The sequence below is a fragment of the Pan paniscus genome, chromosome 1 (genome assembly GCF_029289425.2).
Source record: "Pan paniscus chromosome 1, NHGRI_mPanPan1-v2.0_pri, whole genome shotgun sequence".
Classification (NCBI taxonomy): domain Eukaryota; kingdom Metazoa; phylum Chordata; class Mammalia; order Primates; family Hominidae; genus Pan; species Pan paniscus.
In genome coordinates, this window is record NC_073249.2 from 214,448,018 (window position 1) to 214,518,171 (window position 70,154).

General features: G+C 44.5%; 3 protein-coding genes and 1 pseudogene across 8 annotated transcripts; 1 reads left to right on the forward strand and 3 right to left on the reverse strand.

The window, feature by feature from the left end:
• Positions 1-4,379: 4,379 nt before the first annotated feature.
• LOC117978450 (PRAME family member 11-like) lies at positions 4,380-8,339 on the reverse strand. The gene is made up of 3 exons (XM_055098127.2): positions 8,047-8,339; positions 6,687-7,268; positions 4,380-4,941 (listed from the first exon to the last, which is right to left on the reverse strand). The coding sequence occupies exons 1-3, from the start codon at positions 8,337-8,339 to the stop codon at positions 4,380-4,382; spliced, it is 1,437 nt and encodes a 478-aa protein (XP_054954102.2).
• A 15,373-nt stretch (positions 8,340-23,712) lies between these two features.
• Positions 23,713-54,638, reverse strand: LOC134729813 (heterogeneous nuclear ribonucleoprotein C-like 2). Of its 6 annotated transcripts, none has more exons than XM_063601831.1 (5): positions 54,435-54,621; positions 54,179-54,341; positions 37,004-37,207; positions 34,959-36,417; positions 23,713-25,431 (listed from the first exon to the last, which is right to left on the reverse strand). In XM_063601831.1, exon 5 carries the CDS (start codon positions 25,248-25,250, stop codon positions 24,369-24,371), a length of 882 nt encoding a protein of 293 aa, XP_063457901.1. In that variant the 5' UTR covers positions 25,251-25,431; positions 34,959-36,417; positions 37,004-37,207; positions 54,179-54,341; positions 54,435-54,621; the 3' UTR covers positions 23,713-24,368. The 6 variants fall into 6 exon arrangements, 5 of the variants coding, with proteins under 5 accessions (XP_063457901.1, XP_063457900.1, XP_063457893.1 ...); XM_063601830.1 differs by having other exon boundaries at positions 37,004-37,252; positions 54,435-54,594; XM_063601825.1 differs by lacking the exon at positions 54,179-54,341 and adding an exon at positions 25,643-25,733 and having other exon boundaries at positions 23,874-25,431; positions 37,004-37,252; positions 54,435-54,638.
• Positions 35,947-38,767, forward strand: LOC134729812 (PRAME family member 2-like; annotated as a pseudogene).
• Positions 54,639-56,332: 1,694 nt separating the features above from the next.
• Positions 56,333-60,196, reverse strand: LOC117977905 (PRAME family member 15-like). The gene is made up of 3 exons (XM_063601848.1): positions 59,889-60,196; positions 58,643-59,224; positions 56,333-56,894 (listed from the first exon to the last, which is right to left on the reverse strand). The coding sequence occupies exons 1-3, from the start codon at positions 60,179-60,181 to the stop codon at positions 56,333-56,335; spliced, it is 1,437 nt and encodes a 478-aa protein (XP_063457918.1). The 5' UTR covers positions 60,182-60,196.
• Between the last annotated feature and the right edge of the window lie 9,958 nt (positions 60,197-70,154).

Consider the following 70,154-nt stretch of genomic DNA (forward strand, 5'->3'; position numbering starts at 1 on the left):
CTTTTACGGAAAGAAAACTACTCTCCATGATGCTCTAATGGTGGATACATGTCATTATCCCTTTGTTAAAATCCATAGAATGTACAAAACCAGCAATGATCCCTCATGTGAACTATGGACATTGGGTGATAATGATGTGTCCCTGTGGCTCATTGGTTGTGACGAATGCTCTGTGCTGGTGTGGGTGCTGATCCTGTGGGGGTGCTGTGTATTGAAGGGGGAAGAAGGTAGATGAGAACTCTGCAGTTTCTGCTTAGTTTTTCTGTGAATCTAAAGCTGCTATAAAGAAGAAAAAAGGCTGGGCGTGGTGGCTCACGTCTATAGTCGTAGCATTTTGGGAAGCCGAGGCGGGTGGATCACCTGAGGTCAGGGGTTCGAGATCAGCCTGACTAAAATGACAAACCCTGTCTCTACTAAAAAATAATAATAATTATAATACAAAAATTATCCAGGTGTGGTGGTGCATGCCTGTAATCCCAGCTACTCTGGAGGCTGACGCAGGAGAATTGCTCGAACCCTGGAGGCAGAGGTTGCAGTGAACTGAGATCGTACCACTGCACTCCAGCCTGGGTGAAAGAGTGAGACTCCATCTCCAAAATAAATAAATAAATAAACTCAAGGCTGGGTGCGGTGGCTCATGCCTATAAGGGCTCACTCCCAGCAATTTAGGAGGCCGAGGCAGGTGGATTGCTTGAGCCCAGAATTTCAAGACCAGTTTGGGCAACATGGTGAAACCTGGTCTTCACTAAGAATACAAAAATAAGCCAGGCATGATGGTGCATGCCTGTCGTTCCAGCTACCAGGGGGACGGAGGCAGGGAGATCACCTGAGCCTAGGAGGTCAAGGCTGCAGTGAGCCGTGATCATGCCACTGCACTCCTATCTGGACGACAGAGTGAGACCTTGTCTCAAAATAAAATAAAATGAAATAAACTCAAGATTTTTAAAAACTGTAATGTTTCCTTTCAAAGCTAAAATTGTATTGTTCTAAATACATTTTAAAGAAGAAATGATTATTGTTCAGTGTCTTTAAAATTAGTTTTCAAAATCTCATTTGTTTTGACATTTCAAACCAAGTTAACTATTCTTTTTCTCACCCTCCTTGAGACGGAGTCTTCCTCTTTCACCCAGGCTGGAGTGCAGTGGTGCATTCTCGGCTCACTGCAACCTTTGCCTCCCAGGTTCAAGCAATTCTCCTGCCTCAGCCTCCTGACTATCTGGGATTACAGGCACCTGTCACCACGCCAGGCTAATTTTTTGTATTTTTCGTAGAGACAGGTTTTCATCATGTTGGACAGGCTGGTCTGGAACTCCTGACCTCGTGATCTACCCACCTCGGCCTCCCAAAGTGCCAGGAATACAGGCATGAACCACCACACCTGGCCATTAACCATTCTTAAAATATCACGTTGCATTCTTTAAAAGTTCTAATCTTTCATATACGTAAATTACAACACAAATATTTATACTCTAATAGTATTCACACTATAGTAAATTTTTTTTTCATGCTCTGTCGCCCAGGCTGGAGAGCAGTGGCACGATCTCGTCTCATTGCAACCTTCTCCTCCCGGGTTCAAGTGATTGTCCTGCCTCAGCCTCCTGAATACCTGGGATTACAGGCGAATGCCACCACTCCCAGCAAATTTTGTGTATTTTTAGTAGAGACGGGGTTTCACCATGTTGGCAAGGCTGGTCTCAAAATCCCGAGGCTGCCTTGGCCTCCCAAAGTGCTGGGATTAGAGGTGTGAGACACCATGCCCGGCCATAATAATAAATTTTATTTTATCTTTTTTTTTGAGACGGAGTTTTGCTACTGTTGCCCAGGCTGGAGTGCAATGGCTTAGTCTGAGCTCACCGCAACCTCCACCTCCCAGGTTCAAAGAATTCTCCCGCCTCAGCCTATCAAGTAGCTGCAATTACAGACGTGCGCCACCACACCTGGCTATTTTTTGTATTTTAAGTAGAGAAGGGGTTTCTTCATGTTGCTCAGGCTGGTCTCAAACTCCCGACCTCAGGTGATCCACCTGCCTCAGCCTCCCAAAGTGCTGGAATTACAGGCATGAGCCACTGCACCTGGCTCATAATAGTAAATTTTTAAAAACACCATAAAATATAATCCTTGCAACACTCAATTATACCATCTGGTCTGATCTATCAGCAGATGGCTCCCGAGACTTACGGATTGGAAATTTTGATCTTATTATGAATGAATCCAGTCCAGAAATGCCCACCCTGCCCCCTGCTGGCTCCTGGGGCTCTGCTCTTTGGGGGAATCATGATGAAATTGTGGCAGAGAGTAGAAGTTGAGCCCCATTACATGCCCTGAGTTCTTGTTGCCTCTCTATTATCGGGAAAAGGAGGTGAGATTGAAAGATGAAAAATGCTGGGACTTCTGCTGAGAAGAGAAAAAAGAACAAGATGTATTGATCTTACTGTATGCCAGACCCCATGCCAAGCCCTAAACATGAACCATCTCATTGGATCCTACCAAGGTCCTATAAGCTGTTGGACATCATCATCCTCATTTTACAGGAAGCTGAGGCTCTTGGCTAACATCCCTGACAGCAACACCAGCCCCTGAGTACTCAGCAGGATCCTTCACTTGGGTGCCCATTATGCAGGCTTCCTCAGCACAGGGAAGGTCACTCATCACCCTCAGGCACTTGATCGTTATCCACCCTTTGATGATGTCAGATTCCAGAACACGCTGCACTAGTCTCTTCCTTGATAGACAGAGAGGGGAGGTGTTATGAGAAAATCTCTCATCAATCTGACCTAGCTCCCCAAAAAGATGTAACTTTTAAAATGTCAGATGGAAATATTTAAAAAGTGTTACATGCCTGTATAGTTGTAGTATTTTACTTAAAGGGAATGTGACTGTCTTTACTGGCTACAACCAGTTTAAGAAGGGCTGCTGGTCATCAGGGGAACAAGCAAGGGTTGATGCTGCCCAGAGTCTCCAGCCAATACACAATATGGACATCCCCTTCCAGGGCAGCGGGAAGAGAGTGGCTCCTTGTGCAGTGAAGCTGACGTCCACCAACTAAGGCTTCTGGAAGCATGTGGAGACTCACAAGGAGTGGGCAGGGTCTCAGCATCTGGCTAGCGGTGAAAGACCCTGAGAAGAAGGTGCTTTCCGTGTGGATTGGCTCACTGTTCTTGCCCAGTAATGTTCCAGGCCTTTGGTGTCCACCTAGTGTGTATTAACCCACTGAACAGCCACAGCAACTAACAAGGAGTTAACAGACATCTAAAGAAGTGAAGAACTGGAGGAGGCCAAGCCAAGCGTGGTGGTCCACGCCTATACTCCCTGCATTTTGGGAGGCCAAGGCAGGAGAATCACAAGCTCAGGAGTTCCAGATCAGCCTGGGGAAGACAGCGAGGCCTTGTCTCTACTAAAAAAATGTATCCAGGTGTGGTGGCTCACACAGCTGTAGTCCTAGCTACTCAGCAGGCTGAGGTGGGAAGATCGCTTGAACCCAGGAAATTGAGGCTGCAATGAGGTATGATTGTGCCACTGCACTGTAGCCTGAGTGACAGGAGACCTTTAAAAAACAAAAACAAAAAAAAGCCTGACACAGTGGCTCACACCTGTAATCCCAGCATTTTGGTAGGCCTACTTGCATGAATCACCCAAAGTCAGGAGTTTGAGACCAGCCTGGCCAACATAGTGAGGAAACCCTGTCTCTACTAAACATACACAAATTAGCTGGGCATGGTGGTGCATGCTTGTAATCCCAGCTACTTGGGAGGCTGAGGCAGGAGAATCATTTAAACCCCAGGTGGAGGTTGCAGTCAGCTGAGATGGCACCATTGCACTCTAAACTCCAGCCTGGGCAACAAGAGTGAAACTCTGTCTCAAATAAAAGAATGGGAGGAAACTGGTTACAATAACCAAATTTCATTTAAATGCCTTGATTTTCTTGGGCTGCATCTTATTGATTGGACAACTCAGTCAGTGCCTTTTGTTTTTCCATCAATAACTGAAGATTCCTGAGGCTTAAACTGGAAAACAGGTTACTTAATAATAGACGGCACCAGACAGATTCTGCTCAGTTTTCCTTTATTTCTGATTGTTTCTTTACAACCATCCATGCAAGAGTAACTCCCTCATGTATTCTCAAGCCTGAATTCCACTCTAGACATTCAGATTCCCATTTTCAACTCTACAGGATACAGGTTCCCAAAGTCCCATCAAATCCATGGCAACATTTCCCCCAAGTCCTGCCCCTGCTTGATCACCTTTCCTTTCCCACTTTCAGAGCCCATGTGTGAAACGATGGGTTCTGTGCTCCCTTTAGGATGTACCTAAGACCTAGGTTTTAGTTTCCAAGTGTCCAGAAGAAAGCGTTTGACTTATCCATCCAAATAGGCAGGGATTCAACAGCAGTATTGATCTGCCTCCAGGTCATAAAATGACCTGTCGTCACGGTCAGGGCAGTTGTCAGTACAGAACAAGATCCTCTTGGGGTGCCTGAAGTCCCTCACTCTCTTCAACAGCTCAGCCCTAATTTGAGCAAATCTGCTCCAGCAGAGAGTACCATCAGCACCATAACTGTCCCGCGGGGCAGGATACAGCTCCAGGCATAAGTTTTTGAGTATGATTGTGTGGCTCAGCAGGTTCTCCAGGGTGGCCATGGAGATGGGATTTCCACAGAAGCTGAAGGTGTTGAGCTCAAAGCAGCGGCTCAGGGCAGGCAGGATGGCATTGACTTGGGAGTCTATGATGTCACAGTCATCTAAATTCAGGTACTCAAGGGTGGCTGCAACTTTTTCTAGGAGAATTTGGAGAGGCACAAGACTGTAATTGGTCAGTCTGATGCCACTCAGGTCCAGGGTCTTTAGTTGACTGATGCTCGGGCACTGGGATAGATGCTTCAAGTCTGATTCCAAAAGCACACAGTTAGTTATTGCGAGGACCTTTAACGAGGTCTTCAGACAGCTGGGGAGAGAGAGCAAGAAGTTAATTCTCGGGAATCATAGGGGTGAGTGGAGGGTGGTGGGGAATGGCTTCAAGGTAATGGATGGAGACCATTTTGCCCAAGTCCAGGATCATTCTGATGGCCTGATGGTCAACACTTAGGATGATGCGTGATGAAGAGCTTTGCCACCGAGGTCAATTCCACTTTAGACCCGGCCCAGTAACTCACACCTGTAATCCCAGAACTTTGGGAGGCTGAGACTGGTGGATTCCTTGAGATCAGGAGTTTGAGACCAGCCTGGTGAACATGGCAAAACCTCCTCTCTACTAAAAATCCAAAAATTAGTCAGGTGTGGTGGCGGGAGCCTGCAATTCCAGCTACTTGGGAAGCTGAGGGAGGAGAATCGCTTGAACCCAGGAGGTGTAGGTTGCAGTGAGCAGAGATCATGCCACTACACTCCAGCCTGGGTGACAGAGCGAGACTCTACTAAAAAGAAAAAGGAGAAAAAATAATTCCATTTGAGGCTGACTCATTTCACCATCATTTATAGGAATGGATCAAGTTCACAGAATCCCTAAAGCTCCCTTTCCTCATCTGTCAGGCAGAAAACCACATCCCTGGGCCACAGGAGCCCAGTGGAGATGCAGGCATAAAGGACAAACCCAGACAGGATCCTGCAACATCAGCTGGGGTGGGCGGGCTGCAGGCGTCCCTGACACGCCTGTATCATCAGCAAACCATCTATCACTTTCACCATTCTTTGTGCCTGCTCCCTGACCCTCTGTTTCAGAATCATACATTTCCTAGGTAATTAATTTACCTGGAGCTCAAAAGAAACTTTTACAACAGGGAATTAGAGATGGGATCATTCATGTTCACCAAACTGTGGGGCACAAAGCTGATTTTCTGACATGTGCAGGTTTGCTGAGCATTCCCCTCTTCAGTGCCCACTTCACTTCCCTACTTCACATCATCTTCTTAAAAATTATCTTGTTGGCTGGGCATGGTAGCTCTCGCCTATAATCCCAGCACTTTGGGAGTCCAAGGTCGGTGGATCACTTGAAATCAGGAGTTGGAGAATAACCTGGCCAACATGGTGAAACCCTGTCTCTACTTAAAATATAAAAATTAGCCAGGTGTGGTGGCCCACGCGTGTAATCCCAGGTACTCGGGAGGCTGAGGCAGGAGAATCGCTTGAACCTGGGAGGCAGAAGTTGCTGCGAGCTGAGATGTCACAACTGCACTCCAGCCTGGACCATCAAAGTTAAAATCCATCTCAGAAAAAAAAAAGTTATCTTGTTTGTTTTTACTTTTATTTATTCATTTCTGACAGGGGTCTTGGGATGTTACCCAGACTGGTCTTAAACTCCTAGGCTCAAGCTATCCTCTTGCCTCAGACTCCCAAAGTGCTAGGATTACAGGCATGAGCCACCGCCCCTGGCCAATTTTCCTCATCTTAACTTAGACACACGTCCTCAGGAAGAATCCAGAAAGGCACCCTCACTAGATCTGAACCCTCCAGTAGCTAGCTTCCTAGCATGGCAGCCTCTCTATAGCATCTCCCCTAGCTGATCCCTCTGCCTCTATTGGGAGGGTTGCATGATACCCATTTCAGGACAGGGCCGCCAACAGGACAATGCATGGACATTCTAGTATCCCCTTCACTGTTTCATCCTCATAGGCTGGCTCACAGTAGATGCCCACTAGTGTTTACTGTAACAGGCTCTGCTGTGGTCTGCAGAGAAAGCTCACCACTCTCCCTCACCTGAGCAGCTGGTCCAGGTGGCCTTCGAGGAAAGAAACAGAGTTCATATAAAGCTTTTGGAGGCAGCACAGCTTGAGGAACTGAGTGGTGAACTGGGTAACAATCTCCTTCTTCTGCTCTGGGGAAACGTAGCGAGAGACATCCATGTGGGAGAGAACGAGCTTCTGAAGATTCCTCATGTGGCCCAGGTATGGGGTAAACTGTGTCAGGATGGGCAGTATCCACTTGCAATTCACTTCCACCTCCTGGATACAGTCTAGGTTCACCATTTTCAGGATGCTTCTGATATTGTGGAAGGGCATTCCCAAAATTTTCAGCTTCTTACCGCACAGGTGTAGTAAATCTCTCCTCTGCTTGACCCATAGAAGGAGGCAGGTGAGGTATTCATCCAGAGTCCTGTTCTTGAGCCAAAGTTCTATGAACACAGTCAAGGGCTGCCGTCCTCTCATCCTTGGACAGTCCTGCACTGGTTTTTTGTTCCTCTTGGCATTGAGGAAGCACCCATGGGCCATAGCTTCAGACCAAACCATCCAGAAGTTCTCACAGACATCCTGTAAATCCAGCACTTGAAGTTTACACCTCCTGTGGGAAAATAGAGGTGAGACTGAGAATTTCAGAACTCATTTCTGAACTTAAACTCCACATCCTGGATAGCAGCTCCTCCCCTCCCTGCTTCTTGTCCCTCTCTCTGACTTTTCTTCACCCTGTTTTCCCCTTGGATCCTGCCCACTTCCACATTCTTTTTTTTTGAGACCAAGTCTCCCTCTGTCACCCAGGCTGGAGTGCAGTGGTGTGAGGTCACCTCACTGCAACCTCTGCTTCCCGGGTTCAAATGATTCTCCTGCCTCAACCTCACAAGTAACTGGGATTACAGGAACCCACCACCATGCGCAGCTAATTTTAGTATTTTTAGTAGAGTTGGGGTTTACCATGTTGGACAGGCTAGCCTCCAACTCTTGACCTCAGCCTCCCAATGTGCTGGGATTACAGGAACCCACCACAATGCCCAGCTAATTTTAGTATTTTTAGTAGAGTTGGGGTTTACCATGTTGGACAGGCTGGCCTCCAACTCTTGACCTCAGCCTCGCAATGTGCTGGGATTACATTGTGAGCCACCGTGCCCGGCCCAGTTCTCACTTTTCATGGTGCCTTTCAGTGCCATTAGAGGAGAGGTTCCTCTTACCTCCATGGACCTTGTGTGGTGAGCAGTGCTTTCCCTGAGGAGCTGGTGAATGGCCAAGTCCTCTCAGCTTCCTCACCACCACCATCCCCCACTTGGGCCTCCTCACTTCTCATGACCCAGCTGTTCCTTCTGTTGGACACCTGGGCCCTCCCCACCAGCCCACCTGGGCCACCTCACCTGGGACGAACCCCTTGGGTAAGCAGTGCATCAAGCCCATCGAGCACAGCTTTGAAGGCCTCCAGACAAGGCATCTTTATCAGAGGCCTCAGAGGGAGGCGGCGGAAGGGCCAGGCCTGCACCATCAGCTTCAGGGTCTGACAGCGTCTCCTGCTGAAGGCCTCCATGAACAGTGGGGGGAAAAGTTCTGTGGGCAGCTCCTCCAGGGTGGAGACGGCCAAGGCTTGATCTCTCAGCAGGTTCCGCCCCGCAAGCTCCAGGAGTCTGGGGGCAGTCCGGATGCTCATCTTCATGAATCTGCAGGGAAAACTTCCAGAGGACAAACCCAGAGAAAAGGCATCACTCTCAGGCCAAGCCCATGCAATCTCATCTTCTCCCAGGGCCAAAGTCACTGCTCTGGCAATGGTGAAAGAGCCCTCAGTTTACTCCAATTCTGCTCTGTACTCAGTGGCCATTAAGCCAGCGTTCTGCTTCTGCTGCATCAGCATGAGCGTCTCCGAAGGAGTGAGGAAGCAGGGCCACCACTAGCCCTTCCTTTCTATCCAGTGTTCCATCCAGTGACTAGTGAGTGTGGAGGAACCTGAAAGCGAACCCCTCCTACCATTGGGGGAAATTACTAATTCCTTAAGTTTCTAAAACAATGGGAATGGGAGTGTCACAAGCCTACATGCCCACATTTTCAGTTCCTACAAATAAGCTTGTTGGGAACATTCATGGGGCATCCCTAGAACAGGTTCTATTTGTTTTCTTTTCATTATTTAAGCTTGCTTTCTCTTTCTCTCTCTTTCTTCTTTCCTTCTTTCCCTCTCTCACTCCCTTCTTTCTTTCTTTCCCCCTCTCTCTCCCTTCTTTCTTTCTTGTCTTCTTTCCCTGCCTCCCTTCTCTCATTCTCTCTCTCTTTCTCTCTCTCCCTCTCTCACTCTCTTTCTGACAGGGTCTTGCTCTGTCACCCAGCCTGGAGTGTAGTGGTGGGATCTCAGCTCAGTGCAGCCTTGACCTTCCAGCTCAAAGGATTCTTCCTCCTCAGCCTCTCAAGTAGCTGGGACCACAGTTATGCATCACCACACCCAGCTCATCTTTTATTTTTTGACTTTTTGTAAAGACAGTGGATTTCGCTATGTTTTCCAAGCTGGTCTTCAACTCCTAGTCTCAAGCAATCTACCCCTCTTGGCCTCCCATCATACTGGGATTATAGGTGTGAGCCTCCGCCCCAGCCTCATTATTGAAAATTTCAGTGAGATGCAGTGGTCTCAGCCTGTAGTCCAAGCTAATAGGGAGGCTGAGGTAGGAGGATCGCTTGAACCCAGGAGGCAGAAGTTGCAGTGAGCTGACATTATACCACTCCACTCCAGCCTGGGAAATAGGCTAGATTGAACAGAGAGACAGAGAGAGCTACACTTGATTAGAATTCTTAATGTCTACCCAGTTAATCCTGTTTGGATTTTTGACTTTCTTAAATATTAACTGATCGAATTAGATATTCATCCATCAAAATGAAAGATTTAGGGATAGGGTGAAAGTCCAGGACTCATTCACTGATTCCCTTCACAAACATGGAGTTTTACTAATATGTGTCCTTCAAAGTCCTGAGTGTGAGATAGGGAAGGGTTGAACCTCTTCCTGATATTAGACAGAAAGAAAGAAAACTTGAAAGTATCTTTGTTGAGGGATCCTTGGCCACGTCAAATTTATCAAAATATTTCAGAGTTAAAACAGTTTTCAAAGACAGAGATGACAGACCCTAAGAAAACACAGTAGAAATCTTCATATATCCAAAGATCACCTAGGTGGCGAAATTCTTTTCGGTGTTGAGGGAGCTGAATCTCACTTCATCGGCCAGGCTAGAGTGCAGTGGTGTCATCTCGGCTCACTGTTACCTCAGCCTCCAAGATTCAAGCAATTCTCATGCTCCAGCCTTCCACGTAGCTGGGACTACAGGCATGCACCCCCCACAGCCATGTCTCCATTTGGGTGGAAGAGGATGTGATTGGTTTAAAATTAAGTCAAAGATCCTTTTTGATTGATTTTGTTTTTGTTTTTTGGACAGGGTCTCTCTCTTTTGCCCAGGCTGGAGTACAGCAGTGGTGTGAGCATGGCTCACTGCAGCCTCAATCTTCTGGGCTCAAGTGATTCTCCCACACCAGCCACCCAAATAGCTGGGACTACAGATGCATGCCGCCATGCTCGGCTAATTAAAAAAAAAAAAAGTAGAGGCCAAGCACCAGTGACTCACAGCTGTAATCCCAGCACTTTGGGAGGCCAAGGCAGGTGGATCACTTGAGGTCAGGTGTTCAAGACCAACCTGGCCAGCATGGTGAAACCCCACCTCTACTAAAAATACAAAACTTAGCCAGGCATGGTTTCAGATGTCTGTGACACCAGCTTCTGAGGATGGAGACTGAGGCATGAGAATTGCTTGAACCCGGGAGGTAAAGGTTGCAGTGAGTTGAGATCGTGCCACTGCACTCCAGTCTGGGCAACACAGTGAGACTCCATCCCCACCCTCAAAAAAAAAAAAACACTGTGTAGAGGAGGGTTTTTGTCATGTTGCCCAGGTTGGTCTCAAACTCCTGGGCTGAAATGATCCTCCCACTTTGGCCTCCAAAAGTGTTGGGGTTAAAGGCATAAGTCACTGCTCCCTTCAAGAATTTTGAAATGACCTAAACCAAAGCACAATCAACTTTTTTGAAATAAAGACAGAACTGCATTTAGAGGAAAACATTCAAAGCCTCAAATTGTTCATATGAAGAAAAAAAAAGGACAGGATATAGCTCTGTGCCATCGTTGGCTGCACTGTCACCATCCCAGACTGACTGACTCTAGGTCAGATGGGAGTGTCCTTACAGAAATTAGTGACTTACCAGATCTGGATGTAGTTTAGAAGGTGCTCAGACCTCAGGAAGAACCAGGCAGGAACTCCAGGCTTGAAGACTTTGGGTCTCTCCTGTGGGTCTTTAGAAGCTTTTATTGACCTTTCTAATCACAACTCCCACCCACACCCCTCCACATATCCGCTGCTAGCTTCCAATCAGAAAATGATATCTGATTGCTTTTGTGAAGCTCCACCCAGGTAATCCTGATTGGGTTTTTGGCTCTCCCCAGATTACCGGATTGAATCAGATGTCCATTCATATCACATATCTATATTCACTTCATGAAGCAAGAAATTGACAGTGTTAGGGATAGGGTAGAAGTCAAGAATACATTCATTCAAGGCCAGACGAAGTGGCTCACACCTGTAATCCCAGCACTCTGGGAGGCAGAGGCAGGTGGATTATCTGAGGTCAGGAGTTTGAGACCAGCCTGGCCAACATGGTAAAACCTTACCTCTACTAAAATTACAAAAATTAGCCAGTTGTGGTGGTCTGCGCCTATAGTCCAAGCTACTAGGGAGGCTGAGGCAGGAGGATCGCTTGAACCCAGGAGGCAGAGGTTGCAGTGTGCTGACAATACACCACTGAACTCCAGCCTGGAAAATATGCTAGGTTCAAAAAAAAAAAAAAAAAGAAAAAAGAAAAAAGAAAAAAAGAAAAAGAAAAAAGAGAGAAAGAGAACTACATTTGATTCGACTTCTACCCAGTTAATCCTGATTGGATTTTTGGGTTTCTTCCAGATTTACTGATGGAATTAGATATTCATCCATGAAAGTGAAAGATTTAGGGTTAGGGTGAAAGTCCAGGACTCATTCACTGATTCCCTCCACAAACATGGAGTTTTACTAATATGTGTCCTTCACAGTCCTGAGTGTGAGATAGGGAAGGGTTGAATCTCTTCCTGATATTAGACAGAAAGAAAAAACTTGAAAGTATCTTTGTTGAGGGATCCTTGGCCACGTCAAATTTATCAAAATATTTCAGAGTTAAAACAGTTTTCAAAGACAGAGATGACAGTCCCTAAGAAAACACAGTAGAAATCTTCATGTATCTAATGATCACCTGGGTGGTATAATCTAATTTTTTTTGGTGTGGATGAAGCTAAGTCTGACTTTGTCGCCCAGGCTGGAGTACAACGGTGCCATCTCAGCTCACTGTAACCTCCACCTCTGAGATTCAAGCAATTCTCATGCTTCAGCCTTCCACGTAGCTGGGATTACAGGCATGCACCCCCACACCCATGTCTCCATTTGGGTGGAAGAGGATGTGATTGGTTTAAAATTAACGTCAAAGATCCTTTTTGATTGATTTTGTTTTTGTTTTTTTGGACAGGGTCTCTCTCTTTTGCCCAGGCTGGAGTACAGCAGTGGTGTAAGCATGGCTCACTGCAGCCTCACCCTTCTGGGCTCAAGTGATTCTCCCACACCAGCCACCCAAATAGCTGGGACTACAGATGCATGTCACCATGCTCAGCTAATTAAAAAAAAAAGTAGAGGCCAAGCACCAGTGACTCACAGCTGTAATCCCAGCACTTTGGGAGGCCAAGGCAGGTGGATCACTTGAGGTCAGGTGTTTGAGACCAACCTGGTCAGCGTGGTGAAACCCCACCTCTACTAAAAATACAAAACTTAGCCAGGCATGGTTTCAGATGTCTGTGACACCAGCTTCTGAGGATGGAGACTGAGGCATGAGAATTGCTTGAACCCGGGAAGTAAAGGTTGCAGTGAGTTGAGATCGTGCCACTGCACTCCAGTCTGGGCAACACAGTGAGACTCCATCCCCACCCTCAAAAAAAAAAAAACACTGTGTAGAGGAGGGTTTTTGTCATGTTGCCCAGGTTGGTCTCAAACCCCTGGGCTGAAATGATCCTCCCACTTTGGCCTCCCAAAGTGTTGGGGTTAAAGGCATGAGTCACTGCTCCCTTCAAGAATTTTGAAATGACCTAAACCAAAGCACAATCAACTTTTTTGAAATAAAGACAGAACTGCATTTAGAGGAAAACATTCAAAGCTTCAAATTGTTCATATGAAGAAAAAAAAAGGACAGGATATAGCTCTGTGCCATCGTAGGCTGCACTGTCACCATCCCAGACCGACTGATTGTAGGTCAGATGGGAGTGTCCTTACAGAAATTAGTGACTTACCAGATCTGGATGTAGTTTAGAAGGTGCTCAGACCTCAGGAAGAACCAGGCAGGAACTCCAGGCTTGAAGACTTTGGGTCTCTCCTGTGGGTCTTTAGAAGCTTTTATTGACCTTTCTAATCACAACTCCCACCCACGCCCCTCCACGTATCCGCTGCTAGCTTCCAATCAAAAAGCAATATATGATTACATTTGTGAAGCTCCACCCAGTTAATCCTCATTGGGTTTTTGGCTTTCCCCAGATTAATGGATTGAGTCAGATATCCATTCATATCACATATCTATATTCAGTTCGTGAAGCAAGAAATTGACAGTGTTAGGGATAGGGTAGAAGTCAAGAATACTTTCATTCAAGGGTGGGCGAGGTGGCTCATACCTGTAATTCCAGCACTTTGGAAGGACAAGGTGAGTAAATCACCTGATGTCAGGGGTTCAAGAGGAGCCAGGTCAAAAAGGTGAAACCCCGTCTCTACAAAAATACAAAAATACAAAAATTAGCTGGGCATGATGGCAGGCGCCTGAAACCCAGCTACTTGGGAGGCTGAGGCAGGAGAATTGCTTGAACCCAGGAGGCAATGGTTGCAGTGAGCCAGAATTGTGCCACTGCACTCCAGTCTGGGTGACAGAGGGACATTCTGTCAAAAAATAAAAAAATCATTCATTCATGAACTCCACAAACACTGATGGTATTTTACTAATATGTGCACTTCATAGTCTTGAGTGTGAGGCAGGGAAGGATTTGATCTGTTTACGACATTAGACAGAAAAATAAAATCTGAAAGTAGTGTTGTTAGGAGATCCTTGGCCACATCAAAATATAAAAATGCTTTATACTTTAAAAAGCTTTATAAAAACAGAGGAGTCATCCCTACGAAATCAGAATGAAAATCTCAATGTATTGAATGGTCTTCGGGATTTTGTATAACCTAAGGTAGCAGATTACATGCTCGTTCTGGTGGAGGAGAGGTGCCACTGAGGGCGCAAGTGGTTTCAGGGCTTAGGTTAAGGCTTCTTTGGAAGAAATTGAAACCACATCGATAAACTTTATAAATTTAATCAGTGAAGAAGGGAGGGAGAGAAACAAAAATAAACCAAGCTTGCAACACATTCAGCATTCATCAGGACGTCTTCTTGCTCTCTGACCTGGTTCCTCATGGTTGCTGGCAGCCTACTGTTCCAAAATCATATAGACCTTAGATTACGGTTCCCCTTAACTTCCCTGCAGACAACGATTCAAGCATTGCAAAACATTAACTTTTTCATCTGAGATATTCTTTCAGGTTCTGCATGTCAGTGAAACTACTGATGCCAGCTGATCTGAAGGGCCCTGAAATGCACCAACTCACCAAAGAATGCAGTTTCTACATCCTGTTGACTTCTTCCCTCTTACCGCTACCCCAACTTTCCGGCCCCTTGCTATCCAGCATCCACTGGAAACCCTCAGTACTCCTTGGGGAGATGAATTTGAGGATCTCCTCCTAGCTTCTCATTCAGCCACCTTGTGATCATTAAACTCTCTGCTGCAAACCCTGCTGTCTCAGAATATTGCTAAGCTACTGTGCAGCAGGCATAGGAACCTGATGGTCCTGTAATAAAGTCATGTGAAAATTACAAATGGGAAGTGAGGGTGGAGCTGGTCAGGGTTGAGCTGGGTTTTTAATGGGAACCTGGGAGTGAACTAAGACTTGCTGAACATGTTGGGGGTTATTGAGTGGGTGTAAGAGGAATCTATCTAACATTGCACTGATGCCCTTTTGGTTTTAATCCTTATGACCAAGTATGAGTCTTTCAAAACAATTTGTATAATCCTCCTTATTTTTCCTTTCAAAACCTTCAACTTCCTTTATCTCCCCAAATAATCTCACATCTATTCCCATTTCTTTGCTTACTTAATAATAAACATTTTTTTTTTTTACAGAGTCTTCTTCTCTGTTAAGTAGACCATATATGTTGTTGCCACACAAATGAGCAACCTGGTTCTCTGGACAGAAAGGGTCAAAAGGATCCCATTCCTCAACAGCTGGGGGTGATGTAAAGGTCATGGTTATTCTTTGTCATATCTGCACCTGCATATTGCCAGTGAAAACTTGCAGGTCACATTGGGCAGGCTTCCAAATTCACCACCTGTGGAAGGTCTTTTGCTTGGCTTACATCCTGTCCCTGAGTAAAGAGTCTGATCGTGAGTTCATGAGTGCTTCAAACTCTACAAGTATTGATGAAGGCTTCCACCCACTGACAGTGAGAAGGCACTGATTTGATGCTGATCATGAAGTTTGCTGGTTGTCTTGCAAGGAATATGTTTTAATCTTTTATCTTGTCATCTAAAGCCAATGATTGTAACCTCTGTATTGTCCCTTCCAATGGAAAAAACAAAAACAAAAACTCAACTCTATTTGAGCCTTGTCAGGTCAATAAAACAAAAGAAAATTTAAAAAAATAATTGATAGGAGGAGTCCCATTCCCAGCCCGGGCAATAGAGTGAGACTCCATCTCAAAAGAAAAAAAAAAAAAAGGCCGGGCACGGTGGTGGCTCACACCTGTAATCCCAGCACTTCAGGAGGCCAAGGCAGGTAGATCACGATGCCAAAAAATTGAGACCATCCTAGCCAACATGGTGAAACCCTGTCTCTGCTAAAAATACAAAAATTAGCTGAGCATGTTGGCACCCACCCATAATCCTAGCTACTCAAGAGACTGAGGCAGGAGAGTCGCTTGAACTCAGGAGGAGGAGGTTGCAGTCAGCCAAGATTTCATCACTGCACTCCAACTTGGTGACAGAGCGAGACTCCGTCTGAAAACGAACAAACGCAAAGGAACAAACAAACAAAGAAAAAATCTGGAAAAATAAATTCTGAAAGAATTTCCATCTCTATGAATTCATCTTCAGAACTGATAGCATTTCCTGCTTGGCATTTTTTGCCTACATTTTTGGCATAAGATCTATCAACAAAAAGTATGAACCCAGGTTTGTGTAATGGAATATCTTAAACATGAATAGGAGGAGTCAATAGTTCTGATGCCACACACACGTATGGTCTTCTCCATCATCAGGAAATGGCAACAAAGTGGTAGAGTTTTGCAAAGTGTAGCATTTGAAATGGAGATTTGAAGGTGACAAGGAAAGGATTGTGTAAGACATTAGTGTACAAGTTGAGCAATGTTGGTTCCTGTCACAGTGTTTTTATTTATTTATTGATTTATTTATTTTATTCATTTATTTTTTGAGATGGAGTCTCGCTCCGTCACCAGGCTGGAATGCAGTGGCACGATCTCAGCTCACTTCGACCTCTGCCTCCCCGGTTCAAGCAATTTTCCTGCCTCAGCCTCCTAAATAGCCGGGACTACAGGTGCATGCCACTACACCTGGCTAATTTTTTGTATTTTTAGTAAAGACGGGGTTTCACCATGTTAACTAGGATGGTCTCAATCTCCTGACTTCGTGGTCTGCCCGCCTCGGCCTCCCAAAGTGCTGGGATTACAGGCCTCAGCCACCATGCCTGGTCGGTTCACATCAAAATTTAAGAGATATTCAATTGCATATGAAACTTGTAGGCAAAGTTTATTTCTTTTTTCTTTAAAGCATTAATTAATTTATTTATTTATAATGTATTTATTTATTAATTTTTTTTTGAGATGGAGTTTCACTCTTGTTTTCCAGGCTGGAGTGCAATGGTGCGATCTCGGCTCACTGCAACCTCTGCCTCCCTGTTCAAGTGATTCTCCTGCCTCAGTCTCCCAGTTAGCTGGAATATATAAAAAAGACAGATATAGCTCGGTGCCATCATAGGCTGCACTGTCCCCGTCCCAGACGGGCTGACTATAGGTCAGATGGGAGTGTCCTTCCAGAAATGAGTGACTTACTAGATCTGGACTGAGTTTGCAGCATGCTTAGATCTCAGGAAGAACCAAGCAGGAACTCCAGACTTGAAGACTTTGGGTCTCTCCTGTGGGTCTTCAGAAACTTTTATTGATCTTTCTAATCACAACTCCCACCCACACCCCTCCATGTATTCAGTGCTTGCTTCCAGTCAAAAAGTGCTATCAGATTGCATTTCTGAAGCTCCACCCAGTTAATCTTGATTGGGTTTTTGGCTGTCCCCAGATTACTGGATTGAATCAGATATCCATTCATATCAGCTATCCATATTAAGTTCATGAATCAAGAAATTGACAGTGTTAGGAATAGGGTGGAAATCAAGAATTCACTCATTAAAGGCCGGGTGAGGTGGCTCACACCTGTAATCCCTGCACTTTGAGAGTCCAAGTTGGCTGGATCACCTGAGGTCAGGCGATCAAGACCTGCAAGGCCAACATGGTGAAACCCCATGTCTACAAAAACACAAAAATTAGCCAGGCATGATGGCAGGTGCCTGTAATCCAGCTACTCAGGAGGCTGAGGTGGGAGAATCGCTTGAATCCAGGAGGCAATGGTTGCAGTGAGCCAAGATTGCACCATTTCACACAGTTCTGGGTGACAGAGGTAGACTTTGTCCAAAAAAAAAAAAAAAAAAAGAATTCATTCATTCATGAACTCCACAAACACTGATGGAATTTTACTGATATATGACCTATATAGTCCTGAGTTTGAGGCAGGGAAGGGTTTGATCTGTTCCGGATATTAGACAGAAAAATAAAACCTGAAAGTAGTGTTGGGAGATCTTTGGCCACATTAAAATTATAAAATTGTTTTATAGTTAAAACAGCTTTATAAAAACAGAGAAGTCATCCCTACAAAATCAGAAAAAAAATCTCCATGTATCGAATGGTCTTGTGGGTTTTATATCACCTAAGGTAGCAATTTATTTGCTCATGCTGGTGGAAGAGAGGTGCCACTGAGGGCTTGAGTGGTCTCAGGGCTTAGGTTAAGGCTTGTCTGGAAGAAATTGAAACCGTATCTCTAAACTTTATAAATTTAATCAGTGAAAAAGAGAGGGGGAGGAACAAAAACAAACCAAGCTTGCAGCGCATTCAGCATTCACCAGGAGGTCAGCTTGCCCTCTGACTTGCTTCCTCATGGTTGCTGGCAGCCTACTGTCCCAAAATCGTGTAGAACTTAGACTACAATTCCCCTTAACTACGCTGCAGACAACAATTTAAGCATTGTGAAACATTCACTTTTTCATTTGAGATATTCTTTCAGGTTCTGCATGTCAGTGAAACTACTGATGTGAGCTGATCTGAAGGGCCCTGCAAGGCATCAACTCACCAAAGAATGCCGTTCTGACATCGTGATAACTTCATACCTCTTATTGCCATCAAACTACACCAACTTTCCAGCCCCTTGCTATCCAGGATCCACTGGAAACCCTCAGTACTCCTTGGGGCGATGAATTTGAGGATCTCCTCCCAGCTTCTCATTCAGCCACCTTGTGATCATTAAACTTTCTGCTGCAAACCCTGCTGTCTCAGAATATTGGTAAGCTACTGTGCAGCAGGCATAGGAACCTGATGGTCCTGTAACAAATTTATGTCAAAATTATAAAGGGAAGTGAAGGTGGAGGCTGCTCAGTGTTGAGCTGGGTGTTTTAATGGAATCCAGGGAGTGAACGAAGACTTGGTAAATGTGTTGGGGGTTATTGAGAGGGTGGAGGAGGAATCTTTCCAACATTGCACTGAGGCTCCCTTGGTTTTCATACTTGTGACCAAGAATGAGTCTTTCAAAAAACTTTATGTAATTCTCCTCATTTTTCCTTTCAAAACCTTTGTCTTCCTTTACCTCCCCGAGTAATCTCACATCTATTCCCATGGCTTTGCTCATTTCATAATAAAAATCCGTTTTTTTTTTCTGTGGAGTCTCTTTCTCTGTTAAGTAGACCATATATTTTGTTGCCACACAAGATGAGTAACCTGGTTTTATGGAGAGAAAGGGACAAAAGAATCCCAATCCTCATCAGCTAGGGGTGATATAAAGGTCAGGATTATTCTTTGTCATATCTGCACCTGCATATTGCCAGTGAAAACCTGCAGGTCACATTAGGTAGACTTCCAAATTAATCATCTGTGGAAGGTCTTATGATTGGCTTACATCCTGTCCCTGAGTAAAGAATCTGATCTTGACTTCATGAGTGCCTGAGACTCTTCAAGTACTGATGAAGGCTTCACCCAGTGACACTGAGAAGGACACTGATTTGATTCTGATCGTGAAGTTTTGCTGGTTGTCTTGCAAGGAAAATATTTTTGCCTGTCATGTTGTCATCTAAAGTCAATGATTGTAACCTCTGTATTGTCCCTTCCAATGGAAAAAACAAAAACAAAAAAGCTCAACTCTATTAGAGCCTTGCCAGGATAAAACAAAAGAAAATTAAAAAAAAAAAAAAAAACAACTGATAGGAGGAGTCCCATTCCCTTCTTTCAACCTTTCTTATAAAAGCATTCCAACTTGTAACAGACTTTGGAAAACACTGATTTTGTCAGTGTGTGTCTTCCAAGTCGATCCTGACATTTAGCTTCCAATGAAGCTTTATTTAATTATTTCTGCCTCAACTGCCTTAACGTCTATTGACAACAGGTTGCACGGTAATGGTTGGAATTGGGGTGGGAAGAAAAAATATTTCTGTGTGTTTTATAAAGTAATCCTTGCATGCCATCTCCATTGAAGAAAGAATAGTTTCCTCTCCAAATATGTCCTGAGTATTGATGCATCCAATAAATAAAACTATTATTTCATACAGTAGAGCTATAGATGCATTCTATTTGCCTCTAGAGTTTCCAGTGAACCAGTGCCTAGTTTCAGTAAGTTCTCTGATTATTTGGCAGAGGGTAACATGGTCATGTTCTGACTCTATGTCTATGTTGATATCTATAGCATTCCCATCTACATAATGCGTGTCAAACCAAAGAGTTTGATTCCAGTGGGAGTCTGGAACACTATCTAGGTTAGACCCAGTTACACTAATGTTTTCTAGGCATAGAGATAAATTACCAGTAATGAAATCAATAATAGTCATAGGCCACCCATTTGCACCTAGAGCTTCTTCTCAGTACCAAGTCATTTAATTATCAATATTAACCAACCTTCCAAAGGAAGGATAACAAACCTTATCATGAAGTTAGCATCCTCAATTCCTACCCAACTGTGTATGAGAGCAGGTTCTACTATTATTTGTGATCCTTCCCTTTCATGTAAATGACTCCATAGCCAGCAATTGCTTTGGTTAGTGAGAGTGGCTACATTTTGAACAGGAGACCTTAGAAAGTGTTTGCTTTGAGTGGTGAAAGTACGTAACAATATAAAATACAGGTTTGAGAATTTTGTGTTAATACAAAACAAAACCAAGTCTCAGTCAATGGAAGAAGATCAAATGGAGTCTTGCTCCATTGTGTTGGAAAAGCTGTCTAACATGTGATGATGTCTGCTTCTAGGGAAGGCTTTTCCTCGGATATCCTTAAGTTTAAGTCATCTGGTACAGTCCCATCCAATGCTGTTCATGGGCAGATTTCCCTTGGTGTCATTTCTAAAGGATGCAATCTCCAAATGCTACGGCAGGAATATCTAAGCATCACTGAAAGCCTCCTTCACGTACTGGAAATAGTCTTTGAAATTCTGCATCAAGGTCTTGCAGTATTGATTCATATTGTTACTGAATGATGGGATCACTCTCTTAAGTGCATAGAACCCAATACTATGACACCATCTTTGAGAAAAGCAAAAAAGATTCGGCCTGGTGTGGTGGCTGACACCTATAATCCCAGCACTTTAGGAGGCCGAGGCAGGCAGATCCCGATGTCAGGGGTTCGAGACCAACCTGGCCAACATGGTGAAATCCCGCTTCTGCCAAAAATTCAAAAATTAGCTGGGTGTGGTGGTGTGTGCCTGTAATCCCAGCTACTTAGGTGACTGAGGCAGGAGAACCCCTTGAACCCGGGAGGCAGAGGTTGCAGTGAGCCAATGTAGCACCACTGTACTCCAGCCTGGGCAACAGAGACTCTGTCTCAAAAATAAATAATAATAATCCAATTTTCTTTGTCAGTTTAGCTAATTTTCGTTTAAAGATACCATTTGTTCACTCAACCTTTATAGAATACCAAGGATAATGAAGTTAATGCTAGTGTCATTGGATCTGTAAAATTTTATCTGTGTGATAACCTGCCCAGTAAACTGAATTCTCATACCATTAGAGATTTCTCCAGAATTGCCCCAGAAAGGAAACACATTTTATAATCACTTATTTGCTATGACTGCATCATCAGCCTTTTTAAAAAGGTAAGCTACAACTCATCCTGAAAATGGAAACACAATCACAAAAATTTTAGCCTTTTTACACGGCTCACTGTCATCACTGGTCCATGACAACCCCCTTTCTTGCAGCTATATATGTGTATGTCTACTTGTTCATATCTATATCTATATCTATCTGTTTCCTTTTATTACCATTATTCACTTCCACTCCCCTTTCCACATATAGCCACTCTACTCTTTGACCTAGCCTTGAATTTGCATGTGACCTTATATAATATAAGTATATGGAAAGTATATAGAATATATACTTGCATTTTTATGTGTATTTATTTTAATCCACATATATGCTATAGCGTAGGGTGCTAGAGAAGAGGGCCTCACAATTAATTGTCCAGTCCTGGACACTTTGGGGAGTGAGTGGACATGCTGTTATAATTATTATTAGTAGTATTTTTTGGAGATGGAGTCTTGCTCTGTGGCCAGGCTGGAGTGCAAAGGTGCTATCTTGGCTCAATGCAACCTCCACCTCTTGGGTTCAACTGTTTCTCCTGCCTCAGTCTCCCAAGTACCTGAGATTACAGGTGCCTACCACCACGCCCGGCTATTTTTTGTACTTTTAGTAGAAATGGAGTTTCTCCATGTTGGCCAGGCTGGTCTCGAACTCCTGATCTCAGGTGTTCCACCTGCCTCGGCTTCCCAAAGTGCTGGGATTACAGGTGTGAGCCACTGTGCCCAGCCTCTCACGTGCCTTTTTAAGTTGGTGGGAAAATGACACCCAGGTTAATTTATGGCCATTGTGGGAATTATTGGAAATCTTTAAGACTGTTTTTCTTACAAAACCACAATGGTAGGATTAAACAGTCTGAATGGGATGCTAGCATGTAGAGCCTTCTAAACTCTTTCTCTCCCTCTTTGAGGCATTTGGGATCTGCCTACTGATTACAATTAATTGGATTTTTTTTAACTGCTTGGTTAAGATTTTTTTTTTTTCCCGACAGAGTCTGACTCTGCTGCCCAGGCTGGAGTACAGCACTGGTGTGAGCATGGCTCACTGCAGCATCAATCTTCTGGGTTCAAGGGATCCTCCCACCTCAGCCACCCAAATAGCTGGGACTACAGATGCATGCCACTATGTGTAGGGAAAAGAGAGATCAGACTGTTACTGTGTCTATGTAGAAAAGGAAGACATAAGAAACTCCATTTTGACCTGTACCCTGAAGAATTGCTTTGCCCTGAGATGCTGCTAATCTGTAACTTTGCCCCAACCTTGAGCTCACAAAAACACGTGTTGTATGGAATCAAGGTATAAGGGATCTAGGGCAGTGCAGGATGTGCCTTGTTAACAATATGTTTACAGGCAATATGCTTGGTAAAATCATTGCCATTCTCCATTCTCGATAAACCAGGGGCACAATGCACTGTGGAAAGCCACAGGGACTTCTGTCCTGGAAAGCCGGATATTGTCCAAGGTTTCTCCCCATGTGATAGCCTGAGATATGGCCTCTTGGGATGGAAAAGACCTGACCATCCCCCAGCCCGACACCCGTGAAGGGTCTGTGCTGAGGAGGATTAGTAAAAGATTAAGGCCTCTTGCAGCTGAGATAAGAGGAAGGCCTCTGTCTCCTGCCTCCCCCTGGGAATGGAATGTCTCAGGATAAAACCCAATTGCAGATTTGTTCTATTCTGAGATAGGAGGAAAACTGCCCTGTGGTGTGAGGTGAGACATGTTGGCAGCAATGCTGCTCTGTTATTCTCTACTCCACTGAGATGCTTGGGTGGAGAGAAGCGTACATCTGGCCTACATGCAGATCCAGGCAGAGTACCTTCCCTTGAACTTATTTGTGACACACATTCCTTTTCTCACATGTTTTATGCTGAGCACCAGTCCCCTGGGCCCACTGTTCTTTCTCCATACTTTGTGTCTTATTTCTTTTCTCAGTCTCTCGTCCCACCTGATGCGATATACCCACAGGTGTGGAGGGGCTGCTCCTCTTCAACCATGCCCGTCTAATTTTTTAAAAAAGAGGCAGGGCATTGGTGGCTCACTGGTGTAATCTCAGCCCTTTGGGAGGCCAAGGCACGTGGATCACTTGAGGTTAGGAGTTCGAGACCAGCCTGGCCAACATGGTGAACCGCCGTCTCTACCAAAAATATAAAAATGAGCTGTGCATGGTGGCGGGTGGCTATAATCCCAGCTACTCAGGAGGCTGAGGCATGAGAATTGCTTGAGCCTGGGAGGTGGATGTTGGAGTGAGCTGAGATTGTGCCACTCCATTCCAGCCTGGGTAACAGAGTGAAACTCCATCCCACCCCTCAAAACAAATGTTTTGTAAAGATAGGGTTTTGCCATGTTGCCCAGGTTGGTCTCGAAGCCCTGGGCTCAAATGATCCTCCCGCCTTGGCCTCCCAAAGTGTTGTAGTTACAGGCATGGGTCACTGCTCCCACCAAGAACTTTTTTTCTTTAAATTGCTGGTTTAATAAGGACTTGTTTATTTTGAGGAAAAAGGTCCCAAACATGAAGCTGTTCACAAAAATAACCCACAGTATCAACTTTAGAAAACATGTTTGAAGACTATAACACCAATTATGTTTCTGAGGATGCATTTGACATGCCTGCCAACTCTCATTCACAAAAATACATTGTTAGATTTTTGTTGAACTGCCCCACACAGCACACTAATATGGGGTGTAACACACATACTTCTAACTCCAAGCTGCTATCAGGAGCTACTCAACTCAATGAGATTGCCTTTGCAGTTAGGGAAGCAACTACTGAACTTATGTATGAAAGAAAAGAACTGTATTCCCTGCATAAAAAGAAATTATTTTGGAGACAGTTGATAAAAACCATACATCCTTTTTACTGTTAAGTCATAAAGAGGTATCTAAATTAAAAGCAAAAATTACAGGGTAAGACTTAGGAAAACTACTAGGGGTGTCAAGGGAAGTGAAAATGGGACTAGGTGCAGGGCAATATGAATTAATGAATGTGGGAAGGACAAGGATGGGGAGAACAGTAAGCATGTGCTGAAGATACTAAGGGAGAGGATCTGGTGAAAAATTTGTTGTTAGACAAGCTCCTAGGTAAAGAAACAATGGGATAAGATTTCTCAACCCCACTATGTGCTTAAGAGTCATCCTGGCCATTGGTGCTGTCTCTGTTATCCTCTCCTTCCTCAGCCTCTTTTACATTATTCTTGATCAACTCTAGCTGGTTGTCCCCCTGATCTTCATTATCATCATCATCCAGTGGGTCCCCCTCCTCAGCAGAGTCATCTGCACCCCCCTCAGACTCCATCTTCACATGAGTCTCATCGTTCTTCATGGAGCTACTGCTCTGCTCCTCTTCTGACTTAGCATTTTTCACCTCTACCTCTTGTTTGCTCTGTTCCTTTTCAATTTTTTCCAGGTTTTCCAGGAGAGAATCCACTTTCTCTTTTATCTGGGTCAACTCCTGCTTAATGGCCTGAAGGTCATCTCCTTTCAGCTTTCCAGACTTGGAAGATCCCCGCTTTCCACTCTGAGAATTGAAGCCACTTTTGCCCCTTCGTGAGGTGTTTCCTGATACGCGCTGACGTTTCGAGGGCACTACAGCCAGAGCAATGGGAGGAGGAGGAGGTACACGTGCTGGGAAACTGTACATCCCATCATAATAATGCCGTTGAAAGCCATAGTCCAAGTCAAAAGAGGAGCCGTACATCTCTGCTGCTGATCGTTTCACACCTGCGTTTCCTCGGTTCACTTTTGGCTCTGCAGCCAGGTTAATATCTACAACCTGGTCAGCAATCATTCTGCCATCCTCTCCTGCTACAGCAGCCCGGGCATTTTTCTCCTTATCATATTGAACGAAGGCAAAGCCCTTATGAACAGAGCAGCCCGCAATTTTGCCATACTTGGAAAAGATCGCCTCCACATCCGATTTCTTGACAACAAGAGTGTTGAGATTCCCAGTGAACACACGGGAGTTCATGGAGTGAGGATCCATCTTGTTGGTAACGTTGCTGGCCATTGTGTTGGATGATAAGGTTTCTCCAAAAGCCAAAAACAGGAGGCGGGAGGGAGAAGAGATTCGATTCTAAGTCTCCTACTGCCGGGTTCTACGTGGAGAAGTTGACTGCAGCTCGAGGCCAGAAATGCAGCCAAAACAGCTCAGTCTTCCTCTCTTCACAAAATGGCTCCCAACAAGAATTCTGAAATGACGTAAAGAAAAGCACAATCAACATTTTTGAAATAAAGACAAAATTGCATTCAGAAAAAAAATCAAAGCTTGAAACTGGTCATATGAAAAAAAGAAAAAAAGACAGGATATAGTTCTGTGCCGTCGTAGGCTGCACTGTCACCATTCTACATCGGCTGACTGTAGGTCAGATGGGAGTGTCCTTACAGAAATTAGTGACTTACCAGATCTGGATGTAGTTTAGAATGTGCTCAGACCTCAGGAAGAGCCAAGCAGGAACTCCAGGCTTGAAGACTTTGAGTCTGTCCTGTGGGTCTTTAGAAGCTTTTATTGACCTTTCTCATCACAACTCCCACCCACGCCCCTCCCCATATCCGCTGCTAGCTTCCAATCAAAAAGCGATATCTGGTTGCATTTCTGAAGCTCCACTCAGTTAATCCTGATTGGGTTTTTGGCTGTCCGAAGACTAATGGATTGAACCAGATATCCATTCATATCACATATGCATATTCATTTCATGAATTAAGAAATTGACAGCGTTAGGGATACAGTGGAAGTCAAGAATTCATTCACTCAAGGCCAGGTGAGGTGGCTCACACCTGTAATCCCAGCACTTTGGGAGGCCAAGGTAGGTGGATCACGGGAGGTCAGGAGTTCAAGACCAGCCTGGCCCACATGGTGAAACCCTGTCTCTACAAAAATAGAAAAGTTAGCCAGGCACGATGGTGGCTGCCTGTAGTCCAGCTACTCATGCGGCTGAGGTGGGAGAATCCCTTGAACCCTGGAGGCTGAGTTTGCAGTGAGCCGAGATTACACCATTGCCCTCCTGACTGGGTGACAGAGGGAGATTTTGTCAAAAAAAAAAAAAAATGCATTCATTCATGAAATCCACAAACACTGATGGAATTTTACTGATATGTTGCCTTCATGTCCTGAGTGTGAGGCAGGGAAGGGGTTGATCTGTTCCAGATATTAGACAGAAAAATAAAACCTGAAAGTAGTGTTGTGGGGAGATCTTTGGCCACATCAAAATTATAAAAATGCTTTCTAGTTAAAACAGCTTTATAAAAACAGAGGAGTCATCCCTACAAAATAAGAATAAAAATCTCCATGTATGGAATGGTCTTGTGGGTTTTATATCACCTAAGGTAGCAGTTTATTCCCTCGTGCTGGTGGAAGAGAGGTGCCGCTCAGGGCGTGAGTGGTCTCAGTGCTTAGGTTAAGGCTTCTTTGGAAGAAATTGAAACGATACCTATAAACTTTATAAATTTAATCAGTGAAGAAGGGAGGGGGAGAAACAAAAATAAACCAAGCTTGCAGTGCATTCAGCATTCACCATGAGGTCAGCTTGCTCTCTGACCTTCTTCCTCATGGTTGCTGGCAGCCTACTGTCCCCAAATCATTTAGACCTTAGATTACAGTTCCCCTTAACTGCCCTGCAGACAACAATTTAAGCCTTGTAAAACATTAACTTTTTCATTTGAGATATTCTTACGTTCTGCATGTCAGTGAAAGTACAGATGCCAGCTGATCTGAAGGGCTCTGCAAGGCACCAACTCACCAAAGAATGCAGTTTTGACATCCTGATGACTTCATCCCTCTTAACTCTATATCAACTTTCCAGCCCCTTGCTATCCAGGATCCACTGGAAACCCTCAGTACTCCTTGGGGAGATGAATTTGAGGATCTCCTCCTAGCTTCTCATTTAGCCACCCTGTGATCATTAAACTCTCTGCTGCAAACACTGCTGTCTCAAAATATTGGTAAGCTACTGTGCAGCAGGCATAGGAATCTGATGGTCCTGTAACAAAATCATGTCAAAATTGCAAAGGGAAGTGAGGGTAGAGGATGGGCTTGGTTGAGCTTGGTGTTTTAATGGGATCCTGGGAGTGAACCAAGACTTGGTAAACATGTTGGGGGTTACTGAGGGGGTGGAGGAGGAATCTATCCAACATTTCACTGATGCCCCTTTGGTTTTGATTATTAGGACCAAGGATGGGTCTTTCAAAACAATTTATATAATCCTCCTTATTTTTCCTTTCAAAACCTTCGTCTTCTATTTTTCTCCCAAAATAATCTCACATCCATTCCCAATGCTTTGCTCATTTCAGGATAAACATCTTTTTTTTTTTTTTTCTTACATAGTCTCCTTCTCTGTTAAGTAGACCATATATTTTGTTGCCACAAAATGTCATTTGGACTGCTTCAAACACAGGAGTTTTCTGAACTTCATGTGAAACACCTCCTCAGAAATATTTTCCTTACTCCAAGAGATTTGCTGATATATCAGGTTGGGGTGTAACCTGGATATGGCAGCCCTGGTACCACCAACTCTGTACCAAAGTCTACATTGATCTGGATCTCAGCTTCTCCATTTTTTATTTAAGGGTATTACAGAAAATAATTTACCAGAGAGTTATTTGAAGTTCCATCAATATGGAGCCATCAGAAATGTTCTCTATCCAGGTTCGGTGGCTCGTGCCTGTAATCCTATCACTTTGGGAGGCCAAGGCCGGAGGATAACCTGAGGTTGGGTGTTGGAGACCAGCCTGACCAACACAGAGAAACCATGTCTCTACTAAAAATACAAAATTAGCTGGCTGTAGTGGCACATGCCTGTAATCCCTGCTACTTGGGAGGCTGAGACAGTAGAGTCACTTGAACCCGGGAGGTGGAGGTTGCAGTGGGCTGAGATTGTGCCATTGCGCTCCAGCCTGGGCAACAAGAGTCTGGGACACCACCTAGATTAGACCCAGTTACACTAATGTTTCCTATGCATAGAGATAAGTTACCAGTAATGAAATCAATAATAGTCATAGGCCACCCATTTGCATCTATAGCTTCTTCTCAGTGCCGAGTCATTTAATTATAAATATTACCCAACCGTGTGTGAGAGCAGGTTCTACTATTAGTTGTGATCCTTCCCATTCATCTAAATGACTCCATAGCCAGCAATTGCTTTGGTTAGTGACAGTGGCTAAATTTTGAACAAGAGACCTTAGAAAGTGTTTGCTTTGAGTGGTGAAAGTACGTAACAAAATAAAATGTAGGCTTGATCATTTTGTGTTAATACAAAACAAAACCAAGTCTCAGTCAATGGAAGGAGATCGAATGGAGTTTTGTTCCATTTTCTTAAAAAAGCTGTCTACCATGTGATGATGTCTGCTTCTAAGAAAGGCTTTTTTCCTTGGTTATCCTTAATTTTAAGTCACCTGGTATGGTCTCATCCAATGCTGCTCATGGGCAGATTTCCCTTAGGGCCATTTTAAAAGACACAATCTCCAAATGATAGGGCATGAAGGTCCAATCATCATCGAAAGCCTCCTTCACCTACTGGAAATAGTCTTTGAAAGGTCTCGTGGTACTGAGTTATATTGTTACTGAATGATGAGCTCACTCTCCTAAGTGCATAGAACCCAATACTACACCACCATGGTTTGAGAAAAGCAAAAAAGGCTGGGCACGGTGGTTCGTGCCTATAATACCAGCACTTTAGGAGGCCGAGGGAGTCAGATCACAAGGTCAGGAGTTTGAGACCACTTGGACAACATGGGAAAACCCTGTCTCTACTAAAAATACACAAATTAGCTGGTGTGGTGATCCATTCCTGTAATCCCAGCTACTCGGGAGGCTGAGTCAGAAGAATGGCATGATCCTGGGAGGCAGAGGTTGCAGTGAGCTGAGATTGCACCTCTGCAGTCCAGCCTGGGTGACAGGGCAAGACTCCATTTTGGGAAAAAATTAAAAATTATTAGGAGTTAACTGGGCTGGGCACAATGGCTCATGCCTGTAATCCCAGCACTTTAGGAGGCCGAGGCGGGCAGATCACAAGGTCAGGAGTTCCAGACCAGGCTGACCAATATGGTGAAACTCCCTCTCTACTAAAAATACAAAAATTAGTCAGGCATGGTGATGCACGCCTGTAATCCCATCTACTGGGGAGGCTGAGGCAGGAATCACTTGAACCCGGAAGGCCAAGTTTGCACTGAGCTGAGATCATGCAACTGCACTCCAGCCTGGGCAACAGAGCAAGACTCTGTCTCAAAGAAAAAAATAAAAATAAAAATAAAAAATAGTTAACTGACAGGGAGACAGGAGACAAGTTCCAAGCCTGTCTCCCCAATCTGGAGATAGTGGAGCAAGCTCACATGGCCTTTCCAACTGGTTTCAGGTGATGCCAATTCAAACAGTCAGCCAGGCTGTGTTAACAGTTAAGAGGTTAAACCTTTTTCCCATCGGACATGCCTGAGCAATTTAGGCTTTGCAACTTAAGCAATGGTTAATCCGTTGGAGTTGAACCCCTGATTACACGGTCAGAGCTAAAATGTGCAGGGGATACATGAGGTTCTATTATCAAAGGCATAGGTTCTCCAGTAAATACTTTATGATCAGTGCTTCTGATTGTAGTTGGTGAAAAAAAATACCTTATGAGGGGTCTGGCTGTATTTTCCCATGGGGTGGTAAAAATTATATTAAAGTAATCCAGTCTTCCTAGGCGTGGTGGCTCACACCTGTAATCTCAGCACTTTGGGAGGCTGAGGCTGGCGGAACACTTGAAGCCAGGAGTTGACCAGCCTGGGCAACATGGTGAAACCCCATTATCTACTAAAAATACAAAAATTAGCTGGGTGTGGTGGCATGCCTGTAATCCCAGCTACTTGGGAGGCTGAGGCATGAGAATTACTTGAACCCAGGAGGCAGAGGTTGCAGTGAGCTGAGATAGCACCACTGTACTCCAGCTTGGGCATCAGAGACTCTGTGTCAAGTTTCTCCAGAGGTGCACCAGAAATGAAACACATTTTATAATCATTTATTCACTATGACTATGCCATCAGCCTTTCTAAAAAGGTAAGCTACAACCCATCCTGAAAATGGACACACAATCACAAAAATTGTAGCCTTTTTACATGGCTCACTGTCATCATTGGTCCATGACATTCCCTTTTCTTGCCGCTATGTGTGTGTATGTCTACATATTCATATCTATATCTACACCTATTTTTTATTACCATGATTCACTTCCACTCCCCTTTCCATAGATAGCCACTCTACTTTTTGACGTAGCCTTGAATTTGCATGTGACCTCTTAGAATATAAGTATATAGAAAGTATATGGAATATATACTTGAACTTTGTATGTGTATTTATATTAATCCACATATATGCTATAGTGTAGGGTGCTACAGAAGAGGGCCTCACAATTAATTGTCCAGTCCTAGACACTTTGGAGAGTGAATGGACATGCTGTTATAATTAATTATTTTTTTTTGGAGATGGAGTCTCACTCTGTCGCCAGGCTGGAGAGCAATAGTTCCATCTTGGTTCACTGCAAACTCTGCCTCCTGGATTCAAGTGATTCTCCTGCCTCAGCCTACCGAGTACCTGGGATTACAGGTGTCCACCACCATGCCCAGCTATTTTTTGTATTTTAATAGAGAGATAGTTTTGCCACTTTGGTGAGGCTGGTCTCGAACTCCTGACCTCAGGTGATCCGCCCACCTCACCTCAGGTGATCCACCCACCTCAGCCTCCCAAAGTGCTGGGATTACAGACGTGAGCCACTCCACCGGGCCTTGTTATAATTAAGATTTTCAGAATGACAGGGGTGTATGAAGGCTTATAATCAACTTTACCATAGACCTTGGTCTCTCACCTAAGTTTGTAACTAATATATTTTTCAAATATAATAACAATAAAAATATCCTTGCTTGCCCTATGTCAAATCCAGCTCGAAGTACTTAAATAGATTAACTTATAACACTCTGTGAAGTCAATATTGATATTATCCCATTTTATATGTGAATGAGCTAAGGCACAGAGAGGTTAAGTAAGTTGGGTAAGACCACAGAGCCATTGGCCACTGAGCCAGTTTTTTTTTTTGGGACGGAGTCTCGTGCTGTCGCCCAGGCTGGAGTGCAGTGGCGCGATCTCGGCTCACTGCAAGCTCTGCTTCCCAGGTTCACTCCATTCTCCTGCCTCAGCCTCCCGAGTAGCTGGGACTACAGGTGCCTGCCACCATGTCTGGCTAATTTTTGCATTTTTAGTAGAGATGGGGATTCACCGTGTTAGCCAGGATGGTGCTGAGCCAGTTTTGAACTTAAATTAAACAGTCTGGATCTGCTGGATCTGGAGTCTTTACTACTAACCAAAATACCTACGTGCCTTCAAATCCTAAGGTGCTGAGGGTCTTACCTTGTTTCATATCTCAGTAGGAAGGGAGCTAATGTTTATCCATTACATCTGATGTTTAATGCAAGTTTTTAGCACAACATTTCATTTTCCAAAATATGCTATGATAAATTTAATTTGATTTTTCTTCAATTCCTTTCTGCATTTTGTAGGAACCTTGCTTTTCCCCCTTTAGTTTGTCAGTATGCTGAATTACACTTCGATTTTTCTGTGATTGGCTGGCATTCCTGGAATGGCCATTATATATCACTATATGGTTTTCTTTCTTTCTTTTTTTTTTTTTTTGAGATGGAGTTTCACTCTTGTTGCCCAAGCCGAAGTGCAATGGCACGATCTTGACTCACTGCAACCTCCACCTTCTTGGTTCAAGCGAATCTCCAGCCTCAGCCTCCTGAATTGCTGGGATTACAGGCATGCGCCACCACGCCTGGCTAATTTTGTATTTTTAGTAGGGATGGGGTTTCTCCATGTTGGTCAGGCTGGTCTCGAACTCCAGACCTGAGGTGATCCACCTGCCTCAGCCTCTCAAAGTGCTGGGATTGCAGGCATGAGCCATGGAGCCTGGCCTGTCTATCACTTTCTAATGCAGTGTTGCATTTAGTTAGCTGGTAATTTATTAAGTACTTTTTTCTGGCTGACCGTGGTGGCTCATGCCTGTTTGCCAATCATTTGCTGCCAGAACATGGGCAGGTTTTTCTCTGGCCAAGTCTCAGGTTTATCAGGTTAGAAATGGGGAAAATAGCAACATGCCTTAGATTCTCCATGAGGAAGAGCTGAGGTCCGGGATGATCGGTACCAGCCGTCTGTTGTGCCTCGTGGATGCTCAGTGAACACAGATTCTCACAACCATTATTGGTGCTGAGCTCACCCTCAGCCTCAGGTTGACAAAGTGGGGCGTGGGAAGTAGAAGCCTCACTGGGCTCAGGTGATCCTCCCACCTCAACTTCTCGGGCAGCTTGGCCTACAGGTGCACACTGCCTCCCCCCGGCTAATATCTTGTATTTGTATTAGAGACAGGGTCTCATCACATTGCCCATATTCCTCACAAATTCCTGAGCTCTAGCACTCTGCCTTTCTTGGCTTCCCAAAGGGCTGGGATTGGAGGCCTGAGCTTGCTTGCTTTCCCTTCCCAAGTGTGGCCCCGATCTTCTCTCTGGCCTCTGCTCCAGCTCACATTCTCAGATTCCATCTTTGCAAGCTGGTTTTCTGAGAGGAGCCCATCATTTTTGTGGGTAAACACCCTTTACCTTCTAGTAGGGCCAAGACTATACCTGCCCCCTGTGTTCTCAAAGCCAATGTTATGGTTTAAGAGTCTGACCTATCTCTTTTGATGATTCTCCTTTGAATTTCTGAACTCAATCTAGGGTGTGTGAGATGGCTGATGCCTGTAATCCCAGCACTTTGGGAGGCTGAGGTGGGGAGATCACTTGAGGTCAAGAGTTCGAGACCAGCCGGGCCAACATGGTGAAACCCCATCTCAACTAAAAATACAAAAATTAGTGGGGCATGTTGGAGCGCACCCATAATTCCCAGCTACTCGGGAGGCAAGGTGAGAAAATCGCTTGAACCCAGCAGGTTGAGGTTGCAGTGAGCTGAAATCATGCCACTGCACTCCAGCCTGGGTGACAGATGTTGGCCCAGTCTGAAAATCAAACAATCAATAAATAAACTCAATCTTGACAAAGGACTTTGAGTCCTGACATCTAGATGCCCACAAGATAACCACCATGTTTTACATTGTCTTGTTTCCTTTGCAGGTTCCCATTAGAAAACCTAGTCTCATTCCGCTCAGTTCGCACCTCACTTGGTCATTTTGTGCTGATTTCCTTCAGTGAAGCCTTGACTTAGTCTTGAGATAGATCACACCCTCAGTGGTTCCTTTCTTCTACCTGAATGTGCATATGATCTGCTATGTTAGATAGCATAAAACCGAGGTGACCATTCGATATACACAGCTTTTTATTCTGTTTTCTTGGGAATGACATCACTATCTTCTTCAGGCTGTTGTAGCTCTGAAACATTTTGACAATTTTGATGTGGCCAAACATCCTCCAATAAGGACACCTTTAGGTTTTTTTTTTTTTTGTTCTAATATCAGGAACAGATTAATCCCTTCCCTGTATCACTATGAAAGTCATCTATTAACCAAACTTCATCAGTATTTGGGGAATAAATGAATGAATGAGTTTTGGACTTTCACTCTATTATTTATTCTTTTACTTCCATAAATCTGTGTCTAATTCAATCAGTTGGTCAGAAGAAAGCTGAAAACTCAATCAGGATTAACTGGGTGTGACTACAAGATCTAATCAGGTATCACATTCTGATTGGAAGCTGGTGATTGAGAAGGGAAGGGTGGGGTTAGAAAGGTCTATAAAAGCTCCTGAGGGTACCCAGAAGAGACCCACAGCACTCATTCCTGGAGCTACTGCTTGGTTCTCTGAGAGGTCCCAGAACTCTGCAAAGTGAGTCCAGCGTTGGTAAGTCACCACCTGCTTAGGGTCATGCCCATCTGATCAGCAGCCAGCCAGTCAGGGACGGTGACACACATCCCAAAGTGGCACACAATATTTTTCTGTCTGTTTCATGAGATGAACAGATTTAGGCTTTCATTTTTTCTCTAAATGTAGTTTTGTCTTCATCCATCAGATTGTGATTTGTGCTTGGTTTTTGTCATTTTAAAATTCTTATCGAAGCAGGTTTTTAAAAAATATATTAAAAATTTACAGTGAGATGAATTTTTATTTCTTGACGTTTGAAGTTATTTGTTTTTGTGCCCTTCAATTACAGTTCATAGACTTGGTGTTATTGTGATTCTACAAGTGTGCTTTCATTTTCATAAAATCCTTAAAGGTATCCCACACACCAATCTCAAGAGTGCAGTTTTGCTCAGATCGTGGGATTTATTTTTGCCTCTAGGATCCATCAAAAAGTGGTTAATTGTGAGTATGTGGAAGTGATGTCTATAGGAACCTTCATCTTAGAGTTACAGTGCTCTAGAATAGCATGGTAGCACTTTTACAGTTTCTGGTTAATTTTTTTTTTTTGAGATGGAGTTTCCCTATTGTTGCCCAGGCTGGAGTGCCATGGTGTGGTTTGGCTCACTGAAATTTCTGCTTCTAGTTGCATGTGATTCTCCTGCTTCAGCCTCCTGAGTAGCTTGGATTATAGGCACTCACCACCATGCCCAGCTAATTTTTGTATTTTTAGTAGACACGGGGTTTTGCCATGTTGGCCATGCTGGCCTCAAACTCCTGACCTCAGGAGATCTGCCCACCTCAGACTCCCAAAGTGCTGGGATTACAGGAGTGAGCCAGCATGCCCAGCTACAGTTAGCATTTCTATACATACCTTCCAAATGCTGTGGAATACCATCACACCACTTTTACAGTTCCAGTGAATTAGTTTGTTTTTTTCTGCGATGTACTCTGAGTGTGTCACCCAGACTGGAGTGCAAGGCCCTGAGCTGGGCTCCCTGGAAACTCTGCCTCTGGGCTTCAAGTGATTCTCCTTCCTCTGCCTCCAGAGTAGCTAGGATTACAGTCATGCATGACCACACCTGGGTAATATTTAAATTAATTAATTTATCAATTTGTTTATTTTTGAGTCAGAGTCCAACTCTGTCACCCAGGCTGGAGTGCAGTGGTACGATGTCGGCTCACTGAAACCTCTGCCTTCTGGAGTCAAATGATTCTTAATTTTTGTATATTTAGTAGAGACATGGTTTCATTATGTAGGCCCAGGCTGTTCTCGAACTCCTGACCTCAAGTGATCTGCCTGCCTTGGTGTCCAGCAGTGTTGGGATTACAGACATGAGCCACAGCACCTGGTCCATTTCTGGTAGAAAATTTTCAAAATAAAAAATAATGGCATCGATTTTAGGGAGTCCCTTTAGCGTTCCCCCAGCATGTTCATGGTGTGAACTGAGAATGGAGGCTGTCTGGGCCCACGGGACACTCTCATTCTCACTGCTTTAGGGTGGTAAGTGACAAGAAATTTTTCCTCAAAGAGGTAGAGCTTGGATTTCAGGATCCTCAGTGGCACTGTCCAGTGGTTCTGGGATTCAGTGGAGCGAAGGATGAAAATTAATGGGTCAATGGTCTCTTTGACCCCTCCCTCCTTGGTGTTTGGAAGATACTCTTCCTGGTACCAGCAGAAGCAGAAGTATAGATGTGAGGCCACCAAGCACAGTGGAATTGGGGTAAAGTAGTAATTTTTCTACCTCTACCAGAGCAATGATATTGGTCCTAGGAGAAGATGAGGTGATTGTGTTTGCCCTGAGAGTGACACATTTTCCCTGGATTTGTCTTCTAGAGATTTTTCTTGCAGATCCATCAGTATGAGGATCCAGGCCCCACCGAGACTCCTGGAGCTGGCAGGGCAGAGCCTGCTAAGAGACCAGGCCTTGGCCATCTCTGCTGTGGAGGAGCTGCCCAGGGTGCTCTATCTCCCACTCTTCATGGAGGCCTTCAGCAGGAGACACTTCCAGACTATGACGGTGATGGTGCAGGCCTGACCTTTCACATGCCTCCCTCTGGGATTGCTGATGAAGATGCTTCATCTGGAGCCGTTGAAAGCATTGCTGGAAGGGCTTCATAGGCTGCTTATACAGAAGGATCGCCCCAGGTGAGGTGACCCAGGAGGGCTGGTAGATAGGGCTTAGGTGTCCAGGGAAAGAACAGCAGGGTCAGGCAGAGAAGTAACCCAAGTGTGGCCCAGAGTCTTCTGATGGTGTTGGTGAGGAAACTCAGGGAGGCTTTGGCCATTGTCCAGATCCTCAGAGAAAGGACTGCTCACCATACAGGGTCCACTGTGGGAACAGAAACCGGCCTTTACTCAGTGGAAGGTAAAGGGAATAGAAGTGGGGACCAGTCAGAATCCAAAGGGAAAAGGGACCAAGAAAAGACAGAGAGAACAGGGAGCACCGAGGACAGGAGCAGCTGATGTATGGGATGAGAATGAAAGCAAAGGTCAGGGATGGGTCCTTCTAAATTCTGAGCCTCTCCTTTACTTTACCCACAGGAGGTGGAAACTTCAAGTGCTGGATTTGCGGGATGTTGATGAGAATTTCTGGGCCAGATGGCCTGGAGCCTGGGCCCTGTCCTGCTTCCCAGAGGCCATGAGTAAGAGGCAGACAGCAGAGGACTGTCCAAGGATGGGAGAGCACCAGCCCTTAAAGGTGTTCATAGACATCTGCCTCAAGGCAATACCCCAGGATGAATGCCTGAGATACCTCTTCCAGTGGGTTTACCAAAGGAGAGGTTTAGTACATCTGTGCTGTAGTAAGCTGGTCAATCATCTAACGCCAATTAAATATCTCAGAAAGTCATTGAAAATAATGTGCACATGTACCCTAAAACTTAAAGTATAATAATAAAAAAAAGAAAATAATATACCTGAATAGTATTGAGGAGCTGGAAATTCACAACACGTGCTGGCCACATCTGATAAGAAAGCTTCGTTGTTACCTGAAGGAGATGAAGACTCTTGGCAAACTCGTTTTCTCCAGGTGCCATCATTACACGTCAGATAATGAACTCGAAGGACGGTTAGTCGCCAAATTCAGCTCTGTGTTCCTCAGGCTGGAACACCTCCAGTTGCTTAAAATAAAATTGATCACCTTCTTCAGTGGGCACCTGGAACAGCTGATCAGGTGAGAAAGGATTGTGCACTTTGTATGCAGACCACAGCACAGACTTGTTCTGTTACAGCAAACACTAGAAGGCATGTACTGTGTGCCAGCCAGTGGCAACGTCACAGTGAAGGGGACACCAGAATGTCAACACATTGTCCCATTCAGTGTTCCATGTTCTGGAGTGGCTATCACAGGATCACTGAAATAAGGGCAGAGGGGTCACCTGGGGTAGAAGCTAGAGAGGGACATCATGTACAAGCTAGTTAGTGGGGGTTTCAGCTCTATTGGGGGTGCACGTGTGAATTTCCTGTTACAAAGTGTGTTTCAAGTTGATATGATGTCAAAGAGATAATAGAGGAGGGTATGAAAGGAGGGAAAGCGCATCATCCTGTCCATTTCACAATAGAAAGTCTGTCCTCACCAGCTTAGTGATCACGAATGATCCTGTCTCTAATTCCCTGTCTGTAAAAGGTTGTTTTGAACTCCAGGAAAGGTAATTGACATGGGAAATGTGTGCTTCAGGGATGGAGGTGAGGGAGTAGGCATGAGAGTGGTAAAAAGTGACAGTTGGTTTGCAGATGCAGGCATGTCAGGGAGCCCCTGCCGACATGTAGCCCTAGCTGATGTCCCTAGACCTTGCTGAGTTGAGTTCTTTGTGCACATCTCCCACCGGGTACCTGTGGCCCAGAGATGAAGTTTTCTGCTAAAAGATGAAAAAAAAAAAGGCTTTAGAGATTTTATGGCCTTGAACCAATCACACAAGCAATGGTGAAAGGGCTGAGGCTAAAATGGGACAGCCCCTGAACGATCAGGGTCCTCATGATGCAGCAACTTGCATGAGGACCATCATCAGATGGTGGCAACAAACTTGTGTTTGGTTGAAGCAGGTATTTTCCTTGAGGTTATTCCCCACTACCTTCATCTAACTGGTACCATTGCCCAGAACTAACTTCTTGATCTCCACAGGTGCCTCCAGAACCCCTTGGAGAACTTGGAATTAACTTGTGGCAACCTATTGGAAGAGGATGTGAAGTGTCTCTCCCAGTACCCAAGCCTCGGTTACCTAAAGCATCTGAATCTCAGCTACGTGCTGCTGTTCCGCATCAGTCTTGAACCCCTAGGAGCTCTGCTAGAGAAAATTGCTGCCTCTCTCGAGACCCTCGTGTTGGAGGGCTGTCAGATCCACTACTCCCAAGTCAGTGCCGTCCTGCCTGGCCTGAGCCACTGCTCCCAGCTCACCACCTTCTACTTTGGCAGAAATTGCATGTCTATTGACGCCCTGAAGGACCTGTTGCGCCACACCCGTGGGCTGAGCAAGTTAAGCCTGGAGACATATCCTGCCCCTGAGGAGAGTTTGAATTCCTTGGTTCGTGTCATTTGGGAGATCTTCACCCCACTTCGGGCTGAGCTGATGTGTACACTGAGGGAAGTCAGGCAGCCCAAGAGAATCTTCATTGGCCCCACCCCCTGCCCTTCCTGTGGCTCATCACCGTCTGAGGAACTGGAGCTCCATCTTTGCTGCTAGGGAAGGCGTGCCCAGTGGGGTAGAGAAATCCAAAGTTCTCTTCCAGGCACTTGGACACTAAAATCTACTATGTAGGTGCAAACTATTTTTCTCTTTTCTTATTTATTTCATTTTTAAATAATTCCAAAATTTTTATTAAAGACAATTTGAGACAGGGTTTCTCTGTGTTGCTCTGGGATCCTCCTGCCTCCGCTGGGCTTATGGGATCCTCCTGCCTCAGCTTCCTAAAGTGCTGGGATTACTGGCGTGAGTGACTGTGTCCAGGCCACATGCAACTTAAAGGAGGCACAGGGAAGTGCTCAGTGTGAGGGAAAAAAACATAACAGCAGGGGGCAAGGCTGGAGGAAAATGTTGAGGTGACATGAATGAGAACTTCAGGGACCCGTGTCCTACAGAGTCGGAAAGAGAAGCTAAAGTTCTACAGTGATGAGAATGTTATCCCTGCAAGGATGGTTACCAAGGAATATCAGAAATAAAGAGCCCCTGAATGAAAACTTTTAACCTGTTGTAGCAATTTATCCACCAGAAATATCTAGTTATTGAGTTACTGATGGAAAAATAATGAAATACTACTTTGTCTGTGATTGAGTTTCAGCTGTAGAACATCAAAGCAACCAAATAAAATTTGATCATTTTAAGTATTTCCCACCCATTCTTGTTCTTTGTTTTGTTTTGGAGACAAAATCTCAGTTCGTCATTTAGGCTGGAGTGCAGTGGTGCAATCTGGGCTCATTGCAATCCTTTCCTTCAGGGCTCAAGTGATTCTTGTGCCTCAACCACTCAAATAGCTGGGACTGCAGGCACGTTCCACCAAGACTGGCTGATTTTTGTATTTTTAATAGAGATGGGGTTTTTCCATGTTGATCAGCCTGGTCTGAAGATCCTGGCTTCGAGTGATCCACTGACCTTGGCCTCCCAAAGCGCTGGGAAAACAGGCATACAGATGATCTCCACCCATTCTTTACTTCTCTTCAGTCATCAGTTTTTTTCTTACTTTTTTGCCCAAGGGGAGCAGCTTGGTCAGGCACGAAGGGATGGGCAGAGAGGGGCCCCAAGGAGAAGATAGGAATGGGGTGGTGCCACGCTCTCACAAGATGTGCGGATGCCAGGCCCAGAAGGCATAGCTGGGGCCATCCATCAGGGGGCCAGGGTGAGAAGCAGAAATGGCACCTGCTTCAAGGACCTGGCCAGCTATCTGGCCACTGTGCCCATCCTGCTAACAGTGTCAAGCTCCCAGGTCTTGAAGGGAGGTTCTATGCGGAACCACCCCATGCTGTGTTTCCGAGATCCGCCCCCCATAGGGGTGACCAGCCCGATTGCTGGGCCTGGGAACCATGAACCACTCCTGGAGGCACCCCCCTTGACTGGGTCATGAGGCAGGCCTGTGCTCCATTTCCCTGAGGCATCCAGCTGTGCCACCCACACCCTCTCATGGCAAAATGGAACCTTGTCCCAGGTCTGGAGTCTCCACCACAGCCTCTACTTCACTGCTCACTGCCTGCTGTTAGCCTGCAAGCTCCTGGATGATAGTGCAGTTGGGGCTGGTTAAACCACACCCAGGAGCATTGGGTTTGTTTGTGCGGGGTTGGCCAGAGCTGCTGTGTACCTGCTTCTCAACTGTCACTTCTGCAGGGAAACACAGAGAAAGGGCACAGCCAAGGCTGCGTACACTTCAGAGCTGATGGGAGCCTGGGACAAGAGGGAGTCCTGGTCCTCCTGAGTTGGCAGGTCAGTAGCTCCAAAGATGCAACTGAAGCTGTCCAGGTCACAGTTACCAAATGAGGTCCCCCAGTACTCTCGAGGGTCCAGGAGATCCCCCCTTCTCCTGCAGCTTGGGGGTGTCCGCTCTCACTGCCTCATCTCTCATGGCACCTGCTCTAATTTTGGAGTGTGGTTGTGGTCAAGCCCAGATGCTGTCACAGCCCAGGCGGGTCTGTGCACACTCGGATCAGTGCTGATGCACCATCCCACTGCTGTCTTGAACCCTCTGGACTTTGGGCCTTGATGAGTGTAGGAGGGAGGCTGAGGGGTGTTGCGGACTGATCAGCACTGGTCTTTGGATGCTCCTTGGTACAAGTGACCTGGACTCCATGGTTGGTGGTGGGAGGCAGACAGAATCCTGGACAGGAAGGTGAGGGTCACTGGTGAAGCTCCACCTTCTGATCAAGGAGGGCCTGAAGCCCGTGGGCTCGGCCACCAGTCCTATGGACCAGAGTGGGAACATGTGTTGCCTTTTCTGTGCCTGCTCATGGCCACCTATGACCCAATAAGTGCATACTTTCTCCTGTCTGATGTCAAAAAAACCCCAGACTCAGGGAGAACATTAGGAAGACCAGTGGCAGAGAGGAACTACCCACTGTTGGGATGATTTTCCTGTAGAGACAAGCAACCCACTCCGGGTCCTTTTCTCTGCTGAGAGCTGTAGAGATGATGAGATGACTTTCCTGCAGAGAGCAGCAACCCACTCCAGGGCCTCCTCTCTACTGAGAGCTGTGGTGATGATGGAATGACCTGCCAGGAGGGAGGGGTCACGCACCCCAGGGCCTCCTCTCTGCTCAGAGCTAAACACTCATCAGGACGCCCTGGCTGCAGAAAGAAGTTACCCACTGTGGGTCTCTGAGCTGTTCTATTGCTCAGTAAAGCTCCTCTTTATCTCACTCACCCTCCACTTGCCTGCATATTTCACTCTTCCTGGTCACAGGACAAAAACTTGAGACCCGCCTAATGGTGGGGTAAAAGAGCAATAACACAAATAAAGCTGAAACATGCCCCTTGCTCACCAAATTGTAGGTGAAGAGAAAAAGAGAAGAGCGACTACTCTTCCAGGAGCCCAGATGTGGGAGCTTCCTGAGCCAGGGCTGTGACTCCCTTTTGGGGGTTCTGCAGTACCTGGCATTTCCAAGCTTTCAGTGTTGGTGTCACTGTGTATTCCAGTGACAACCATGGAAGCTGTTTGTGCTGTGCCTGATTCATTTGCAGCCTTGCAGAAATCTGGCACCCATGCTGGCACCTGGAGCTGCCCATCCCACTGCTGCAGCAGCAGCAGCCGGTGACCGTCCAAAGTGGCCAGACCCCCTGCTCACTCACACACCCCTCACCACTCCAGCCCTGACCCGCCCTTAATAGGCATGTGCTCCAGGCCTGAAACATGAGCCAAGCATAGTCTACCAGGCTGCATGGGCAGAACGAACCCAGTGAACCCCATCAAAACTCTGGCAAAGGTGCCCCCAGCCACAGAGGTTTCTGGCCAGAAGAGTCACATTCCAAGGATTCCAGAAGAGAAAATTACTTAAACACAAAGAAAGACAATAAGAAAAGGATGGAAGAGAGAGGTCTCTAAACAACCAAAAAACAAGAAATGAAATGGGAGCACTAAGCCTTTATCAATAAAAACAATGAATATAATTTATCTCAATTCTGCAAGTGAAAGGCATAGGGTCTTTGAATGAGTAAAAAAATACGACCCTACTATAGGCTGTTTTCCAGAAACTCAATTCACCTATAAGCATACATGTAGATGGAAAGTGAAGGGGTAGAATAAGATATTCCATGCAACTGGAAACCAAAAACAGCAAGAGTAGCTGTACTTATATCAGGTAAAATAGATGCCAAATCTCACAATGCACTCAGGAAAAACAGAGTACAAATCTGAGCTTGTAAAATAATAGACTACGCTTACACAAACTATGCCTAGAAAGAACATACATCAAAATAATAGAAGCCAAAAATGACAAATCCACATGCAACATCATATTGAATGAAGAAACGTTGAAAGTATTCCTGCTAGGAACTACAAGCAGACAAAAATGCTCACTTTATCCACTTGTAATCAACATAGGACTGAAAATTTTTGTCAGAGCAATCTGGTAAGCAAAAGGAATAAAGTATAATTAAATTGGAAAGAAGGAAGTGAAACTACCTGTGTTTGCCAATGATGTGATCATATGTGCTTAGAAAACTGGAAAGATTCCACCAAGACTCGTAGATGCGATAAATGAATTCACTTAAATCTCAGGTACAACATGAATATGTACAAATCAGTACCACTGTTTGATACCAACAACAAGCAAGCTGAAAATCAATTCAAGAACTCCATCCCTTCACAATAGTTGCAAAACAACAACAAAAACAGTGACAATAACAAAAACAACCTAGGAATACACTTAACCATTAGGTAAAGGATCTCTATTAGATGAACTACAAGACACTGCTGAAAAAAATCATAGACAACAAAAAAGTAGAAAAACATCCCATGCTCATGGATTGACAGACACAATATTGTGAAAATGACCACACTGCCCAAAGCAATCTAAAAACTGCAAACATCAAACATCAATCTAAAAACGTCAGTCTAAAAATTTCATACACCAAAATACAAACACCATTTTCACAAGATTAAAAAAGAATCCTAAGATTCATATGGAGATGAAAAAGAGGCTGAAGAGCCAAAGCAATTCTAAGCAAAATGAACAAATATGGAGGCATCACATTACCTGACTTCAATTTATACAGTAAGGCAATAGTAAGCAAAACTGCGTGGTGCCAGTATGAAGGTCGAGACATAGACCAATGGAATGGAATAGAGAACCCCGGAATAAAGCCACATACTTACAACCCAGCGGTAGGACTGCTGCTTCTCAGTTTGTGCTGAGTGATGCCCCTTGGGGATATGGGGCCAAAGTTACTGGATTTTTCCCCCAAGAAAACCAGAGAGTGAATTGGGATATCCTGTGTGATTTTTAGACTGACTATTGCCATAGTGCTTAGGTCGTCTCCAGGTGCCCAGAGACTCAATCACCAACCAGTGTCCACATTCTTGTCACCGCTGCAAGAAAGAGTTTAGGAAGTAGGCAGAATGAAGCAAAAGGCAAGAAGTGTCTATTGCAAAGCAAAGGAACACACTCAAGAGAGGGCTTATTCAAGAGAGCGAGTCAGGTACAAGAGAGTTTGGGTTTCTAATTTTATAGGATTTCTAAGGAGAGGTTGAAATAATCATTAGGATTTTAAGAAAAAATGGTGAAGTTTTCCTAGAACTGAGGTGTCACTTATTTATTTATTTATTTATTTATTTATTTATTTATTTATGTTTTGAGATGGAGTTTCGCTCTTGTTGCCCAGGCTGGAGTGCAATGGCGCGATCTTGGCTGACTGCAACCTCCGCCTCCCGGGTTCAAGCAATACTCCTGCCTCAGCCTCTGGAGTAGCTGGGGTTACAGACATGCACCACCACACTCGGCTAATTTTGTATTTTTAGTAGAGACGAGATTTCTCCATGTTGGTCAGGGTGGTCTCAAACTCCCGACACCAGGTGATCCGCCTGCCTCAGGTTCCCAAAATGTTGGGATTACAGGCATGAGCCACTGCACCTGGCTAGGTGTTAACTATTTTTATACTAAATATGGGCATTCTCAGAACCGTCCTGGCGCTGGTGTGTGACTTACTGTCATAATAGGTGTATAATTAGGCCTGGGGTAGGGCAAGGGTCAAACCCAGTGCCATGTCTGACCAATTCAGTGTCAGCCAGCATAGCCCCTTCCTGCTTGCTCGGATCTTATTGGTCAAGGCTTATCCTTATTCTTGCAGCTAATTTTACAAGCTCTTTTCTTGCTGCTATATGAAATCACTGCTTGATATTTTCATGCTTCTCCTGTGACCAGCCAGCTTTCCTATTTTATGGGTATTTCTTTTCTTCTCCCTTCCCTTCCCTTCTCTTCCCTTCCCCTCCTCTCCCCTCCCCTCCCCTCCACTGTCTTGTCTTGTCTTGTCTTGTCTTGTCTTTCTTTCTTTCTTTCTTTCTTTCTTTCTTTCTTTCTTTCTTTCTTTCTTTCTTTCTTTCTTTCTTTTTCTTTCTTCCTTCCTTCCTTCCTTCCTTCCTTTCTTTCTTTCTTCTTTCCACTTTAAGTTCTGGGATACATGTGCAGAATGTGCAGTTTTGTTACATACGTATTCACATGCCATGGTGGTTTGCTGCGCCCATCAACCCGTCATCTACATTAGGTATTTCTCCTAATGCTACCCCTCTCCTAGCCCTCCACACCCCGAGAGGCCCTGATGTGTAATGTTCCCCTATCTGTGACCATGAGTTCTCATTGTTCAACTCCCACTTATGTGGTGTTTTGGTTTACTGTTCCTGTGTTAGTTTGCTGAGAATGATGGTTACTAGCTTCATCCATGTCCCTGCAAAGGAAATGAACTTATTTTTTATGACTGCATAGTATTCCATGATGTATATGTGCCACATTTGCTTTATCCAGTCTATCATTGATGGGCATTTGGGTTGGTTCCAAGTCTTTGCTGTTGTGAATAGTGCTGCAATAAACATACTTGTGCATGTGTCTTTATAGTAGAAGGATTTATAATCCTTTGGATATATACCCAGTAAAGGGATTGCTGGATCAAATGGTATTTCTGGTTCTAGATCCTTGAGGAATTGCCACACTGTCTTCCACAATGGTTGAACTAATTTACACTCCCACCAACAGTGTCAAAGCATTCCTATTTCTCCACATCCTTTCCAGCATATGTTGTTTCCTGACTTTTTAATGATCACCATTCTAACTGGCATGAGATGGTATCTCACTGTGGTTTTGATTTGCATTAGAGAAATGCAAATTAAATGACCAGTGGTGATGAACATTTTTTCATATGTTTGTTGGCTGGATAAATGGTTTTTTTGGAGAGTTGTCTGTTAGTATCCTTCACCCACTTTTTGACAGTGTTGTTTGTTTTTTTCTTGTAAATTTGCTTAAGTTCCTTGTAGATTCTGGATATTAGCCATTTGTCTGATGGATAGATTGCAAAAAATTTTCCCATTCTATAGGTTGCCTGTTGACTCTGATGATAGTTTCTTTTGCTGTGCAAAAGCTCTTTATTGTAATTAGATCCCATTTGTCAATTTTGGCTTTTGTTGCCATTGGTTTTAGCGTTTTAGCCATGAAGTCTTTGCCCATGCCTATGTCCTGAATGGTATCACCTAGGTTTTCTTCTAGGGTTTTTATGGCTTTAGGTCTTACATTTAAGTCTTTAATCCATCTTGAGTTAATTTTTGCATAAGGTGAAAGGAAGGGGTTCAGTTTCAGTTTTCTGCATATGGCTAGCCAGTTTTCCCAACACCATTTATTAAATACGGAATCCGTTCCCCATTAGCTGTTTTTGTCAGGTTTGTCAAGGATCAGATGGTTGTAGATGTGTGGCATTATTTGTGAGTCCTCTGTTCTGTTCCATTGGTCTACATATCTGTTTTGATAACTGTACCATGTTGTTTTGGTTACTGTAGCCTTGTCGTATAGTTTGAAGTCAGGTAGCGTGATGCCTCCAGCTTTGTTCTTTTTGCTTAGGATTGTGTTGTGTATACAGGTTCTTTTTTGCTTCCATATGAAGTTTTAAGTAGTTTTTTCTAATTCTGTGAAGAAACTCCATTAGAGCTTGATGGGGATAGCATTGAATCTATAAATTACTTTGGGCAGTATGGCCATTTTCATGATATTGATTCTTCAGACCCATGAGCATGGAATGTTTTTCCATGTGTTAGTGTCCTCTCTTATTTCCTTAAGCAGTGGTTTGTAGTTCTCCTTGAAGAGGTCCTTCACATCCCTTGTAAGTTGTATTCCTATGTATTTTATTTTCTTTTAGCAATTGTGAATGGGAGTTTACTCATGATTGGCTCTCCGTTTGTCTATTGTTGATGTATAAGAATGATTTTGATTTTTGCACATTGATTTTGTATCCTGAGACTTTGTTGAAGTTGCTTATCAGCTTTAGGAGATTTTGGGCTGAGACGATGGGGTTTTCTAAATATACAATCATGTCATCTGCAAACAGAGACAATTTGACTTCCTCTCTTCCTATTTGAATACTTTTTATTTCTTTCTCTTGCCTGATTGCCCTGGCCGGAACTTCCAATACTATGTTGAATAGGAGTGGTGAGAGAGGGCATCCATGCATTGTGCTGGTTTTCAAAGGGAATGCTTCTAGCTTTTGCCCATTCAGTATGATATTGGCTGTGGTTTTGTCATAAATGGCTCTTATTACTTTTACATACGTTCCATCAATGCCTAGTTTATCTAGAGTTTTTAGCCTGAAAGGGTGTTGAATTTTATCAAAGGCCTTTTCTGCACATACTGAAATAATCATGTGGTTTTTGTCATTGGTTCTGTTTATGTGATGGATTACGTTTATTGATTTGCGTAAGTGGAACCAGCCTTGCATATCAGGGATGAAGCCGACTTGATATTGGTGGATAAGCTTTTTGATGTGCTGCTGGATTCGGTTTGCCAGTATTTTATTGAGGATTTTTGCATCGATGTTCATCAGGGATATTGGTCTAAAATTCTGTTTTTTTGTTGTGTCTCTGCGAGGCTTTGGTGTCAGGATGATGCTTGCCTCATAAAATGAGTTAGGGAGGTTTCCCTCTTTTTCTATTAAGTGGAATAGTTTCAGAAGGAATGGTACCAGCTCCTCCTTGTACCTCTGGTAGAATTCGACTGTGAATCCATCTGGTCCTGGACTTTTTTTGGTTGGTAAGCTATTAATTATTTCCTCAATTTCAGAGCCTGTTATTGGTCTATTCAGAGATTCACCTTCTTCCTGGTTTATTCTGGGGAGGGTGTATGTGTTGAGGAATTTATCCATTTCTTCTAGATTTTCTAGTTTATTTGCATAGAGGTGTTTATAGTATTCTCTGATGGTAGTTTGTATTTCTGTGGGATCCGTGGTGATATGCCCTTTATCATTTTTTATTGCGTCTATTTGATTCTTCTATCTTTTCTTCTTTATTAGTCTTGCTAGCAGTCTATCAATTCTGTTGATCTTTTCAAAAAACCAGCTCCTGGATTCATTGATTTTTTGAAGGGGTTTTTGTGTCTCTATTTCCTTCAGGTCTGCTCTGATCTTAGCTATTTCTTGCTTTCTGCTAGCTTTTGAATATGTTTGCTCTTGCTTCTCTAGTTCTTTTAATTGTGATGTTAGGTTGTCAATTTTGGATGTTTCCTGCTTTCTCTTGTGGGCATTTAGTGCTATAAATTTCCCTCTACACACTGCTTTGAATGTGTCCCAGAGATTCTGGTATGTTGTGTCTTTTTTCTCATTGGTTTCAAAGAATGTCTTTATTTCTGTCTTCATTTCGTTATGTACCCAGTAGTCATTCAGGAGCAGGTTGTTCAATTTCCATGTAGTTGAGCGGTTTTGAGTGAGTTTCTTTTATTATTATTATTATGCTTTAAGTTTTAGGGTACATGTGAACAACGTGCAGGTTTGTTACATATGTATACGTGTGCCATGTTGGTGTGCTGCACACATTAACTCGTCATTTAGCCTTAGGTATACCTCCTAATGGTATCCTATGCAGCCATAAAAAATGATGAGTTCATGTCCTTTGTAGGGACATGGATGAAGCTGGAAACCATCATTCTCAGCAAACTATCACAAGCACAAAAAACCAAACACTGCATGTTCTCACTCATAGCTGGGAATTGAACAACGAGAACACATGGACACAGGAAAGGGAACATCACACACTGAGTGAGTTTCTTAATCCTGAGTTCTAGTTTGATTGCACTGTGGTCTGAGAGACAGTTTGTTTTAATTTCTGTTCTCTTACATTTACTGAGGTGTGCTTTACTTCCAACTATGTGGTCAATTTTTGGAATAAGTGCAGTGTGGTGCTGAGAAGAATGTATATTCTGTTGATTTTGGGTGGTGAGTTCTGTAGATGTCTATTAGGTCCGCTTGGCGCAGAGCTGAGTTCAATTCCTGTATATCTTTGTTAACTTTCTGTCTCATTGATGTGTCTAATGTTGACAGTGGGGTGTTGAAGTCTCCCATTATTATTGTGTGGGAGTCTAAGTCTCTTTGTAGGTCTCTAAGGACTTGCTTTATGAATCTGGGTGCTCCTGTATTGGGTGCATCTATATTTAGGATAGTTAGCTCTTCTTGTTGAATTGATCCCTTTACCATGATGTAATGGCCTTCTTTGTCTCTTTTGATCTTTGTTGGTTTAAAGTCTGTTTTATCCGAGACTAGGATGGCAACTCCTGCCTTTTTGTGTTTTCCATTTGCTTGGAAGATCTTCCTCCATCCCTTTATTTTGAGCCTATGTGTGTCTCTGCATGTGAGATGGGTTTCCTGAATACAGCACACTGATGGGTCTTGACTCTTTATCCAATTTGCCAGTCTGTGTTTTTTAATTGGAGCATTTAGCCCATTTACATTTTAGGTTAATATTGTTATGTGTGAATTTGATCCTGTCATTATGATGTTAGCTGGTTATTTTGCTCTTTAGTTGATGCAGTTTCTTCCTAGTATCGATGGTCTTTCCAATTTGGCATGTTTTTGAAGTGGCTGGTACCAGTTGTTCCTTTCCGTGTTTAGTGCTTCCTTCAGGAGCTCTTATAGGGCAGGCCTGGTGGTGACAAAATCTCTCAGCATTTGCTTGTCTGTAAAGGAATTTATTTCTCCTTCACTTATGAAGCTTAGTTTGGTTGCATATGAAATTCTGGGTCAAAAATTCTTTTCTTAAGAATGTTGAATATAGGCCCCCACTCTCTTCTAGCTTGTAGAGTTTCTGCCGAGAGATCCGCTGTTAGTCTGATGGGCTTCCCTTTGTGGGTAACCCGACCTTTCTCTCTGGTTGCCCTTAACATTTTTTCCTTCATTTCAACTTTGGTGAATCTGACGATTATGTGTCTTGGAGTTGCTCTTCTCAACGAGTATCTTTGTGGCATTCTCTGTATTTCCTGAATTTGAATGTTGGCCTGCCTTGCTAGATTGGGAAAGTTCTGCTGGATAATATCCTGAAGAGTGTTTTCCAGCTTGGTTCCATTCTCCCCATCACTTTCAGGTACAGCAGTCAGACATAGATTTGGTCTTTTCACATAGTCCCATATTTCTTGGAGGCTTTGTTCATTTCCTCTTATTCTTTTATCTCTGAACTTCTCTTCTCACTTCATTTCATTCATTTGATCTTCCCTCACTGATACCCTTTCTTCCAGTTGATTGAATCAGCTACTGAGGCTTGTACATTTGTTACGTAGTTCTCGTGCCATGGTTTTCAGCTCCATCAGGTCCTTCAAGGAATTCTCTGCATTGGTTATTTTAGTTAGCCATTCATCTAATTTTTTTTCAATGTTTTTGACTTCTTTGCCATGGGTTCGAACTTCCTCTTTTAGCTCAGAGTAGTTTGATCATCTGAAGCCTTCATCTCTGAACTCATCAAAATCCTTCTCCCTCTAGCTTTGTTCCATTGCTGGTGAGGAGCTGCGTTCCTTTGGAGGAGGAGAGGAACTCTGATTTTTAGAGTTTCCCGTTTTTCTGCTATGTTTTTTCCCCATCTTTGTGGTTTTATCTACCTTTGGTCTTTGATGATGCTGATGTGCAGACTTGGTTTTGGTGTGGATGTCCTTTCTGTTTGTTAGTTTCCCTTCTAAAAGTCAGGACCCTCACTGCAGGTCTGTTGGAGTTTGCTGGAGGTCCACTCCAGAACCCGTTTGCCTGGGTATCAGCAGCAGAGGCTGCAGAACAGTGGATATTGGTGAACAGCAAATGTTGCTGCCTGATCATTCCTGTGGAAGTTTTGTCTCAGAGGAGTACCTGGCCATGTGAGGTGTCAGTCTGCCCCTGCTGGTGGGTGCCTCCCAGTTAGGCTACTTAGGGGTCACAGACCCATTTGAGGAGGCAGTCTGTCCATTCTCAGATCTCCAGCTGCGTGCTGGGAGAACCACTATTCTCTTCAAAGCTGTCAGACAGGGACATTTAAGTCTACAGAGGATTCTGCTGCCTTTTGTTTGGCAATGCCCTGCCCCCAGAAATGGAGTCTGCGGAGGCAGGCAGGCCTCCTTGAGCTGCAGTGGGCTCCACCCAGTTCCAGCTTCCTGGCTGCTTTGTTTACCTACTCAAGCCTCGGCAATGGCAGGCGCCCCTCCCCCAGCCTTGCTGCCGCCTTGCAGTTTGATCTCAGACTGCTGTGCTAGCAATGAGTGAGGCTCCGTGGGCATAGGACCTTTTGAGACAGTCACGGGATATAATCTCCTGGTGTGCCATTTGCTAAGACTGTTGGAAAAGCACAGTATTAGGGTGGGAGTGACCGGATTTTACAGGTGCCATCTGTCACCCCTTTCTTTGACTAGGAAAGGGAATTCCCTGACTCCTTGCACTTCCCAGGAGAGGCAATGCCTCACGCTCCTTTGGCTCACGCTCGGTGCACTGCACCCACTGTCCTGCACCCACTTTCTGACACTCCCCAGTGAGAAGAACCTGGTACCTCAGTTGGAAATGCAGAAATCACCCGTCTTCTGCACCGCTCATGCTGGGAGCTGTAGACTGGAGCTGTTCCTATTCGGCCATCTTGGCTCAACCCCCTAGTTAATTTTTTATCTTTAATAGAGACAGGGTTTCATCATGTTGGCCAGAGTGGTCTCGAACTCCTGACTGAAGTGATCCACCCACCTCAGTCTCTGAAAGTGCTGAGATTACAGATGTGAGCCACTGTGCCTGGTCAATTGCTGGACGTTCATGATACACCTGGAGTATCCACAGTATCACAAGGGCCATTTTTTTCCATAATCCAATTTATTTATATTATTGGTAGTGAGCTAATGTTGATGTCCCCAAGGTAGCAATTTAGTGACTATACCAATGATAAACGTTTCCATGCATCACGTGGTCAACAGCATTTGCTACCAAGTGCCACCTTCCATGCTCAGCAGTGGGAACACAGGATGATGGAGACAAAGTTCCTGACCTTTAGCAACAATATCGAACAAGTGAGATTGTCAAGAAAGAAGAAATCATTGTAAAACATACCATACCCCTACAATTCCGTAATCATGCTCCTGGATATTTAATGAAGTGAGTAAACCCACACCTGGATGTTTACAGCAACTTATTCATAATCGCCAAAACTTGGAAGCTAGCAAGTTGCCCTTCGGTCAGTGACTGGATAAGCAAACTGATCCATCCAGTCAGTGAACTATTATAAAGCTGTAAAAAGACATGAAAAATTCCTAAATGCACGTTATTGTACAAGTGAAAGAAGGCAATCTGAAAAGACTCATCCTGTTAGACATTTCAGAAAAAGCTTTTGCATTTTTCTAAGGAGACAGTAGAAAGCCCAGTGGATGCAAGGGGTTGGGAGTACAATGGGATCAATGGGAAGAGGACAGAGGACTTTTAGGGAAAGAAAACTACTCTCCATGATGCTCTAATGGTGGATACATGTCATTATCCCTTTGTTAAAATACACAGAATTTACAAAACCAGCAATGATCCCTCATGTGAACTATGGACATTGGGTGATAATGATGTGTCCCTGTGGCTCATTGGTTGTGACGAATGCTCTGTGCTGGTGTGGGTGCTGATCCTGTGGGGGTGCTGTGTATTGAAGGGGGAAGAAGGTAGATGAGAACTCTGCAGTTTCTGCTTAGTTTTTCTGTGAATCTAAAACTGCTGTAAAGAAAAAAATAGGCTGGGCGTGGTGGCTCACGTCTATAGTCGTAGCATTTTGGGAAGCCGAGGCGGGTGGATCACCTGAGGTCAGGGGTTCCAGACCAGCCTGGCTAAAATGACAAAACTCTGTCTCTACTAAAAAAAAAAATAATAATAATACAAAAATTAATCAGGTGTGGTGGTGCATGCCTGTAATCCCAGCTACTCTGGAGGCTGAGACAGGAGAATTGCTTGAACTCTCGAGGCAGAGGTTGCAGTGAGCTGAGATCGTACCACTGCACTCCAGCCTGGGTGAAAGAGTAAGACTCCATCTCCAAAATAAATAAATAAATAAACTCAAGGCTGGGTGCGGTGGCTCATGCCTATAAGGGCTCACTCCCAGCAATTTAGGAGGCCGAGGCAGGTGGATCGCTTGAGCCCAGAATTTCAAGACCAGTCTGGGCAACATGGTGAAACCTGGTCTTCACTAAGAATACAAAAATAAGCCAGGCATGATGGTGCATGCCTGTTGTTCCAGCTACTAGGGGGACTGAGGCAGGGAGATCACCTGAGCCTAGGAGGTCAAGGCTGCAGTAAGCCGTGATCATGCCACTGCACTCCAATCTGGACGACAGAGTGAGACTTTGTCTCCAAATAAAATAAAATAAAATAAAATAAAATAAAATAAAATAAACACAATATTTTTTAAAACTGTAATGTTTCCTTTCAAAGCTAAAATTGTATTATTCTAAATATATTTTAAAGAAGAAATGATTATTGTTCAGTGTCTTTAAAATTGGTTTTTAAAATCTCATTTGTTTTGACATTTCAAACCAAGTTAACTATTCTTTTTCTCACCCTCCTTGAGACGGAGTCTTCCTCTTTCACCCAGGCTGGAGTGCAGTGGTGCATTCTTGGCTCACTGCAACCTTTGCCTCGCGGGTTCAAGCGATTCTCTTGCCTCAGCCTCCTGACTATCTGGGATTACAGGCACCTGTCACCACGCCAGGCTAATTTATTGTATTTTTCATAGAGACAGGGTTTCATCATGTTGGCCAGGCTGGTCTGGAACTCCTGACCTCGTGACCTACCCACCTCGGCCTCCCAAAGTGCCAGGAATACAGGCATGAACCACCACACCTGGCCATTAACCATTCTTAAAATATCACGTTGCATTCTTTAAAAGTTCTAATCTTTCATATACATAAGTTACAACACAAATATTTATACTCTAATAGTATTCACATTATAGTAAATTTTTTTTCATGTTCTGTCGCCTAGGCCGGAGTGCGTGGTGCGATCTCGTCTCATTGCAACCCTCACCTCCCGGGTTCAAGTGATTGTCCTGCCTCAGCCTCCTGAATACCTGGGATTACAGGCGAATGCCACCATTCCCAGCAAATTTTGTGTATTTTTAGTAGAGATGGGGTTTCACCATGTTGGCCAGGCTGGTCTCAAAATCGCGAGGCTGCCTTGGCCTCCCAAAGTGGTGGGATTAGAAGTGTGAGACAGCATGCCCAGCCATAATAATAAATTTTATTTTATCTTTTTTTTTTGAGACGGAGTTTTGCTACTGTTGCCCAGGCTGGAGTGCAATGGCTCAGTCTGAGCTCACCACAACCTCCACCTCCCAGGTACAAACGATTCTCCCGCCTCAGCCTATCAAGTAGCTGCAATTACAGACGTGTGCCACCACGCCTGGCTAATTTTTTGTATTTTAAGTAGAGAAGGGGTTTCTTCATGTTGCTCAGGCTGGTCTCAAACTCCCAACCTCAGATAATCCACCTGACTCAGCCTCCCAAAGTGCTGGAATTACAGGTATGACCCACTGCACCTGGCTCATAATAGTACATTTGTAAAAACACCATAAAATATAATCCTTGCAACACTCAATTATACCATCTAGTCGGATCTATCAGCAGATGGCACCTGAGGCATACGAATTAGAAATTTTGATCTTATTATGAATGAATCCAGTCCAGAAATGCCCACCCTGCCCCTGCTGGCTCCTGGGGCTCTGCTCTTTGGGGGAATCATGATGAAATTGTGGCAGAGAGTAGAAGTTGAGCCCCATTGCATGCCCTGAGTTCTTGTTGCCTCTCTATTGTCAGGAAAAGGAGGTGAGATTGAAAGATGAAAAGTGCTGGGACTTCTGCTGAGAAGAGAAAAAAGAACAAGATGTATTGATCTTACTGTATGCCAGACCCCATGCCAAGCCCTAAACATGAACCATCTCATTGGATCCTACCAAGGTTCCAGAAGCTGTTGGACATCATCATCCTCATTTTACAGGAAGCTGAGGCTCTTGGCTAACATCCCTGACAGCAACACCAGCCCCTGAGTACTCAGCAGGATCCTTCACTTGGGTGACCATTATGCAGGCTTCCTCAGCACAGGGAAGGTCACTCATCACCTACAGGCACTTGATCGTTATCCACCCTTTGATGATGTCAGATTCCAGAACACGCTGCACTAGTCTCTTCCTTCATAGGGAGAGAGGGGAGGTGTTATGAGAAAATCTCTCATCAATCTGACCTAGTTCCCCAAAAAGATGTAACTTTTAAAATGTCAGATGGAAATATTTAAAAAGTGTTACATGCCTGTATAGTTTTAGTATTTTACTTAAAGGGAATGTGGCTGTCTTTACTGGCTACAACCAGTTAAATTCAAGAAGGGCTGCTGGTCATCAGGAGAACAAGCCAGGGTTGATGCTGCCCAGAGTCTCCAGCTAATACACAATATGGCCATCCCCTTCCAGGGCAGCGGGAAGAGAGTGGCTCCTTGTGCAGTGAAGCTGACATCCACCAACTAAGGCTTCTGGAAGCATGTGGAGACTCACAGGGAGTGGGCGGGGTCTCAGCATCTGGCTAGTGGTGAAAGACGCTGAGAAGGAGGTGCTTTCCGTGTGGATTGGCTCACTGTTCTTGCCCAGTAATGTTCCAGGCCTTTGGTGTCCACCTAGTGTGTATTAACCCACTGAACAGCCACAACAACTAACAAGGAGTTAACAGACATCTAAAGAAGTGAAGAATTGGAGGAGGCCAAGCCAAGCGTGGTGGTCCACGCCTATACTCCCTGCATTTTGGGAGGCCAAGGCAGGAGAATCACAAGCTCAGGAGTTCCAGATCAGCCTGGGGAAGACAGCGAGGCCTTGTCTCTACTAAAAAGAAGTATCCAGGTGTGGTGGCTCACACAGCTGTAGTCCTAGCTACTCAGGAGGCTGAGGTGGGAAGATCGCTTGAACCCAGGAAATTGAGGTTGCAGTGAGGTATGATTGTGCCACTGCACTGTAGCCTGAGTGACAGGAGACCTCTAAAAAACAAAAACAAAAAAAAGCCTGACACAGTGGCTCACACCTGTAATCCCAGCATTTTGGTAGGCCTACTTGCGTGAATCACCCAAAGTCAGGAGTTTGAGACCAGCCTGACCAACACAGTGAGGAAACCCTGTCTCTACTAAACATACAAAAATTAGCTGGGCATGGTGGTGCATGTCTGTAATCCCAGCTACTTGGGAGGCTGAGGCAGGAGAATCATTTAAACCCCAGGTGGATGTTGCAGTCAGCTGAGATGGCACCATTGCACTCTAAACTCCAGCCTGGGCAACAAGAGTGAAACTCTGTCTCAAATAAAAGAATGGGAGGAAACTGATTACAATAACCAAATTTCATTTAAATACCTTGATTTTCTTGGGCTGCATTTTATTGATTGGACAACTCAGTCAGTGCCTTTTGGTTTTTCCATCAATAACTGAAAATTCCTGAGGCTTAAACTGGAAAACTGGTTACTTAGTAATAGAGGGCACCAGACAGATTCTGCTCAGTTTTCCTTTATTTCTGATTGTTTCTTTACAACCATCCATGCAAGAGTAACTCCCTCATGTATTCTCAAGCCTGAATTCCACTCTAGACATTCAGATTCCCATTTTCGACTCTACAGGACACAGGTCCCCAAAGTCCCACCGAATCCATGGCAACATTTCCCCTAAGTCCGGCCCCTGCTTGATCAGCTTTCCTTTCCCACTTTCAGAGCCTACGTGTGAAATGATGGGTTCTGTGCTCCCTTTAGGTTGTACCTAAGACCTAGGTTTTAGTTTCCAAGTGTCCAGAAGAAAGCGTTTGACATACCCATCCAAATAGGCAGGCATTCAACAGCAGTATTGATCTGCCTCCAGGTCATAAAATGACCTGTTGCCACAGTCAGGGCAGTTGTCAGTACAGAAAAAGATCCTCTCAGGGTGCCTTAAGTCCTTCACTCTGTTCATCAGCTCAGCCCTAATTTGAGCAAATCTGCTCCAGCAGAGAGTACCATCAGCACCATAACTCTCCCGCGGGGCAGGATACACCTCCATGCATAAGTTTTTGAGTATGATTGTGTGGCTCAGCAGGTTCTCCAGGGTGGCCATGGAGATGGGATTTCCACAGAAGCTGAAGGTGTTGAGCTCAAAGCAGCGGCTCAGGGCAGGCAGGATGGCGTTGACTTGGGAGTCTATGATGCCACAGTCATCTAAATCCAGGTACTCAAGGGTGGCTGCAACTTTTTCTAGGAGAATTTGGAGAGGCACAAGACTGTAATTGGTCAGTCTGATGCCACTCAGGTCCAGGGTCTTTAGTTGACTGATACTCGGGCACTGGGATAGATGCTTCAAGTCTGATTCCAAAAGCACACAGTTAGTTATTGTGAGGACCTTTAACGAGGTCTTCAGACAGCTGGGGAGAGAGAGCAAGAAGTTAATTCTGGGGAATCATAGGAGTGAGTGGAGGGTAGTGGGGAATGGCTTCAAGGTAATGGATGGAGACAATTTTGCCCAAGCCCAGGGTCATTCTCATGGCCTGATGGTCAACACTTAGGATGATGCGTGATGAAGAGCTTTGCCACCGAGGTCAATTCCACTTTAGGCCCAGTGCAGTAACTCACACCTGTAATCCCAGAACTTTGGGAGGCTGAGACTGGTGGATTCCTTGAGATCAGGAATTTGAGACCAGCCTGGTGAACATGGCAAAACCTCCTCTCTACTAAAAATCCAAAAATTAGCCAGGTGTGGTGGCGGGAGCCTGCAATTCCAGCTACTTGGGAAGCTGAGGCAGAAGAACCGCTTGAACCCAGGAGGTGTAGGTTGCAGTGAGCAGAGATCATGCCACTACACTCCAGCCTGGGTGACAGAGAGAGACTCTGTATTAAAAAAAAAAAAGGAGAAAAAATCATTCCATTTGAGGCTGACTCATTTCACCATCATTTATAGGAATGGATCAAGTTCACAGAATCCCTAAAGCTCCCTTTCCTCATCTGTCAGGCAGAAAACCACATCCCTGGGCCACAGGAGCCCAGTGGAGATGCAGGCATAAAGGACAAACCCAGACAGGATCCTGCAACATCAGCTGGGGTGGGCGGGCTGCAGGCGTCCCTGACACGCCTGTATCATCAGCAAACCATCTATCACTTTCACCATTCTTTGTGCCTGCTCCCTGGCCCTCTGTTTCAGAATCATGCATTGCCTAGGTAATTAATTTACCTGAAGCTCAAAAGAAACTTTTACAACAGGGAATTAGAGATGGGATCATTCATGTTCACCAAACTGTGGGGCACAAAGCTGATTTTCTAACATGTGCAGGTTTGCTGAGCATTCCCCTCTTCAGTGCCCACTTCACTTCCCTACTTCACATCATCTTCTTAAGAATTATCTTGCTGGCTGGGCGTGGTAGCTCTCGCCTATAATCCCAGCACTTTGGGAGTCCACAGTGGATGGATCACCTGAAGTCAGGAGTTGGAGAATAGCCTGGCCAACATGGTGAAACCCTGTCTCTACTTAAAATATAAAAATTAGCCAGGTGCGGTGGCTCACGCCTGTAATCACAGGCACTCAGGAGGCTGAGGCAGGAGAATCGCTTGAACCTGGGAGGCAGAAATCGCTGCGAGTTGAGATGTCACAACTGCACTCCAGCCTGGAACATCAAAGTTAAAATCCATCTCAGAAAAAAAAAATTATCTTGTTTGTTTTTAGTTTTATTTATTCATTTCTGACAGGGGACTTGGTATGTTACCCAGACTGGTCTTAAACTCCTAGGCTCAAGCTATCCTCTTGCCTCAGACTCCCAAAGTGCTAGGATTACAGGCATGAGCCACCGCCCCTGGCCTATTTTTCATCATCTTCACTTAGACACACGTCCTCAGGAAGAATTCAGAAAGGCACCTTCACTAGATCTGAACCCCCCAGTAGCTAGCTTCCTAGCATGGCAGCCTCTCTATAGCATCTCCCCTAGCTGATCCCTCTGCCTCTATTGGGAGGGTTGCGTGATACCCATTTCAGGACAGGGCCGCCAACAGGACAATGCATGGACATTCTAGTGTCCCCTTCACTGTTACATCCTCATAGGCTGCCTCACAGTAGATGCCCGTTAGCGTTTAGTGTAACAGGCTCCGCTGTGGTCTGCAGAGAAAGCTCACCACCCTCCCTCACCTGAGCAGCTGGTCCAGGTGGCCTTCGAGGAAAGAAACAGAGTTCATATAAAGCTTTTGGAGGCAGCGCAGCTTGAGGAACTGAGTGGTGAACTGGGTAACAATCTCCTTCTTCTGCTCTGGGGAAACGTAGCGAGAGACATCCATGTGGGAGAGAACGAGCTTCTGAAGATTCCTCATGTGGCCCAGGTATGGGGTAAACTGTCTCAGGATGGGCAGTTTCCACCTGCAATTAACTTCCACCTCCTGGATACAGTCTAGGTTCACCATTTTCAGGATGCTTCTGATATTGCGGAAGGGCATTCCCAAAATTTTCAGCTTCTTACAGCACAGGTGTAGTAAATCTCTCCTCTGCTTGACCCATAGAAGGAGGTAGGTGAGGTATTCATCCAGAGTCCTGTTCTTGAGCCAAAGTTCTACGAATACAGTCAAGGGCTGCTGTCCTCTCATCCTTGGACAGTCCTGCACTGGTTTTTTGTTCCTCTTGGCATTGAGGAAGCACCCATGGGCCATAGCTTCAGACCAAACCATCCAGAAGTTCTCACAGACATCCTGTAAATCCAGCACTTGAAGTTTGCACCTCCTGTGGGAAAATAGAGGTGAGACTGAGAATTTCAGAACTCATTTCTGAACTTAAACTCCACATCCTGGATAGCAGCTCCTCCCCTCCCTGCTTCGTGTCCCTCTCTCTGACTTTTCTTCACCCTCTTTTCCCCTTGGATCCTGCCCACTTGCACATTTTTTTTTTTTTTTTGAGACCAAGTCTCCCTCTGTCGCCCAGGCTGGAGTGCAGTGGTGTGAGGTCACCTCACTGCAACCTCTGCTTCCCGGGTTCAAATGATTCTCCTGCCTCAACCTCACAAGTAGCTGGGATTACAGGAACCCCCCACTATGCCCAGCTAATTTTAGTATTTTTAGTAGAGTTGGGGTTTACCATGTTGGACAGGCTGGCCTCCAACTCTTGACCTCAGCCTCCCAATGTGCTGGGATTACATTGTGAGCCACCATGCCTGGCCCAGTTCTCACTTTTCATGGTGCCTTTCAGTGCCATTAGAGGAGAGGTTCCTGGTACCTCCATGGACCTTGAGTGGTGAGCAGTGCTTTCCCTGAGGAGCTGGTGAATGGCCAAGTCCTCTCAGCTTCCTCACCACCACCATCCCCCTTGGGCCTCCTCACTTCACATGACCCAGCTGTTCCTTCTGTTGGACACCTGGGCCCTCCCCACCAGCCCACCTGGGCCACCTCACCTGGGACGAACCCCTTGGGTAAGCAGTGCATCAAGCCCATCCAGCACAGCTTGGAAGGCCTCTAGACAAGGCATCGTTATCAGAGGCCTCAGAGGGAGGCGGCGGAAGGGCCAAGCCTGCACCATCAGCTTCAGGGCCTCACAGCGTCTCCTGCTGAAGGCCTCCATGAACAGTGGGGGGAAAAGTTCTGTGGGCAGCTCCTCCAGGGTGGACATGGCCAAGGCTTGGTCCCTCAGTAGGCTCTGCCCCGCAAGCTCCAGGAGTCTGGGTGGAGTCCGGATGCTCATCTTCATGAATCTGCAGGGAAAACTTCCAGAGGACAAACCCAGAGAAAAGGCATCACTCTCAGGCCAAGCCCATGCAATCTCATCTTCTCCTATGGCCAAACTCACTGCTCTGGCAATGGTGAAAGAGCCCTCAGTTTACTCGAATTCTACTCTGTACTCAGTGGCCATTAAGCCAGCATTCTGCCTCTGCTGCATCAGCATGAGCGTCTCCGAAGCAGTGAGGAAGCAGGGCAAGCACTAGCCCTTCCTTTCTATCCAGTGCTCCATCCAGTGACTAGTGAGTGTGGAGGAACCTGAAAGTGAACCCCTCCTATCATTGGGGGAAATTACTAATTACTCAAGGTTCTAAAACAATGGGAATGGGAGTGTCACAAGCCTACATGCCCACATTTTCAGTTCCTACAAATAAGCTTGTTGGGAACATTCATGGGGCATCCCTAGAACAGGTTCTATTTGTTTTCTTTTCATTATTTAAGCTTGCTTTCTCTTTCTCTCTCTTTCTTCTTTCCTTCTTTCCCTCTCTCCCTCCCTTATTTCTTTCTTTCCCCCACCTCTCCCTTCTTTCTTTCTTGTCTTCTTTCCCTGCCTCCCTTCTCTCATTCTCTCTCTCTTTCTCTCTCTTCCTCTCTCACTCTCTTTCTGACAGGGTCTTGCTCTGTCACCCAGCCTGGAGTGTAGTGGTGGGATCTCAGCTCAGTGCAGCCTTGACCTCCCAGCTCAAATGATTCTTCCTCCTCAGCCTCCCAAGTAGCTGGGACCACAGTTATGCATCACCACACCCAGCTCATCTTTTATTTTTTGACTTTTTGTAAAGACAGTGGATTTCGCTATGTTGTCCAAGCTGCTCTTGAACTCCTAGTCTCAAGCAATCTACCCCTCTTGGCCTCCCAACATACTGGGATTATAGGTGTGAGCCTCCGCCCCAGCCTCATTATTGAAAATTTCAGTGAGAAGCTTTGAAAGCTATGTGACACTGTTATGCATCATTCTCAAGATAGACATTTCCAATGCACACCTCTTACACATATTCAAACTGAACCACTTTGGCAGGGTGCAGTGACTCACACCTGTAATCTGAGCATTTTGTGAGGCCGAGGCAGGTGAATCATCTGAGATCAGGAGTTCAAGATGAGCCTGGCCAACATGGTAAAACCCTGCCTCTACTAAGACAGCAAAAATTAGCCAGGTGCAGTGCTCTGCACATGTAGTCCAAGCTACTAGGGAGGCTGAGGTAGGAGGATCGCTTGAACCCAGGAGGCAGAAGTTGCAGTGAGCTGACATTATACTACTCCACTCCAGCCTGGGAAATAGGCTAGATTGAACAGAGAGACAGAGAGAGCTACATTTGACTAGACTTCTTAATCTCTACCCAGTTAATCCTGATTGGATTTTTGGCTTTCTTAAAGATTAACTGACCGAATTAGATATTGATCCATCAAAATGAAAGATTTAGGGATAGGGTGAAAGTCCAGTACTCCTTCACTGATTCCCTTCACAAACATGGAGTTTTACTAATATGTGTCCTTCACAGTCCTGAGTGTGAGACAGGGAAGGGTTGAATCTCTTCCTGATATTAGACAGAAAGAAAGAAAACTTGAAAGTATCTTTGCTGAGGGATCCTTGGCCACATCAAATTTATCAAAATATTTCAGAGTTAAAACAGTTTTCAAAGACAGAGATGACAGTTCCTAAGAAAACACAATAGAAATCTTCATGTATCTGATGATCACCTGGGTCATATAATTCTTTTTGGTGTTGAGGGAGCTGAATCTCACTTCATCGGCCAGGCTAGAGTGCAGTGGTGTCATATCGGCTCACTGTTACCTCAGCCTCCAAGATTCAAGCAATTCTCATGCTTCAGCCTTCCACGTAGCTGGGACTACAGGCATGCACCCCCCACAGCCATGTCTCCATTTGGGTGGAAGAGGATGTGATTGGTTTAAAATTAAGGTCATAGATCCTTTTTGGTTAAGATATTGTTTTTGTTTTTTGGACAGGGTCTCTCTCTTTTGCCCAGGCTGGAGTACAGCAGTGGTGTGAGCATGGCTCACTGCGGCCTCAACCTTCTGGGCTCAAGTGATTCTCCCACACCAGCCACCCAAATAGCTGGGACTACAGATGCATGCCACCATGCTCGGCTAATTAAAATAAAAAAAAGTAGAGGCCAAGCACCAGTGACTCACAGCTGTAATCCCAGCACTTTGGGAGGCCAAGGCAGGTGGATCACTTGAGGTCAGGTGTTCGAGACCAAACTGGCCAGCATGGTGAAACCCCACCTCTACTAAAAATACAAAACTTAGCCAGGCATGGTTTCAGATGTCTGTGACACCAGCTTCTGAGGATGGAGACTGAGGCATGAGAATTGCTGGAACCTGGGAGGTAAAGGTTGCAGTGAGTTGAGATTGTGCCACTGCACTCCAGTCTGGGCAACACAGAGAGACTCCATCCCCACCCTCAAAAAAGAAAACGTTGTGTAGAGGAGGGTTTTTGTCATGTTGCCCAGGTTGGTCTCAACCCCCTGGGCTGAAATGATCCTCCCACTTTGGCCTCCCAAAGTGTTGGGGTTAAAGGCATGAGTCACTGCTCCCTTCAAGAATTTTGAAATGACCTAAACCAAAGCACAATCAACTTTTTTGAAATAAAGACAGAACTGCATTTAGAGGAAAACATTCAAAGCTTCAAATTGTTCATATATATAAAAAAAAGGACAGGATGTAGCTCTGTGCCATCGTAGGCTGCACTGTCACCATCCCAGACCGACTGACTGTAGGTCAGATGGGAGTGTCCTTACAGAAATTAGTGACTTACCAGATCTGGATGTAGTCTAGAAGGTGCTCAGACCTCAGGAAGAACCAGGCAGGAACTCCAGGCTTGAAGACTTTGGGTCTCTCCTCTGGGTCTTTAGAAGCTTTTATTGACCTTTCTAATCACAACTCCCACCCACGCCCTTCCACATATGCACTGCTAGCTTCCAATAAAAAAGCAATATCTGATTGCATTTGTGAAGCTCCACCCAGTTAATCCTGATTGGGTTTTTGGCTCTCCCCAGATTAATGGATTGAGTCAGATATCCATTCATATCACATATGTATATTCAGTTCATGAAGCAAGAAATTGACAGTGTTAGGGATAGGGTAGAAGTCAAGAATACTTTCATTCAAGGGTGGGCGAGGTGGCTCATACCTGTAATTCCAGCACTTTGGAAGGACAAGGTGAGTAGATCACCTGATGTCAGGGGTTCAAGAGGAGCCAGGTCAAAAAGGTGAAACCCCGTCTCTACAAAAATACAAAAATACAAAAATTAGCTGGGCATGATGGCAGGCGCCTGAAACCCAGCTACTTGGGAGGCTGAGGCAGGAGAATTGCTTGAACCCAGGAGGCAATGGTTGCAGTGAGCCAGAATTGTGCCACTGCACTCCAGTCTGGGTGACAGAGGGACATTCTGTCAAAAAAAAAAAAGTCATTCATTCATGAACTCCACAAACACTGATGGTATTTTACTAATATGTGAACTTCATAGTCTTGAGTGTGAGGCAGGGATGGATTTGATCTGTTTGCGACATTAGACAGAAAAATAAAATCTGAAAGTAGTGTTGTTAGGAGATCTTTGGCCACATCAAAATATAAAAATGCTTTATACTTTAAAAAGCTTTATAAAAACAGAGGAGTCATCCCTACGAAATCAGAATAAAAATCTCAATGTATTGAATGGTCTTCGGGATTTTGTATAACCTAAGGTAGCAGATTACATGCTCGTTCTGATGGAGGAGAGGTGCCACTGAGGGCGTGAGTGGTCTCAGGGCTTAGGTTAAGGCTTCTTTGGAAGAAATTGAAACCACATCGATAAACTTTATAAATTTAATCAGTGAAGAAGGGAGGGAGACAAACAAAAATAAACCAAGCTTGCAACACATTCAGCATTCATCAGGAGGTCTTCTTGCTCTCTGACCTGGTTCCTCAAGGTTGCTGGCAGCCTACTGTTCCAAAATCATATAGACCTTAGATTACAGTTCCCCTTAACTTCCCTGCAGATGATTTAAGCATTGTAAAACATTAACTTTTTCATCTGAGATATTCTTTCAGGTTCTGCATGTCAGTGAAACTACTGATGCCAGCTGATCTGAAGGGCCCTGAAATGCACCAAGTCACCAAAGAATGCAGTTTCTACATCCTGTTGACTTCTTCCCTCTTACCGCTACCCCAACTTTCCGGCCCCTTGCTATCCAGGATCGACTGGAAACCTTCAGTACTCCTTGGGGAGATGAATTTGAAGATCTCCTCCTAGCTTCTCATTCAGCCACCTTGTGATCATTAAACTCTCTGCTGCAAACCCTGCTGTCTCAGAATATTGCTAAGCTACTGTGCAGCAGGCATAGGAACCTGATGGTCCTGTAATAAAGTCATGTCAAAATTACAAATGGAAGTGAGGGTGGAGCTGGTCAGGGTTGAGCTGGGTTTTTAATGGGAACCTGGGAGTGAACCAAGACTTGCTGATCATGTTGGGGGTTATCGAGTGGGTGTAAGAGGAATCTATCTAACATTGCACTGATGCCCTTTTGGTTTTAATCCTTATGACCAAGTATGAGTCTTTCAAAACAATTTGTATAATCTTCCTTATTTTTCCTTTCAAAACCTTCAACTTCCTTTATCTCCCCAAATAATCTCGCATCTATTGCCACCTCTTTGCTTACTTCATAATAAACTTTTTTTTTTTTTTTTACAGAGTCTTCTTCTCTGTTAAGTAGACCATGTATGTTGTTGCCACACAAGGTGAGTAACCTGGTTCTCTGGACAGAAAGGGTCAAAAGGATCCCATTCCTCAACAGCTGGGGGTGATGTAAAGGTCATGGTTATTCTTTGTCATATCTGCACCTGCATATTGCCAGTGAAAACTTGCAGGTCACATTGGGCAGGCTTCCAAATTTGCCACCTGTGGAAGGTCTTTTGCTTGGCTTACATCCTGTCCCTGAGTAAAGAGTCTGATCGTGAGTTCATGAGTGCCTCAAACTCTGCAAGTATTGATGAAGGCTTCCACCCACTGACAGTGAGAAGGCACTGATTTGATGCTGATCATGAAGTTCTGCTGGTTGTCTTGCAAGGAATATGTTTTATTCTTTTATCTTATCATCTAAAGCCAATGATTGTAACCTCTGTTTGTCCCTTCCAATTGAAAAAGCAAAAACAAAGAGTGAACTCTATTTGACCCTTGTCAGGTCAATAAAACAAAAGAAAATTAAAAAAAATAATTGATAGGAGGAGTCCCATTCCCAGCCCGGGCAATAGAGTGAGACTCCATCTCAAAAGGAAAAAAAAAAAAAGGCCGGGCACGGTGGTGGCTCACACCTGTAATCCCAGCACTTCAGGAGGCCAAGGCAGGCAGATCACGATGCCAAAAAATTGAGACCATCCTAGCCAACATGGTGAAACCCTGTCTCTGCTAAAATTACAAAAATTAGCTGAGCATGGTGGCGCCCACCCATAGTCCTGGTTACTCGAGAGACTGAGGCAGGAGAGTCGCTTGAACTCAGGAGGAGGAGGTTGCAGTCAGCCAAGATTTCAGCACTGCACTCCAACTTGGTGACAGAGCGAGACTCCGTCTCAAAACGAACAAACGCAAACGAACAAACAAAGAAAAAAGCTGGAAAAATAAATTCTGAAAGAATTTCCATCTCTATGAATTCATCTTCAGAACTGATAGCATTTCCTGCTTGGCATTTTTTGCCTACATTTTTGGCATAAGATCTATCAACAAAAAGTATGAACCCAGGTTTGTGTAATGGAATATCTTAAACATCAATAGGAGGAGTCAATAGTTCTGATGCCACACACACGTATGGTCTTCTCCATCATCAGGAAATGGCAACAAAGTGGTAACGTTTTGCAGAGTGTAGCATTTGAAATGGAGATTTGAAGGTGACAAGGAAAGGATTTTGTAAGACATTAGTGTACAAGTTGAGCAATGTTGGTTCCTGTCACAATATTTTTATTGATTTATTTATTTTATTCATTTATTTTTTGAGATGGAGTCTCGCTCCGTCACCAGGCTGGAATGCAGTGGCACGATCTCAGCTCACTTCGACCTCTGCCTCCCCGGTTCAAGCAATTTTCCTGCCTCAGCCTCCTAAATAGCCGGGACTACAGGTGCATGCCACTACACCTGGATAATTTTTTGTATTTTTAGTAAAGACGGGGTTTCACCATGTTAACTAGGATGGACTCAATCTCCTGACTTCGTGGTCTGCCCGCCTCGGCCTCCCAAAGTGCTGGGATTACAGGCCTCAGCCACCATGCCTGGTCGGTTCACATCAAAATTTAAGAGGTATTCAATTGCATATGAAACTTGTAGGCAAAGTTTATTTCTTTTTTCTTTAAAGCATTAATTAATTAATTAATTTATAATGTATTTATTTATTAATTTTTTTTTGAGATGGAATTTCACTCTTGTTTTCCAGGCTGGAGTGCAATGGTGCGATCTCGGCTCACTGCAACCTCTGCCTCCCTGTTCAAGTGATTCTCCTGCCTCAGTCTCCCAGTTAGCTGGAATATATAAAAAAGACAGATATAGCTCAGTGCCATCATAGGCTGCACTGTCCCCATCCCAGACCGGCTGACTATAGGTCAGATGGGAGTGTCCTTCCAGAGATGAGTGACTTACTAGATCTGGACTGCGTTTGCAGCATGCTTAGATCTCAGGAAGAACCAAGCAGGAACTCCAGACTTGAAGACTTCGGGTCTCTCCTTTGGGTCTTCAGAAACTTTTATTGATCTTTCTAATCACAACTCCCACCCACACCCCTCCATGTATCCAGTGCTTGCTTCCAGTCAAAAAGTGCTATCAGATTGCATTTCTGAAGCTCCACCCAGTTAATCTTGATTGGGTTTTTGGCTGTCCCCAGATTACTGGATTGAATCAGATATCCATTCATATCAGCTATCCATATTAAGTTCATGAATCAAGAAATTGACAGTGTTAGGAATAGGGTGGAAATCAAGAATTCACTCATTAAAGGCCGGGTGAGGTGGCTCACACCTGTAATCCCTGCACTTTGAGAGTCCAAGTTGGCTGGATCACCTGAGGTCAGGCGATCAAGACCTGCAACGCCAACATGGTGAAACCCCATCTCTACAAAAACACAAAAATTAGCCTGGCATGATGGCAGGTGCCTGTAATCCAGCTACTCAGGAGGCTGAGGTGGGAGAATCGCTTGAATCCAGGAGGCAATGGTTGCAGTGAGCCAAGATTGCACCATTTCACACAGTTCTGGGTGACAGAGGTAGACTTTGTCCAAAAAAAAAAAAAAAAAAAAAAAAAAAAAAGAATTCATTCATTCATGAACTCCACAAACACTGATGGAATTTTACTGATATATGACCTACATAGTCCCGAGTTTGAGGCAGGGAAGGGTTTGATCTGTTCCGGATATTAGACAGAAAAATAAAACCTGAAAGTAGTGTTGGGAGATCTTTGGCCACATTAAAATTATAAAATTGTTTTATAGTTAAAACAGCTTTATAAAAACAGAGGAGTCATCCCTACAAAATCAGAAAAAAAATCTCCATGTATCGAATGGTCTTGTGGGTTTTATATCACCTAAGGTAGCAATTTATTTGCTCATGCTGGTGGAAGAGAGGTGCCACTGAGGGCTTGAGTGGTCTCAGGGCTTAGGTTAAGGCTTGTCTGGAAGAAATTGAAACCGTATCTCTAAACTTTATAAATTTAATCAGTGAAAAAGAGAGGGGGAGGAACAAAAACAAACCAAGCTTGCAGCGCATTCAGCATTCACCAGAAGGTCAGCTTGCCCTCTGACTTGCTTCCTCATGGTTGCTGGCAGCCTACTGTCCCAAAATCGTGTAGATCTTAGACTACAATTCCCCTTAACTACGCTGCAGACAGCAATTTAAGCATTGTGAAACATTCACTTTTTCATTTGAGATATTCTTTCAGGTTCTGCATGTCAGTGAAACTACGGATGCCAGCTGATCTGAAGGGCCCTGCAAGGCATCCACTAACCAAAGAATGCCGTTTTGACATCGTGATAACTTCATACCTCTGATTGCCATCAAACTACACCAACTTTCCAGCCCCTTGCTATCCAGGATCCACTGGAAACCCTCAGTACTCCTTGGGGCGATGAATTTGAGGATCTCCTCCCAGCTTCTCATTCAGCCACCTTGTGATCATTAAACTTTCTGCTGCAAACCCTGCTGTCTCAGAATATTGGTAAGCTACTGTGCAGCAGGCATAGGAACCTGATGGTCCTGTAACAAATTTATGTCAAAATTATAAAGGGAAGTCAAGGTGGAGGCTGCTCAGTGTTGAGCTGGGTGTTTTAATGGAATCCTGGGAGTGAACGAAGACTTGGTAAATGTGTTGGGGGTTATTGAGAGGGTGGAGGAGGAATCTTTCCAACATTGCACTGAGGCTCCCTTGGTTTTCATACTTGTGACCAAGAATGAGTCTTTCAAAAAAATTTATGTAATTCTCCTCATTTTTCCTTTCAAAACCTTTGTCTTCCTTTACCTCCCCGAATAATCTCACATCTATTCCCATGGCTTTGCTCATTTCATAATAAAAATCCTTTTATTTTTCCTGTGGAGTATCTTTCTCTGTTAAGTAGACCATATATTTTGTTGCCACACAAGATGAGTAACCTGGTTTTATGGAGAGAAAGGGACAAAAGAATCCCAATCCTCATCAGCTAGGGGTGATATGAAGGTCAGGATTATTCTTTGTTATATCTGCACCTGCATATTGCCAGTGAAAACCTGCAGGTCACATTAGGTAGACTTCCAAATTAATCATCTGTGGAAGGTCTTATGATTGGCTTACATCCTGTCCCTGAGTAAAGAATCTGATCTTGACTTCATGAGTGCCTGAGACTCTTCAAGTAGACTGATGAAGGCTTCACCCAGTGACAGTGAGAAGGACACTGATTTGATTCTGATCGTGAAGTTTTGCTGGTTGTCTTGCAAGGAAAATATTTTTGCCTGTCATGTTGTCATCTAAAGTCAACGATTGTAACCTTTGTATTGTCCCTTCCAATGGAAAAAACAAAAACAAAAAAGCTCAACTCTATTAGAGCCTTGCCAGGATAAAACAAAAGAAAATTTAAAAAAAAACAACTGATAGGAGGAGTCCCATTCCCTTCTTTCAACCTTTCTTATAAAAAGCATTCCAACTTGTAACAGACTTTGGAAAACACTGATTTTGTCAGTGTGTGTCTTCCAAGTCGATCCTGACATTTAGCTTCCAATGAAGCTTTATTTAATTATTTCTGCCTCAACTACCTTAACGTCTATTGACAACAGGTTGCACGGTAATGGTTGGAATTGGGGTAGGAAGAAAAAATATTTCTGTGTGTTTTATAAAGTAATCCTTGCATGCCATCTCCATTGAAGAAAGAATAGTTTCCTCTCCAAATATGTCCTGAGTATTGATGCATCCAATAAATAAAACTATTATTTCATACAGTAGAGCTATAGATGCATTCTATTTGCCTCTGGAGTTTCCAATGAACCAGTGCCTAGTTTCAGTAAGTTCTCTGATTATATGGCAGAGGGTAACATGGTCATGTTCTGACTCTATGTCTATGTCAATATCTATAGCATTCCCATCTACATAATGCGTGTCAAACCAAAGAGTTTGATTCCAGTGGGAGTCTGGAACACTATCTAGGTTAGACCCAGTTACACTAATGTTTTCTAGGCATAGAGATAAATTACCAGTAATGAAATCAATAATAGTCATAGGCCACCCAATTGCACCTATAGCTTGTTCTCAGTACCAAGTCATTTAATTATCAATATTAACCAACCTTCCAAAGGAAGGATAACAAACCTTATCATGAAGTTAGCATCCTCAATTGCTACCCATCTGTGTATGAGAGCAGCTTCTACTATTATTTGTGATCCTTCCCTTTCATGTAAATGACTCCATAGCCAGCAATTGCTTTGGTTAGTGAGAGTGGCTACATTTTGA

Bases quoted from the DNA above. Each gene is read 5' to 3' on its own strand.
- LOC117977905 (XM_063601848.1), bottom strand. From the start codon at position 60,181: ATGAAGATGAGCATCCGGACTCCACCCAGACTCCTGGAGCTTGCGGGG. The intron at 59,225-59,888 runs GTGAGGTGGCCC...ATTTTCCCACAG, and splicing joins ACCCAAGGGGTTCGTCCCAG to GAGGTGCAAACTTCAAGTGC. The intron at 56,895-58,642 runs GTGAGGGAGGGT...CTCTCTCCCCAG, and splicing joins CACCTGGACCAGCTGCTCAG to CTGTCTGAAGACCTCGTTAA.
- LOC134729813 (XM_063601823.1), bottom strand. From the start codon at position 25,250: ATGGCCAGCAACGTTACCAACAAGATGGATCCTCACTCCATGAACTCC.
- LOC117978450 (XM_055098127.2), bottom strand. From the start codon at position 8,339: ATGAAGATGAGCATCCGGACTGCCCCCAGACTCCTGGAGCTTGCGGGG. The intron at 7,269-8,046 runs GTGAGGTGGCCC...ATTTTCCCACAG, and splicing joins ACCCAAGGGGTTCGTCCCAG to GAGGTGTAAACTTCAAGTGC. The intron at 4,942-6,686 runs GTGAGGGAGAGT...CTCTCTCCCCAG, and splicing joins CACCTGGACCAGCTGCTCAG to CTGTCTGAAGACCTCGTTAA.